The 64,793-nt window shown below is 35.9% G+C and overlaps 1 protein-coding gene across 5 annotated transcripts; it reads right to left on the bottom strand.

Moving 5' to 3' along the window:
- Positions 1–16,366: 16,366 nt before the first annotated feature.
- LOC129255531 (uncharacterized) lies at positions 16,367–53,583 on the bottom strand. Of its 5 annotated transcripts, none has more exons than XM_064097318.1 (14): positions 53,354–53,541; positions 41,003–41,304; positions 37,704–38,273; positions 36,828–37,322; positions 36,317–36,442; positions 29,337–29,473; positions 28,692–28,833; positions 28,006–28,134; positions 26,474–26,588; positions 22,093–22,305; positions 20,406–20,639; positions 18,745–18,962; positions 18,049–18,274; positions 16,367–17,203 (listed from the first exon to the last, which is right to left on the bottom strand). In XM_064097318.1, the coding sequence occupies exons 2-14, from the start codon at positions 41,291–41,293 to the stop codon at positions 16,959–16,961; spliced, it is 3,141 nt and encodes a 1,046-aa protein (XP_063953388.1). In that variant the 5' UTR covers positions 41,294–41,304; positions 53,354–53,541; the 3' UTR covers positions 16,367–16,958. The 5 variants fall into 5 exon arrangements, with proteins under 5 accessions (XP_063953388.1, XP_063953384.1, XP_063953387.1 ...); XM_064097314.1 differs by having other exon boundaries at positions 20,406–20,657; XM_064097316.1 differs by having other exon boundaries at positions 16,368–17,203; positions 20,406–20,657; positions 36,828–37,319; positions 53,354–53,583.
- Between the last annotated feature and the right edge of the window lie 11,210 nt (positions 53,584–64,793).

The following is a 64,793-nucleotide window of genomic DNA, read 5'->3' on the forward strand; positions in this document are numbered from 1 at the left end:
TTGAGTTAACATGTCTAACAGAAGATTGATCTACAGATACTGTAACTCTTCTTTGTTAAAACATTATATATCCACTGGGTGGCAAATTATTTGTCATTTTTCAAACACATTAAAAGGCTTTCTTGCACCATAGGCACCTGCATATAACAGGATACATTATTCATCCTCAAAGTGAGGTTGTAAAAGAAAACTTGAAGACTGTAATAAGAAAAGAAGACTCCCATTTATTGATTTCCCTGCTATCATTTGGGTAAGATTCAATGAGCAATCCTAAAAATATTCTCAGACTCTCAGCATGAATGCAAACCCATGATGCTAACGTAACCTACCCCCCCTCAAAAAAATATAATATATATTCAAATTTTAAAAAATGATAAAGAGCAACTTCTCAAAATTGGAATCTACTAAAATCACAGGGCTTTTTTTTTTTTTTTTTTTGGGGGGGGGGGTAACTTTCTGAGATGCAGTAAGATAAACGTTATATACCCATCTACTTGTTAAAATTTGAAACTTGCTTGTAATTTGTATCTTCACCAAGATGCCATTAACAACTTTTGCTGAACAACACCCCAACTTCCCCCAAGCCATTTTGAAAAGTCCTAAATCTGTAATTTGAATGGATTATTGTGAACTCCTGAATGATTTCCCCATCTTCTAAAATCCCCAAACTAGTATCACATCCTCAATCAACTGGACATTTGATCCTCTTTGAAAATCAAAACAAAAAGAAAAAGGAATGAATTCCCTTGGTCTTGGAGACACTCAACAAGTATCCAACGCCCCATCGACCAAAGTAATGGTACTCCTCTCAACCCATCCTCTATCCCATGATGGTAATGGGGTTATATGCATGCAGAGCACGACAGCCGCCATATCTATAACCATGTGGGTTTTATGGACTGCTCGGGATATATCATTCCTCATCCAGAGGTATCTCATGGATCTGTGAGGTGAATACTAGATCCTCAAGCCAAGGATTATTGAAATACACAGGAGAGATTCGGGACATTCAAACAAAGAGAGCAAAACAGATTGAGGAAGTGGAGAGAGAATAAGGGAGACAGGCTGACAGACAGATAAAAAAAAGATGAGAGAAATAAAGACAGAGGGAGGGAAGGGAGAGAGAGGGGAGATGGGAATCCATGACATTTGCTCTGATGAAAAATCTGTGCTTAAGCCAAACATAAAATATAACCTCCGAAACTAAATAAACCATCATCCTTATCTTTACATTATTCTGAACCAAAAACTTTATCACAATCCTAACTATACCACTATGTCCTTAAAACCGGAGCTAATGTCTGTGGAGAAAATGTTGTATCACCTGGGGTGGAAGGAATGGCCATAAACAAGGTAAAAAGTGACTGATGAAGGACAAATATAATGCATAAAGAAAATTAATCATTTATGTCTCACAATATTTGAAGGTAAAATGAACATTTTTATGGAATATAAAATAGCACTTTCTACACCTTCATGTTACTTTCAATTTTTATTTCCTCTATTTGTTTTTCTTTCCCCCCAACACCCAGAAAGAAATAAGACATACACAAATCTAACTGGAACTTCACTGAAAATAAGCAAATGAAATATAAGAAAATCACATGATACAAATAAAAAAATGTCAATGCAAAAGTCTACCATAGTAAAAGCACTAAAATCATGCATTCCAGTCCCTTCCAATACTCCCACTTTGAATGTAATTCATGTGGGAGTGTTCATTTCAAATGTGTTCCTATACTCTCCGGAAAATGACGTATGTGAGAAACACATCCGCTAGTCTACTGATTGGAAAAAGGCACCTGTCCAGTAGGCACATTTGTTTTTATTTAATCGGAACAATGCCAAAAGGACACTGACTAATACAATTTGATATACCTAAAGCCCTTATGACCCTCAAATGGCTGACTTCACCCTTATTTGCCAGATAAAGCTGTTAAGTAAAGAGAAAGAAAAGAAAGAGAGGAAGAGATGTGCATCCTTTTCAATTAATAGCCAGACATTTTTTAGTACTGGTAGAGTTTACACTTAAATTTTTTCTGAAATTTAGTCTTTTCAAAAGAAATAGTTTTAATTATTAAATGAGAAAAATTGTTGCAAGTAGCAAGAGGTTAAAAAGGTTTTCCTTTCTTCACATTTTTAAGTAAATGGCAAAAAGTAACCTCCCTAGACCCCTACTAGTTTGTCAGATGACATTTCATAATCTATAAGCAATTACAGTTTGTAGGACACTAAGTTTTACATAAAAAAAGAGACACCCGTGTAGTAAAAGTTGATAATTCCCTTAGAATGAAAAAAAAAAAAAAAGTAAATCTAATAATCTAAGTGTGTTTAATTGTAAGGAAGTGCAACTAAAATGAATTAAGTATTCAAATATAATATTCAAAAGACTTCCCCCAAGCATGGCTCTTCTGACAACAATGAAGAGTTCTTGATTTATAATGTAGTCAAATGATCATGTTTGACATTCTAAGAAACTTGTTTTTTGAAGGAACGACATACTGAATATAATGTTATCAAACTGATGTTGACATATTTGGGTAACAACCATGAAGTGGACGTATTCCATTGTGTCAATTTGATGTTTGCTTTAATAAAAATGTCAGGCTTATACTCTCAGTAGGCCTGCCCGCTCATGTTCATTCATGTATGTATACATTCACACAAACTCATTACAAGGCACTAGAGGTGTCATTGTCAAGAGGTTTGAGCACTTGATTTAATAAGAGGCAAAGGTTCAAACCTTTGTGTGTCACAAATGTATTTCTTTTTCTAACATACTTCCTTCTAATTAAGTGTTCCAAGGAGCATGGGATGCCATAATGAGGAGTTTTTTTTAGTGTCATCCATCTCAATATGGTAATTAGTTAGAATGCTACTGAGTGAAACAAAATTCATTAAAACCAACCTAAGGATTTGGTAAAGGGTCAGTAATGTAAATAATACTTGACTTTCACCTAATATTCCAATATTACAAAAGTGTAACAGTCAATATCATACTGGGGTTTTTAGTCGTTAGAATTCAAATTTGGCATCTAGCATCCTCCCTCTGTATATGTTTTCATTTTTATTCAAAAATAACCATTTGAGCACCCACTTTAAAAATATTAATTAAATATTAGAAAGCTACAGACAAAGATTTGTCCTAAAATTTTCAGCACATTCTTTGCTTTAGAAGGGGTTTTATATAAACAAGGCAAAAATGTGACCTAAATGTCTGATCAAATTAAATTTTGATGTAATTGTAAGATCTGTAAATTCATCCAATGAAACATATTTCTTTTGTATATCTTCCACATGATACCTGTTTTAGGGGATGCACAATCATACAATTTAGTAATGAATTAAAATAGGGACAAGCAGGCTTCAACCGTCAGTGAATAACTTTCTAAATTGTACAGCTTGTGCTCGCCTATATTTTATGTGTAATAATAATTCATCTTTCTTTCTATTATCATTCCAACCACCACCATCAAAATTAACATTGTTAGTATAATCACCAATATCATCATCATCCTCATCGCTGTTAGTGTTACTGTCGCTATTATCAATCCTAGTACTGGTAAGATACTAAGTTGATCAGGTGCAGATGTATATTCTCCTATTCTCATTAAAAAAATAATAATTAACTACTAGGTCTTAAATTCAATTTTCTGAATCAAAATCAGCTGCAAATTTATAACTTCAGTCATACATAATCCTGGAAACATGGTTTAAGGTCTATCACTTGATTTCATATACAAATTTGCCCTTTAGATTTTCAAATAAGTGTTCTAATGCTCTCAAGCAGTTTCTCTTCCATATTTCAAAGCTCAAAGACAAAGTGTACATGGAGATCATGGTTGCAAAAACAATATTTGGGATACTTCTTTTGCACTTCATATAGTTGAGAAGGATTTCCTCTTATCTCTCAGACCTTTAGATCCATCACTGCATTTAAATACACACAATTTTTGGAAGAAAAAAGAGATGTCCAAACTGTGTAATGGGGGCTGCAGTTTATTATAATATGCATGATAATATGATGGGGCCCCATAAATGCATTACAAAGCCAAGAATTCTAACTGTTGTAAGTTACATAATTGTATTGACCAATGAAAATTTGTACTTCCTTGTACAAGAAAAGTATCTTTCCCTTTCCTACAATAAATACTGACAGAAGGAAAACCAGTATTTTGTATTGAACCTGTCGTTTCTTTTTTTTTAATCATTCTCAAGTAAACCACTACATTGACTGTATTCATATCTACTTTAGCTTTCACCAGTGATTGCCTGATTAGGTTAATCTCTTTCTGGGGATCCTTTATTCAGAGGCATTAACTCCATAAAAGAGAATTTTCATTACTAATGTGTCAGTGATTATCTTGAGATTCAAGAATCAGAGAAACTGCACAGCATATAAATGAGAGAGTCAAAACAGGGTTTGCATTTTTATTTTCTAATAACTCTTGAAATCCAATCCATATCCAATTTTTGCTTTGCTACATATTTCTATTTTAGGAATTAGTGAATTTCAATGATTGAAAGAAAATAAGGATCATGTCCATCACAGCTTTAAAAATAAGAGATTAGTGTAATGTTTTGGAAAAAGAAAATTCTCTTTGTAAAAGGTCCTTTCTGATTTTTTTTTAAATGATCAAAAGAAAAATTATTAGAAGAATTGATAACAATTATGTTGATGATGGTGATGATTATTGCTGGTACTGATGACAGTATGATTTTCCACATTCCAAACAAATGATAAGCTGAAATATTCCATCATTATTATTACATGTAAGTACTATAAATATATTTGGAAATTATTCATACTTATCATTGCTGTACTCATTTTTTGAATAATCAAAGTAAAATTGAACTTATTGTACTTATATAAAGACTATGTACAGTAAATGACCCATCAAACTGTCACTCAGTAAACATCACTTCATTAGAAAACTCTTTAACTGTGTATTTCTCTAGGATCATCATTCAAACATCATTACGTTTAAAGAATCATTCAACTCAATCACCTTCTCAATCATCATGAGATCCATTTAATACATCACTCTAGTGAACCCTGCATATTAAAGGCATGTTGCTATCAGCCTCCTTCACACCATCAATATTTTCCAATCAGCAGGCCAATTCAGATCCAAGGAAATAAATCTAATCTTAGCAACTAGTGACCAAAGTCCGAGGCGCCCCATGATTTTTCAAGGCGAGTCTGTATGATAATTTTATCATTTGACTTTAAAAAGCAGTAAAAACAGCATGAGAATGTTCCTGGGCAAAGGATTTCACGTTAAAAAAAAAATCGGACAAAAATCATTTAAAAAATCAGAATTCCGATTTCAATCGGGAGAATATCATGCCTGAATATATATGGTTGATATTCTGGCATGAGATCTTAATATTTATGTATAATAAATGTATCTTATATCTGAATGATAATTCTTTAAATAAAATGTTCATTCCAGGAGTGTTATAAGTTAAAACGATGATAATCATGTTTATTGCAACAATTGCAATATACATAATAATCATCATTTTGTTTTCTTTACGTTTTGTGTGTCCTCCATCATAAATAAACAGATTTCAATTTGTAATTCATTTAGTTATCCACATACATCCTATTTAATTAGGATGATCACAAATAAATACATTTCTGGAATTGCTCCCTCAGAGAGCCTGGCTTTACCTTAAAATACAGATCTAAATTATATAAAAACATGTGAATTCAAAAAAGATTTTACGTTAACAGCACTTATTAACTAAACTTTAAATCTTGGCACAATCTTTTTAACACTCAATAAAAATGCCCTTTACCAACCGTATGGAGAATACTGAGATTTGATTAATTGCTTTGGCCAAATCATTGATTCAAAAGGCTTGGTTTAAAATGTAAATTTCAAACTATGACGTGAGAAAATGTCATGGGGCACTTACCCAGTTCATGGAAATGCTGCTAAAGTAACTCTAGTCATTTACTTGAAGGAAAGATAAGTCACATGAGGAAGGAGTTCAAGAGGAATTTAATTTGTGCTGGCATGCATCACTGATCCAGTCCTAGATACATGTACAATCTACAACATGTACATCAGGGGGGGGGGGGTAATATACAAGTAGCTGATTACAAAGTTACATTTGTTTTTTACTTCACTCATCACTGGAAAATGAAGTGTTTGAATTGAAGTCAAAGATTGCTCATCACATACTAACAATTTCTTTTGCAATAATGCCATTTACAAAAATAAGGCCCCCAAATAGACACTTTATCTTAACAAGTGGAATGCCTCTGGCCGTCTCACCTGCATCACGCGATTCAATAGAGCAGCAGTGCTGATTTTGAAAACTACTATAACTCGCACAAGACGTTCAGTGATACTAGGTTACTCTTATTTCCACGTTTTATGAACTAGACCAATACACTTATAGAGATATGATGGCAATTCAACAAATACCCCCAACGTGGCCAAAGTTCTTTGACCTTACATGACCTTTGACCTTGATCATGTGACCTGAAACTCGCACAGGATGTTCAGTGATACTTGATTACTATTATGTCCAAGTTTTATGAACTAGACCAACACACTTTCAAATTTATGGCTGTAATTCAACAAATACCCCAATTTGGCCAAAGTTCATTGACCCTAAATGACCTTTGACCTTGATCATGTGACCTGAAACTTGCACAGGATGTTCAGTAATACTTGATTACTATTATGTCCAAGTTTCATGAATCAGATCCATAAACTTTCAAAGTTATGATGGTAATTCAACAGATACCCCCAATTCGGCCAAAGTTCATTGACCCTAAATGACCTTTGACCTTGGTCATGTGATGTAAAACTCAAGCAGGATGTTCAGTGATACTTGATTAACCTTATGTATAAGTTTCATGAACTAGGTCCATATATTTTCTAAGTTATGATGACATTTCAAAAACTTAACCTTAGGTTAAGATTTTGATGTTGATTCCCCCAACATGGTCTAAGTTCATTGACCCTAAATGACCTTTGACCTTGGTCATGTGACATGAAACTCAGGCAGGATGTTCAGTAATACTTGATCAACCTTATGGCCAAGTTTCATGAACTAGGTCCATATACTTTCTAAGTTATGCTGTCATTTCAAAAACTTAACCTCAGGTTAAGATTTGGTGTTGACGCCGCCGTCGCCGCCGCCGCCGCCGTCGGAAAAGCGGCGCCTATAGTCTCACTCTGCTATGCAGGTGAGACAAAAATAGGTTTGAAGAGTACTTGTACATTGCCATATGCATACTCTAACTTCAGCTAATATGATTGAGACAAATAAAAAGTAATTGACTGTCTGCATTATGTTCCTGCCATTCATTAGGTCATGCACAAGTTCACAAACAATTTTGTGAAACAGCTCGGAGGAAGCTTTAATTCTACATCCAAAATTATTAATTTCTACTCCCTCCAAATCCTGTTGACATTTTCAGAATCCCTCTCAAATGAATTATCAAAAATTCCTATCTTCCAAAGATTTTGCATATCATATTTCTGCTCACCTTCTTTGCTTCTGTGACAAATCCAGTGAATACTTGAAAGCATGTGCATCCCAATGAAATTGATAGCCTGTATTAAACCCTGTACAAAGAATAAAATTTCCACTCTTTTTATTACAAATTTTGAAAATGCCCTATCTACATATTCTGAGTATGTCCTATAAAAGACAAAATTATTTTCTTTGACAATGTTCCAACTTGCTCAATTTCTCTTCTTTCAGAGGAAAAGGGTATTTGTGCTATGTGATTCTTGCAATTCTTGCCTCCTCAATTTTCGTTTCTGAAACTGCTCTATAAAATGGTTAAATGACATGTCTGTTTTGAATACCTGTAAGAAAGTACAGCATGATCAAGGCATTATGGTGTGTCATTGGTTTTGGCAGTAGGATAAAGCTACAGGATGGTGATGGGATTGTAATATCAGTCAGCCCAATTCTTAACACATACCTGGCATTCTATGTATGCTATTATACATTCAGTAATACTAAGCATAAAGCAGTGCAGATCTGTGACTGCATTTCTTCTTTCATTTTATTCTCCTACCCCGAGTGCAGCTGAAAAAACAGCTAAAGACATCCCGAGATCTGGTACGCTAGAGGGTCCAAGAGCTTCCTACAATGTTCCCTGGCTGTAAACGTCACTTGCAGTGTATGTTGAGTACGACAGAAAATCCTTTCTTTCAGAGAAAAGGGGCAATTCAATTAATTGCTCAAGGAGTGAAATTTCTACATTCAATCTGAAAAATTCATTAATTTGTTTTTACATTCTGCAATGACAGCAGAACTCCCCGCAAACTGTTATCACTGAATTAATAAATATATTTGAAAAATAGATCATCTTCCCATACCTAGCAAAATGATAGTATATTATCCTACTTGGTGCTGAAAAGATGAAGAAGTTGAAGAAAATGTGTACAAAGGATTTATCTTGGAATTTGTTGTGCTTTTTATATTTTTCAAAAGCATGTAAAGAGAAAACCAAATATCTTTAGGTCATAAATTTCTTTGAACTTAATCTGTGTAAAGATTCAAATGGCATGCAAAGAAGTAACAGTTGAATGGATTGCTTTAATAAGCTGTCAAAGTTTATAACTTCATCACGCAAAATTGCATGAAGATTGCTTTCAACATTTCAATTCATTAATTCCGGGAGAGAAATTGTCACTGGATTAATCAACCCCAAACCCGGCAAGATCGCAGGAAGAGAGACATTTTAGAGCGGTGTCAGTATCACTCCCCCGCTGTGCCGAAGCGCAAATCAAGGTCACAGCAGTGATAGGGTAGGAGACCGCCACGAATGCACCCTTAATCAAATTTCTGCCCCATTAAGCAGTAAACTCTTGGAAAAAATTGGTCAGATCTTTCCAACTCATCCCTGTAAATGATTGTGATGAAGTGTGATGAAGTGTGAAGGATATTGTAAGGGTTATTGATAATTTTTTCATTAATATTCTCTTTCTGGGGTATTATTTCAAGATGAAATTTTCAAGCAAAAAAAAATTGCAACAATGAGACTACAGAATGTTTATTCATAAGGAATCACTTATCATTTAAAGAAACATTTCTTTGAGTCTCTTATTATCTTCTTATTCTTTTCCATGATAACTGACTACTAAGTAGCTAAAGAGGGCATATAACAACCCCATTCTATCTTCTTCTTTTTTACATGTAAATACCACTTGCCCTTCTCCCTTCCTATGCACATTCTCTCTCCCTCTCTATTTCCCCCACTTTCTCCTTCTCCGCTCTCTGTTTTTTTTTCTTTCTCTCACTCTCCATTTGCATCACTGTTCTTCCGCCGTCCAACTGCTCTCTTTAAGTACATGTACATAGTAAAACCTTGCCCATTTCAAAGAAAGAGCATGGCTTTTACACAAAAAAGAAGTCACGCCATCTTAGGGTAGTTGTATGGAAGTAATGTAAATCTCCATAATGGGATGAGATAAATGGAATTCATAGTGCAAAGAGGTGTGAGAGTGATCCTTGACATCTCCATTATTAGGCATGGAACGATATAGACTAGGGAAATAAAGGATGCTCTGATGAACAGAGGTTTAACTTTAAGTCAAGGATGGTACAAATATGACTAGCCAAAAATATCCAAACTGGAATCACCTTTACTGATGAGATAATATAAATGGGATTCATACTTCCATAGACTGATTTAAAGTACAGACTAGAGAGGGGTGTGAAAGTAATCCTTGTCATAAGGCATTGGGTGATGACAATCAACCACCTAAATAAAATCATATTCCAGTACAAGACATTCTGAACACAGAAATAAAACTTGAAAATAAGACTTAAATCTGTGGGTTAAATGTTGGTAAACAATCTGGAAATGTTGTTGAGATACTTTGAAACAAATTTCAAATTGAACCATGGTTTAAGACCTGGGTAGCCCAAAATGGCAAAATTTGCATCTCCTTTTATCAGATGAGATAATGGGTTTTTAAGTACACAGCAATTTAAAAGTGATATTTTTGATAATCTCCTTTACTACAGGATGACAACAAGAACACATGGTACTCTTAACAGAGAGTAAACTTAAAACTTAGGTGTACTGTTCTTGGCATTGTGTTTATAACTCTTTTCTGTCATTTGATTCTAACGTTCTAAAGTGTTTTCTTAAAAAGCAGTTTTTTGCAATGAAGAGACCATCTTGTCTAAAGATAAAACAAATTGATAAATAACTAAATAAAATGTACAAATGAACAAATAAGTGAATGAATGAATACATGAATAAATATTTAGATAGATCAACAAATGAATAAATAATAAAATAAATATACAAATATGAAAATGAATAATAAAATAAACAAATAAATAAATAGAAAAATAAGTATATGAATAAATACACAAATATACAAACAAATACATGAATGAACAAATAAATAAATGGATAAATAAATAAACAAACAAACCATTCCATTGCTCCTAGATTTAAAATATGGTATAGGTCAACACTTATGGTTATTCAGATCACAGTCTCTCTGGAACTAGGACCTGACAGCATACACTGTACATAAATTCCCTTCGTCTATTTCTCTATTTTTCCATTATAAACATATTGAGATGATTCTGACAATTGTACACCTAACTCTTGTTCACGATTAAATGAATATGCTAATTAAAAACCACACAATCAACTAAACACATTCTCCAAGCACGCAATCATGCTGGAAATTCCTAAAGGATAGAATGGAATCTGAATGTGTGGGGCAGTGACCACTCGCGTGTCCCTTGTAAAGTCATCTGTCATGGTATTCACCTGTCAAGTGTGCACAGTGTTATGATCTATTATGTATGCATGGGGGTGGAAAAGAAACGTACATTGGCAGGTCTTTATTACAGAGTTGATTGACAAAGAAAGGGTGATGATGAGGATAGAGAGATGATGGTGATGTTGGGGGAGACAGAGAGAGAGAGAGGGGGAGTGGAAAGAGGGTAGGAAGGGGGAGGGGAGAGAGAGGGAGGGAGAGAGGAGGAAAGGGGATTGATAGATGAAGTGAGAGAAGTGAATACAAACAAAAATGACAATCATTGATGGATGGATAGATAAAGAAGATAAACTGACACCACAGATAGATAGATCAAAGGAAAAATAAATGCAACAAAAGATTGACTGAAAGATAGACAGATGGATAGATATATAGAGAAACGAAGGCAGCAGTAAGGGACAAAAATTGCAAAAGCAAGGAATATATACCCTGTAGGGTAATTTGCCGCGGTAAAAAAAATAATGAAAGTCAAATTAACTGAACCACCAATTATTCTGGTCTTATCAATACAATTAAGATGCATTTCTTTTGGAGTTGATTGGATTTTGTTGGTTTTTATTTCTTATCAATAACGCTAAATGAAGATCTGTGAAAGATAACCTAATAAATATGATTCTTTGAGATAATCCATGTCACGTAATGTTATTTATTCTTTTTTCTCAGTAACCCAGAGTTGGGCACTGCAATCAGGGATATATAATTACATGTATTTCTTCTGGTATATTGCTTTATGCAATGGTATATTGCTTTATGCAAAGGAAATCATTACACAAAATGTGTTTAATACTACATGTATTGATATACTCAATATTGCCAAATATACGACCTGGAAATCCCTGTATTCATGAGCTGTGCAAAATAAAATCCTGTTGATTCCAACTGAAAAGAGCTTCCCCCCCCCCATTCGAGTTGTATATCAGGTTGTGTAAACTTAATATAACATGAGCAAGCACAGTTGAATTAAAAATGCTGTATCCTTTAAAATTGAATGACAAAATAATAAAGTTTATGATAGTTTCGCATTTTAAGTTGTAAGTCTGTAATCCTTTGGTGATTATGTCGAATACCCACCTTTTTCGCTTTCCTCTTTTATTTGATTCATGAAAATTGTAATCATTCTAATTTTCTGCATCAAGAATATAATAACAAAAATACCTCCTAATGAATGTGCAAACAATAAAAGCTGTAATTGTTACATAATGGGAAAATGAAATTATTGCGATTTCATGTAATAAAAAAAGGTGTGGATGTAACATATCAACTCACTCATTCCAGGCATTATGCTTACAACTGTTTCAATTCCACAACTCATCTGATTTAAAAAAAAATCTTACTCTAATCAATTCCTATCAATACTCAAGTGGAATACCTATTTAATTACCCTATTTTGTTGGGTTATGATTACAGACAATTGTGATAGTTTTAGTTTAGAATAACTTGGGGATACATGTAAGAGATATTGCCAACCATCTAGAAGTAGTTGAAGATGGAGCAAACATCAAACATCATGAAGTCTATAGAGGGAGCCCTAAACCGATCTGGGATTCAATCATTTGATTACTTCAGTCATGAATTTGGGTGCAGCCAGATAATACTTGAATTTTGAATGATATTTCACCTTAATCTTGGATAAGTCTAGTTTTTAATACCATAATTGCTGTACCATGGTTGCTGTATTTGTTTTTCTCATCTCTCACCCCCCACTCACTCTCAATAGCTTTTTCTAGTCTGTTTTGAGCCACTTTTGCTTTACAATCCACATCTTTATATAAGAAAATAAATTACACAAAATTCTAAATGAGGTTTCCATACATTAAAGAATCATTCATTAAAAATTTGCAGTAACTGTTCTACATACAAATGCAGAAACAATGTTACATTATTCATGCCTTCGTTTTTAATTCTTACAAATACCGATTTGTTGAGATTCCAAAGTGAAGCAAATGCACCAACTAACCTATCAAATTCATGCATTTCATAATACATGCATCACCAATATAAATTATCATGAGAGGCTTGTGAGTCAACCACTTTTTCCTAAAAAAACGAACAAAATAGCAGGAACTGCAAAGGAAAATTAAAACAAGTGGAATGCCTCTGGCGGTCTCACCTGCATCACGCGATTAAATATAGCAGCAGTGCTGACTTTGAAAACTACTATCATATAATTATTTTAAAAAAACACCATTCATATAATGATACAATACTACGTTCATTGACATTTGACCTTGATCATGTGACCTAAAACTTGTCAGTAAAACTTGATTACCCCTATATCCACATTTTATACACTATATCTATAAAACTTTGAAAGTTATGACAACAATCTAATAATTACCTCTAAAATGGCCAAAGTTCAATGACCTTAAATGACCTTTAACTTTGGTCATGTGATCTGAAACTCGGACGAAATGTTCAAAGATACTTGATTATTCTTATGTCCAAGTTTCATGAATCAGATCCATAAACTTTTAAAGTTATGATGGTAATTCAACAGATACTCCCCCACATGGCCAAAGTTCATTGACCTTTGACCTTGGTCATGTGACCTGAAATTCGCACAGGATGTTTAGTGATACTTAATTACTCTTATGTCCACGTTTTATGAACTAGACTAATAAACTTTCAAAGTTATGATGGTAATTCAACAAATATCCCCAACTTGGCCAAAGTTCATTGACCTTACATGACCTTTGACCTTGATCATGTGACCTGAAACTCGCACAGTATGTTCAGTGACACTTGATTACTCTTTGTTCAAGTTTCATGAATCAGATCCATAAACTTTCAAAGTTATGATGGTAATTCACAGATACCCCCATTATAGCCAAAGTTCATTGACCTTTGACCTTGGTGATGTGACCTGAAATGCACACAGGATGTTCAGTGATACTTGATTACTCTTATGTCCAATTTTTATGAACTAGACCAGCGGTTGTGGCTAACCTATATATGGAAGGTTTTGAACAGAACGCTTTGCCCAAGTGTCCTTCCACATGCCACCCTCGGGTGTGGAAGAGATACGTCGATGACACTTTCATAATCGTAAACAGATCCGAAACAGACAGCCTACTCTCATACATGAATAGCCAGCAACCGTCCATCCAGTTCACTCTGGAGACTGAGCAAGGAGGGAAATTAGCATTCCTTGACACGCTAGTCCAAAGACACGAGGGCGAGAAACTCTCCACCTCTGTCTACCGCAAGCCCACTCATACAGACCAATACATACCATATGATTCTCATCACGACAAATCGGTCAAGAAGGGTCTTGTTAAATGCCTGTTCGACAGAGCAGCACGTATCATAACTCACCCACCTGAACTCCCGAAAGAAAGAGCACACATACGTGGCGCCTTGTACAGCAACGGCTACCCACGCCGTTTTATCAAGAACACTTTCAAGAAAAAACAACCACCAAGGGATCAGAAGGTTTTCAAGACTTGCACAGTCTTGCCATACATAGATGGCCTCTCACAACAACTTAAATGCCGATTAGAAGGTCACGGTATCCGAACGGTTTTCCGCTCGGACACCACCTTACACAAACAGCTTGTACACCCCAAAGACCCTATCCCTGATCACAGACGTGATGGCGTAGTATACAACATTCCTTGCCAGGGATGTGACGGGTCTTACATCGGAGAAACAGCCCGACCGATAGTTGAACGCATTTCTGAACACAAGCGCGATGTTCGGTTACAGCGAACCGACACATCCGCGGTGGCAGAACATGCTTGGGAGAAGCAACACCACCCAGATTGGGAGGGTGTACATTGCATTGCCAAAGAGAGACATTGGTATACACGCAGGATTAAGGAGGCTATTAGTATACGTCTTTGTCCTAACAACTTCAACAGAGACAGCGGGATCGACATCCCCGACTTCTGGATGCGAACCATCCGACAGCACAATACCCCCTTACCTGGCAGTGCACGCCGACCCGATCGTTCCCGGCCCCGAATGAGGGACCGCTCAGCTAGTCAGCCCCCGCCCACGGGAAAATAGCGAGCCCGCCAATTTTGTCTAATTTGCATATTGCCGACCCACGGCGTATTTGCATATACCCCCGGCTTATTTACGTTTTCAGATAATTTTCGTCACTTGATAAAGAGTTGCAGCGGCACTCGAAAGCTAGTGAACACTTTTTGCGAGAGTGATCACGAATTTCCTAGAAAGCCAGTGAACACTTTTTGCGAGAGTGATCACGAATTTCCTTGTTGACCATAGTAGATTGCGAGACAAATGAATACCTTCTAGCGATTATTTCAATCCGCAATAATGAACCTATTTAGTATTATAGACCAATAAACTTTCAAAGTTATGATGGTAATTCAACAAATACCCCCAACTTGGCCAAAGTTCATTGACCTGAAATGACCTTTGACCTTAATCATATGACCTGAAACTTGCACAGAATGTTTAGTGATACTTGATTACTCTTCTGACCAAGTTTCATGAATCAGATCCATAAACTTTCAAAGTTATGATGGTAATTCAACAAATACCCCCAATTTGGCTAAAGTTCATTGACCCTAAATGACCTTTGACCTTGGTCATGTGACGTGAAACTCAAGCAGGATGTTCAGTAATACTGGATTGACCTTATATCCAAGTTTCATGAACTACGTCCATATATTTTCTAAGTTATGATGACATTTCAAAACTTAACCTTAGGTTAAGATTTTGATGTTGATTCCCCCAACATGGTCTAAGTTCATTGACCCTAAATGACCTTTGACCTTGGTCATGTGACCCGAAACTCAGGCAGGATGTTTAGTAATACTTGATTAATCTTATGGCCAAGTTTCATGAACTAGGTCCATATACTTTCTAAGTTATGCTGTCATTTAAAAAACTTAACCTAAGATTAAGATTTGGTGTTGACGCTGCCGCTGTCGGAGAAGCGGCGCCTATAGTCTCACTCTGCTATGCAGGTGAGACAAAAACAAAGAGATATTCAACTGAATAATGAATCCTAAGCACAGGAAACAATTGGTAGAACTACAATTGTCATTCCAGGGAAGTGTAGTTTATGTATAAATGAGGTTTGTAATTATTTTTACTGAGAAACACAGGGATTATTTCATGGTGTTTATTACACTTTGTTTGACCAATATCTCAGAGTTAATGTAGAATGACATCACAATAAATGCGCGACTTCAGGGCATGAAATAAGAAATGCATGAATTGGTACAGTTATTGAATTTCCACATTGCAGACATAGTTCTTTTTCAAATAAAATGAAAATACTATTTAGCATCAAAGCAACATTCAGAATAGGAGACTACATAGCAAATTATATCTGCAAGCATCTAAATGTTTCTGAATAAATAAAGTATGGCAATAATCTGGATGAGAGACTTTGTAAAGTTCTTCTCTTTTTATTTCAAAATCAAAACAATCTAGAATCATTAGGTAAATCTACCTTATAACAGGCCAGCGGAGCATTTTAGCAAAGTCAAGCAATGTATAAATGAATACGTGAAAGTCAAGCTCAAATTCCATGACAAATCTCAAGGCAAATTTCTATGTAATGAGCCAAATACCTGTAGTAATTGGGTTTCATGTTTTTTTTTTGGTTAAATTGGCTGATCTTGAATTGAAACTCTTTTATATCTCCTGCCAAAGTACAAAATTCAATCAATGATGTACAAGAATTTCCTTGAAACCGATTCTATTTTTCAGACTTTGTTGAGTTTCAACAGATCATGCATAGGTATGCAATTTTATAATTGAGAAACTTAAATTCCTTTCCGTCTTCTTATTCTTTGAATCTGTTAGAGAAATTTGTGTACATTGAATCAAGTACCATCAACTCTTAAAAAAAATTTATCTTGATGGATATTGGTCTAAGAATCAAAATCTTCTCTATGTACCTCTATGAAGTACATTTTGCTATTTTATTATTTTTGTACAAAGTTTTGTCCTTTCCAAAAATAAATTTATAATGAATTGGATCACCAGAGAAGAAATTATGATCAATGGACAGGACACATGCATTTGGCATTGTGGGGCTAAATTGAAGTAAATAATATTAAATCTGAATAATTCAAGTGTGATCAATAACTTTAAAACTCATGATCTCTGAACTACAATACTAGACAAAAATCTAATCAGAAATTGCCTGCTTTATCAGGGAATTTGAGCTGGACTGTCGAAGAAATTTTATCACTTACTCATGGGATCTTGTGCAGTCATCCAAGCCCCAAGATGTAAGGCATGTTGAAGACTAAGCGGAAGAGGATGCTTTACTCCATGGTCAGTCTTGACCATTGCACTGTCCAGTGACCTACCAACAGGTCCAAGGTCAGCTCCAAGACCAGTCAACAAGATGGACAAGTCAGATGATCTGGATGGAAGATGGCCACGTCCAGCCTCGATACCACCATATTCGTCTTCATGTATGGTGTATCCTTGGATAAGAAAGGATAAGAAATTAGAAAATGAATTTTATTCAGTCAAATTTGCTTTGAGTTTCGGTCACATTAGTTACATATTTTGATATTCATCTTCCAATTCCACAAATATTCTTTTGTAATTGCTGATACATTCAGAAAATTAAAATCACTGATATGCTTATGACAATTGACCCTCCATAATTTTTTATTATTTCCACAAGATTTCTGTAAAATTTCCTCTCTTAGCATCTTCAAAATCTTACAAAAAATCTGGTTATTCAGAAAGCTTTCCAGTAAAAGTAGCTCTCTTCCCTTTTCACAATGTTTCTATTTCCTTTCAATACTGCGTCATGAGCATCTACACATGACAGATACAGGGACATTTGGATTGTTCATTTTATTATCATTATTAGTATTTTATAAATTGTCCTGCAAGTAGGAGTTGTAGGAGAACCAGCGATGTAATCAGTCAAGAGCTAAAAGTATGCATAACAGGTGCCAATATTTAGACAATTGCAAGTAAGTAACTCAAGAGAGAAAACAGAGAAATCAAAAGAGAAAAACAAAATTAAATTGTAGTTTTGTCCAAGAAGACCAAGATATAAGCTTTGTCTATAACTAGTTAAAACTTGTAAAACTTTTCTTTCTCCCAATCTTCACTTATAGGGAAAGTAGTATCCCCCCCCCCCCCCCCTGTATAGCATGAACAGAATCTTATAAAACTATATGTTACCACAAGATGATTAAAGAAAGAAATCATGTTTTCTTGTCAAATATTGTTAATTTGACTTTACCACTGGAACAGAATATGTTATATCATATCTTTGATATACCCCACCAGTCAATGGATATATTCTTACCTAGTTCCTCTGATAACTTCTTCATGAGTTCTTCCATATCTTCTTCATCTAAAGGATTCTCTTGATTTCTCAGATCAAGCAGCTTTAGACTCTCTGCCAGGTGTAATGCATTCATTATTGCTGATAAAGTCTGACAACCCAGGCTATTTCTATTGAAAGATAATGTATGCAGCTTCTTGGCCTTGGTAAGGAGACTAGTCAGCACATCTTGACAGTCATCTGATAGCTGGATGATGTAAATGTAAGTAAGAAAAAAATATAGATTTTTTTTCAAATTGAAAGCCTGTAAGCATGCAATTCTTATAGAATTTAATAAAATCGATCGACATTCAACCCTTAGAATTCCCAAGTACATCATGTATACAACCACATCAAAAAGACTTCTGTACAATGAATCATTGTACATTCTCACTCAATAGTATAGTAAACTCTCAAAATAACCAGCTTCCTACATAGTTGATTTTTATATGGTTTCACATTATTTACTTCAAAAGATGCTGATTTAGAATGCTGGAATTGAGAGTTACGATAATATTTCCCTCATTTTGACAAAATAAATTACAACAACAAATATTTATTATGCTGTATATGAACTGGATATCAACTCTGTTTTCTTCCCTTTGTTTCATTATTGCAGAAGGATGATATGATGGAAAACAGCAGAGGAAACCCTTCAATTTGTTTTTTAAAAATTACCTGATTTGAGTTGAGATTCAGAGATTCAATGCATGGTTCTTCGGAACTGGTCAAGGCCTCCAGCAGGGGATTGACCCCTGACCCCGTCAATCTGTTGTTGGCTAAGGTCAATGAGGTCACACACCATCCAGCAGAAAGTGCAGAGGTCAGCGGTTGAAGGTCAGAGTCTTTGAGGGCACAACCAGCTAAGGAAAGACTCTTCAAGCTCAGATTGGCAGCTGTAACCACAACAAAGCAGACAATTGAACATTACTTTTCAGTGCAATCTTTGTGAATGTAATTATGTCAACTTGACTTTAAAAGCAAATGAACTAACATCTTCTTGGTTATTAAGGGGAATGTGAAATCTTCTATGATCAGTTTTAATTCTATTAATTGGCAAAATGTAATTTTTCTTTCATTGCTACATTTCCCTTTTTAATGTTTATGTATAAAATATAAATGGAGCTTGATCCAGAATTCCTATAGAATTGAGATATTTGCTAATTTTCAAGAGAAAACAGTGATTCATTTGTTCCCTGTCACATTAAGTGATTATTTTCCTTTCAAAATGATTAGCAATGAGAAAGATAACAATGCAACAAAATGATATATTTTGTATGATTTTTAGTGTTATGCATAAGAAGTAATGGAGCCATACCAGAAAATGAGGTTACTTTGTTCTAAATGGGATTTACTCATATGATGTGCAATGCCAACATATCTATGTTTCCCATGAACAGTACACATTTTTCAATATCATATTCCTTTCAAAATTTATGCATTTCATTATGTAAGTTGTGCCCTTATTGTGACGTCACTCCTTTGTGTTGTTCCTGAAATACTGGTCAACAACAGTATACTCAACACTATGCATTAATCACTATATCTCTTTCAAAGTAAATACAAACCTCATTTAAAAATACAATTTTCCTTTGACCTCACTTGTAGTTCTACTGATTAATCCTTATTCTTCCCTGCACTTTGCGAGGGCACGCAACAGAATTGTATCAAAACTTCATTGTGAAATGACTGGGATGGAATAACACTTGTCATAAGAGTCTTGCCCATAAACTTTAATGTTGACCTCAAAATGAACTTTGACCATACCATGTGACCTCCGAACACAATAACATGCAGGTCTCCTAAGTACACCTACAACCCAAGTTTGGTCGAAAAGTGACTTACGCTTGCAGAGTTACGTGTCATAAGAGAGTCTTGCATGTAAACTTTAATGTTGCCCTGAAAATGACCTTTGACCTTACCATGTGACCTCCGACTGCAGCATAACATGCAGGTCCCCCAAGTCCATCTACCATCCAAGTTTGGTTGAAAAGTGACTTACGGTTGCAGAGTTAGGTGTCATAAGAGTCTTGCATGTAAACTTTAACGTTGACCTGAAAATGACCTTTGACCTTACCATGTGACATCCGACTGTAGCATAACATGCAGGTCCCCCAAGTCCATCTACCATCCAAGTTTGGTTGAAAAGTGACTTATGGTTGCGGAGTTGTGTCATTAGGTTTGTGACGGACGGACGACATTTGGATCCCCAAGTCTCGCCTTCACCTCCGGTGGGCGAGACAAAAAGTACACGTAGGACTCTCATGATAATGACTTGGTGGCGCATGTACTATGAAATGCACAAATCAAGGCATGTGTCATACTATCAATCCCCTCACCTGGCTCAAAGAGCTGTTCCAATGCTTCTGTCTCTGACAGTTTGAGTCCGCTCAAACAGAGCTCTGTGAGACCACCTGGTCCCTGTAGTAGATGAGATAGTCTACCCAGACTAGCTGGTGATATCTTGGCCTTGCATAGACTCAGCATGGTAAGGCTAGGGAAGGATGGATTGTTGAGAAGATGATCAGGAAGATCTTCCAAAGACTGCTGATCAAGGTGAAGATGAGTCAAACCTGATGATATGGAGGAATCTGAAGTTAAGACAGAGGACATATTTGAACAAATTAGTTTAATTAATTTAACTCTGTTAAATTTAAGTTTGCAGACAGAAAACCTGACACATTAGAATATGTTATATAGTGGTCTGAATACTACACTTATGCTGGAGAATTGATATTGTGAGAAAATTCATTCAAGACTAGTGTAACATATTGAAGTGCCAATTGGGGTCTGTGCCTGCAAAATACTTCATATCAGTTTTGTATTCTAAGTTAAACAATAAAGAAGATCTTGCAAAATCCAAATTAACAAAGAAAATACACATTTCTACGATCAATCAATCAGTATAAGTTAGGTGGCACTTTGACAAATATCCTTTTCAGACTGTAATTCCATAAAATAGGCTAATGGTATTGGTATCCTGGAGAATACACTATTAGCACAGATTAAATATTTATAATTACTTATCAAGAATAATTTCTCTAGCCCAAAGCAGAAGATTTCAACCATTTGGTATAAAACCAATTGGTGTAATTCCCAACGCTATGGCTAATGCAATTAGGACCCTATGAAAGCAAAGCTTAGCAATTATCTACAACTGATTTTAATGCTTGATTGTGCAGTGATCATATTATCAATTCTATTTCAGTTCTATAATCACTTGTTCGGCTTTATGTTACAGGGTTAAAGTGAGGACTGCGTCAAGCCAAAACTTAGTTTAATTCTAATTTCAGATATTTATATTATGGTATGATATTTTAAAAATCCAATTGTCGTTCTATCTTAATGTTTCCATATTTTGTGTAATGACCAATATGCTCTTTGTCGTGGGTTCGAATCCCAGCCATGGCGTAATTTCCTTCTGCAAGAAACTGATCCACAATGTGCTGCACTCCACCCAGGTGAGGTAAATGGGTACCGGTAGGAAGTAATTCCTTAAAAAGCTGTGTGCGCTATGAACGCCTAGCTTAGCCGGGTAATATAGGAGCGCCTTGAGCACCTAACAAGGTGGATATGTGCGCAATATAAATACCCTATATTATTATTATTATTATTATTATTTATTCACTTTGCCAATCACTTTGACTTAATAGGTGCAGGCTCAGTGGAGATTTGTTTGAAAGGCATGATCTAACCAGTAATCAGATGGAATAGAATAGTAAATTGAATAAGTCGCAAGTTCTTGACTAGAGGCTCATCCACTGTGATCTATTTTATTCACATTGTTTTGAGTAATACCCTTTACTTGACCTCCTGATAAAAAAACATACAGTATGTCAACAATTATCTCTACATATATTTAGCTACATGTATATAAGATGGTATGGAATTAATTCATCTGTTTGTTTGATTTATTCAAACAAGGGTAAAATAACTTGCTACGAACCATTATGTTGTTTTTTAGTGCAAAGTATAAAGTACAAAGTATTTTCAGTAAAATCTTGTAGAAATATGTTGGTTACCTACCTGAACCCTCTGTCAATGCAGTCAGCTGAGCAACATACTGAAGCGAGACTGTCGTCATCTCAGAGTTTCCTGATAAACTCAATTCAGTGACATGTGGTAAGCATGCAAGAAGCTGATTGGCCAGTACTTTCATGATGTCATCAGTTATGGAGCAGTTCGCCAAATTCAACATTTTCAAGCTGCTTTTCCTCTTTTCACTTATGGATGCTGGATCTATGTGTTTATGAGTGAGATAATACAGGAGATGAAAGGCCTTGCTGATTAAATGAATACGAGAATACAGGATATTGTGACAAGAAATCTGACCTATTAAAGACTAATAATGCCTTATAGTTATACTAGGTTCTTAATTTTTAATTTTTGTTTGTGTTAATACGATACACTGAGGAAGCATGTTTGCCAAGAAGTTGGTGAAAAGCCTGAAATCCTTTAAATGGGCCAGATTTGGTTCTGAAAGGTTGAGTAGAACAACTAATCTCTTCAAGCATACTGATGAAGAATAGTTTAACAGAGTCATTTTTTTTCTTTCTTTCCTTTTTATTCCAGAGAATAAAAAAACCCTTTATTTCATAACATAAACAAATCAATAACGAATCAAATTAATTTACATAACTCTTTTACATACAAATTATACAAAATTGTACTCAGAAAAATTTATTGACGAAAATATTGACGTTTAACAGAGTCATACTATTACCAGTTCAACAAAGAAATTCACATGAAACCTACAAGTTATACATTATATTGGCTAAGTACTGTATTTTGAAGATTGTTTTTTTTTTTTTTTGCAGTATCATCGCTGTAAGCTGAGTCTCTTAGAGATTCAATGATTTCTTAACTCATTTACTATAAAAATGTTTATTCTCATAAGCTTGAATACTGGGATAACCTGGGTCCCATAACACAAAAGTTGGTGATTAATCATACGTGTGATTTTCATGATATATTATACATTGCAGTCAATGTAATCGATCATACAAAAAATTGTACAATGATTGCCAAGCCTTGTGTTACAGTCACCAAGTGAGTGTTTCATGAAAGAAGCAGTTTTTTCCAAAACAACTATGCAAGAAACAGAAACTCTGAAGGGCTAAGAGTAAATATGTCGCTGAAAATCACTGACAGGTTGCTTCATAAAAAGCTCTCCAGATTCATAATGCTAACCTACCAATGTCTTGATTGCCAGTCACATTGACTCTGGTATCATTCACATTCATAGAAAGCTCTCCTGATTCATTATGCTAACCTACCAATGTCTTGATTGCCAGTCACATTGACTTTGGTATCATTCACATTCATAGAAAGCTCCCTGATTAATAATGCTAACCTGCCAATGTCTTGATTGCCAGTCACATTGACTCTGGTATCATTCACATTCATAAGAAGCTCCCCTGATTAATAATGCTAATCTACCAATGTCTTGATTGCCAGTCACATTGACTCTGGTATCATTCACATTCATGAAAAGCTAGAGTCCTGATTAATAATGCTAACCTACCAATGTCTTGATTGCCAGTCACATTGACTCTGGTATCATTCACATTCATAGAAAGCTCTCCCGATTCATAATGCTAACCTACCAATGTCTTGATTGCCAGTCACATTGACTCTGGTATCATTCACATTCATGAAAAAATCTCAAGTCCTGATTAATAATGGTAATCTACCAATGTCTTGATTGCCAGTCACATTGACTCTGGTATCATTCACATTCATGAAAAGCTCAAGTCCTGATTAATAATGGTAATCTACCAATGTCTTGATTGCTAGTCACATTGACTCTGGTATCATTCACATTCATAGAAAGCTCTCCTGATTCATTATGCTAATCTACCAATGTCTTGATTGCCAGTCACATTGACTCTGGTATCATTCACATTCATAGAAAGCTCTCCTGATTCATAATGCTAATCTACCAATGTCTTGAATGCCAGTTACATTGACTCTGGTATCATTCACATTCATGAAAAGCTCAAGTCCTGATTAATAATGGTAATCTACCAATGTCTTGATTGCCAGTCACATTGACTCTGGTATCATTCACATTCATGAAAAGCTCTTCTGATTCATAATGCTAACCTACCAATGTCTTGATTGTCAGTCACATTGACTCTGGTATCATTCACATTCATGAAAAAATCTCAAGTCCTGATTAATAATGCTAATCTACCAATGTCTTGATTGCCAGTCACATTGACTCTGGTATCATTCACATTCATGAAAAGCTCTTCTGATTAATAATGCTAATCTACCAATGTCTTGATTGCCAGTCACATTGACTCTGGTATCATTCACATTCATAGAAAGCTCTCCTGATTAATAATGCTAATCTACCAATGTCTTGATTGCCAGTCACATTGACTCTGGTATCATTCACATTCATGAAAAGCTAGAGTCCTGATTAATAATGGTAATCTACCAATGTCTTGATTGCCAGTCACATTGACTCTGGTATCATTCACATTCATAGAAAGCTCTCCTGATTAATAATGCTAATCTACCAATGTCTTGATTGCCAGTCACATTGACTCTGGTATCATTCACATTCATAGAAAGCTCTTCTGATTAATAATGCTAATCTACCAATGTCTTGATTGCCAGTCACATTGACTCTGGTATCATTCACATTCATAGAAAGCTCTCCTGATTAATAATGCTAATCTACCAATGTCTTGATTGCCAGTCACATTGACTCTGGTATCATTCACATTCATAGAAAGCTCTTCTGATTAATAATGCTAATCTACCAATGTCTTGATTGCCAGTCACATTGACTCTGGTATCATTCACATTCATGAAAAGCTAGAGTCCTGATTAATAATGGTAATCTACCAATGTCTTGATTGCCAGTCACATTGACTCTGGTATCATTCACATTCATAGAAAGCTCTCCTGATTAATAATGCTAATCTACCAATGTCTTGATTGCCAGTCACATTGACTCTGGTATCATTCACATTCATGAAAAGCTAGAGTCCTGATTAATAATGCTAATCTACCAATGTCTTGATTGCCAGTCACATTGACTCTGGTATCATTCACATTCATGAAAAGCTCTTCTGATTCATAATGCTAATCTACCAATGTCTTGATTGCCAGTCACATTGACTCTGGTATCATTCACATTCATGAAAAGCTCTTCTGATTCATAATGCTAATCTACCAATGTCTTGATTGCCAGTCACATTGACTCTGGTATCATTCACATTCATGAAAAGCTCGAGTCCTGATTAATAATGGTAATCTACCAATGTCTTGATTGCCAGTCACATTGACTTTGGTATCATTCACATTCATAGAAAGCTCCCTGATTAATAATGCTAACCTACCAATGTCTTGATTGCCAGTCACATTGACTCTGGTATCATTCACATTCATAGAAAGCTCTCCTGATTTATCATGCTGACTCTGGTATCATTCACATTCATAGAAAGCTCTCCTGATTCATAATGCTAATCTACCAATGTCTTGAATGCCAGTCACATTGACTCTGGTATCATTCACATTCATAGAAAGCTCTCCCGATTCATAATGCTAACCTACTTATGTCTTGATTGCCAGTCACATTGACTTTGGTATCATTCACATTCATAGAAAGCTCCCTGATTAATAATGCTAATCTACCAATGTCTTGATTGCCAGTCACATTGACTCTGGTATCATTCACATTCATAAGAAGCTCCCCTGATTAATAATGCTAATCTACCAATGTCTTGATTGCCAGTCACATTGATTCTGGTATCATTCACATTCGTGAAAAGCTAATGTCCTGATTAATAATGCTAACCTACCAATGTCTTGATTGCCAGTCACATTGACTCTGGTATCATTCACATTCATAGAAAGCTCTCCTGATTCATAATGCTAACCTACCAATGTCTTGATTGCCAGTCACATTGACTCTGGTATCATTCACATTCATAGAAAGCTCTCCTGATTCATAATGCTAATCTACCAATGTCTTGAATGCCAGTCACATTGACTCTGGTATCATTCACATTCATGAAAAGCTCTTCTGATTCATAATGCTAATCTACCGATGTCTTGAATGCCAGTCACATTGACTCTGGTATCATTCACATTAATGAAAAAATCTCAAGTCCTGATTAATAATGGTAATCTACCAATGTCTTGATTGCCAGTCACATTGACTCTGGTATCATTCACATTCATGAAAAGCTCGAGTCCTGATTCATAATGCTAACCTACCAATGTCTTGATTGCCAGTCACATTGACTCTGGTATCATTCACATTCATAGAAAGCTTTCCTGATTCATAATGATAACCTACTTATGTCTTGATTGCCAATCACATTGACCCTGGTTTCATTCACATTCATAAAAAGCTCTCCTGATTAATAATGCTATGGGTTTAACCTACCGATGTCTTGATTGCCAGTTTCACTGATTCTGGTATCATTCACATTCAGAGTTTCTAAGGAAGGATGCTGGAGACAGGTCAGCAATACCTCCAAAAAAACATTTGCATCAGAAACCTGCCAAAACAAACAGAGAATTTTGTTTTATTGAAGTTCGCATGTATTACAGGGATTTCTTAGATATACAGTGCTTCTCAGAAAACAACAAAACAAAAAACTAACTAAATGACAAATAGACAATGACCTATCATTGTAAAGCTTAGAGTCTCCTCTTTCATCTGATATAACTTGTATGTACCGGTAGATGATTGAAACTAAGATACCGCCTGCCAAGAATTGTTTTGACTCACTCATGTATGAATGAAGAATCATCTAATTTATACCAGAGAGGACAAGGATAGGTCAATTGTCTAATATTTTTTTTATTAATTTATGATAAATCATTGATAATTCTTGGTTTCTTTTTTGTGGAACGCACTGTATAGTACATTTCTCAGAGGGATAACATTGGGTAATTCAAGTAATTGAATTAATGTTAAACAGTAAACCAAGTAAAGCAGATTAGGAAAGATCTCTACTAGTAAAAGTAAAAGATTGATATGTAACACAGTGGTGTACGCAGGATTTTTGAAAGGGGGGGGGGTTCAAGCTGAAAGAAATGCTGACAAAAAAAAAGGTCTTTACCACATATTTTAGGTCGTTTTGTACTCCCCCCAAAAAAACCCACCTGTAACCCCCCCCCCTTGCATACGCCACTGTTAGAATATCATTATTAATATTACTGCATACCATCAATATATATAGGCCTACTCTTCAGGAACTGAGAATAATTTATTCTGTGTTTATATTACTATCATGACTTGCCCTAAGCACGTGCTATGCTTTAAATGATTGAAATGTCAAACAAGTATTTCTTGTGCTTTTATTATCTTTGCATCTACTTTATTTGTAATTGAGTGCTGATTAATATAAATACCATAAACATATTTATCTCAGACACCCAAAAATACATGTAGCTTCTCCTTAAATATGAACATCTTCAAAACCATAAATAGCCAGAAACCAGAATTGAAACCTGAAATGATTATGCCAATGAAACAATTATAATTAAGCCACTTGAACTACTGTTATATTACCTGACAAGGATCGGTTGTACTACTACATAAGACTAACAATAATGTACGTTAATTCTAATGACAATTATGATAATCTGTAGAAGAAAAAGCTTTTTAGAAATCATGTCTTTAGCACCTTAAAAATAACAGCATTATCCTGCATGGACAGGGATTATAGAAATATTACACATGTATTCAACTGATGAATGGCCGTGTACATGGATTGTCCTTGTATATCTTGCATGCTTAGGTTGTACAGTCATTTATATTTCATAAAAATTCAAATATCAATATTTTGCACGCACGTTGCCGATAATTTCTTCAATAACACTTTATTATGTACTTTCGCTCCCAATCATTCCACTCCAGACAAACACAGACACTTTCAGAACAAGAAAACAGAATCACATGGAGCTTACATCATTGCCTCCTGCATGAAATATAACGAGGGAGGAATTCTCCTTGACTCCCTCTCCCAGGACCTGGAGCCCTGTACCCTGGATCCCACAGTTACGAACATTCAGCTCCTTTATTGCACATGAGGAATTCTGGGAAGGAACAAGGAAACGACATCATGAAATACCAACATAAATGTACCAATATGAGCTTCCAAATTCAAATGACACTTTCCAAGAATCTTATTTCTGTAACAGGAGCTCATTATCTTCATCAAACAGACATTCAACTGGTTGAAATTTTAATTCAAAGTAAAGCAAATGTAGCAATATAAAGTCAAGTGAAAACTGATTTACAATTATGAAGGGACGACAGCAATCTCAGGGTTAAACATTTATTTCATTAAGTGAATTCCGCCGTGCTTTTACAAACAAAGGTTAAAAAAAAAAGTGTGCCGTTTTGTCAAAACAATCCAGCAATCGTTCAAAATGGAAGTTCTTGGATGATTTTGTTTGCAAAAGTGACTATTTTCTAAAACTTAGATATAAAAAATCATAGATTGGACAATTTATCACAAATATAAAATCACTGTAATTATTAGGCCTAGTAATTATCTCATTCCAAATACATTTGATCAGCCATTATTCAATGGGTATGACAGGACAGTTCAAAATAGGCTTGTGCATATGAAAGGTTATTTTACACTTACCTTTAATATTACACTAAGGGAAGTGACAAATGAATTGCTATTTGACAACTGATTGTGGCTGACATCAAGACTACTAAGGATTGTGTTTTCTTGAAGGCCCTCCATGAGAGCAGAAAGGTCTGTAGCACCACAACTTGACATGCTTTATGGTAAAAAAACCCAGAAAGGATAAAATATGGAGTAAGGAAATCTTCATTTTCAATAAAAAATAAAAATAAATTGACAATCAATGATAAACTTCTTTCATATTAATGGCACACATTGAAAATAAGAGAATTACATTATTCATTGGTTGGTAGCCACAGAGTTCAAACTCTGAATAGACAATTTGATTCACCCTGAAAAAAAAACATTGGTGCATTTAAAGTAGCTGCAGAGGAACAACAGATTGGATGGGCAAGAAAATGTGTGTTAGGTTAACAATGGCTTGTCACACTAATCATTGTTTGCTCAGTCAACCGATTTACAGAAATCAAATCAAACTCTTCTGAAATTGATCTCAAATGCTGCAAGAGTTCAGAATGTAGGTCAATCTCAAATTTAATTTAATTTGTATTTTACAACTCTGTGTAAGACAGAGACAAAAGCTTCCTTTTGTATCACTGTCTTAGGCATGGTCAATATGCAATCAAATCAAAGACTTACTTGAGGGTTGTCAGAGAAGTGTTTGTCTTGAGAGCAGGTCCAATGCATCTTGATAGATAATCCTTCCCTAATTGATTACTTGAGAGATCCAAGCTCTTCAATGTCTGGTTGGTCATAACCATCACTCCTATACTCTCCTGCAAGAGATACAAATCAATGAAATAAATTGGGGAGATATATGTCACCATTAATTCTAATCTGACAAATGTCAAAATGCAGAAATCATGATGTGAAAGATAACAAGATCCTTTACGGTGTGATTCCTGCTGAAAGATGAAAGTAGAGACCTTAGTTATACAGCTGCTTTGGAAGAACTTTATCAAAGAAGTATTTTAAAACTGTCCCTTCTGCGAACATTTTCAAAGAGCAGTGTCTATTGTCCTTTGAAATGTATTTCTTGACCAGCTAAGAGCATCAATAGCTTGCACAGAGCCTTGTAATCTTAGTTATTTTTAAGGCTTTCCATTTTTTTTCTTATTGCAGGCTATGATGTTGATTTTATTAAAGAGAAAGCAGTTTGTAATAGTACAAGGGAGTGGAGGGGGTGGGGGCTACAACCGAAAGTGACTCAAAATTACATTTTAATTTCCTGTCACAAGTGGGAACACACTCTAAAAACATATGCAACCATGGAATTCATCAATCAGTTCATATCATTTTATATGTGACATGATATAATCTCATTGATATGAGATTGTTTATAAAGATGCATTATTGTAGGTATATTATCATTGACATTGACTGGGTAAATAATTATCTAATATACAGTATATCTAATGTATATGCTTAATGTCATAATCAAATGTATAATTTTTGTTATTGTTGCATGTCTATAAATTCCATATGATATCTTGTCTTTAATTAGGTTTTTCACAAAAACATGTAAACAATACAAATTTTTATTTTATGGACAAATATATGAATACATAATTGTGTGTATGTTGGTATTTACTGCTTAAACATTACTTCAGAGTTAAACACCCCCCTTGAAACAGATTATTACGCAAAAGAGAACTGTTTTAATTAAAGCGATCTTCACAGATGGTTCCCATTGTAGCACGGCTATTTATCAAATCAAAACCAAAAGATCCGCTAGTATTTTCATAGAATGGCAACATTCAGGACAAAGTGCCCAATACCCTATTTTATTAAAATTACTGTTATTATTAGGAAACTTTTTCATCCAATGGGAATAAAAATGGTGGAATTGCCAAACAACCAATCAAATTCAATGATTTCATAAAAATTACCGTAAATGGCAAGGTTATGATCAAAGACCTTATAATATATTACTAGACCGAAAGCTGCGTGCGCGTTCAGCACAAAACAAATGAGATTAGGCTCCGCCTACCGCGATCATTTGAAGACAAAAATAAGCCCTCATTGACATTCATGAGCATGAAGATATTCATAATCCGGCCTTTTCATTGGCTAAGAGCGTCATTAATACGCGATTTCCCCGATTCTTTGTCATCGATACTAGTGGTATCGTGTTACAGAATTAATTATTCATTTGACCTCATTACGTCATCTAATTTATTCATTCTGAAACTTTTCTTTCCACACACAAAATGGACCTACGAACACTCCGGTGAGTACGTATTAATTGATATAACCACATGAATTCAGTGGACTATTTACACATTTCACACTGTATTTTGTGATCTTAGGTTATTTGTTTAACAAATTAGAGAGTTTGCTATTAATCTTCTGTTAAAGGAAAGCAGAATTTGGTCTTTGAAATTGAAGTTAGATTGTCATCGTCGCCCAGTGCAGCCTGTAGGCTGTATGTTGCTTGCAGTGTTATGGTTATGCCGTTATGCCGCTGTGTTAACCACATGTATTTTGTACGGGCTCCTAGCCGGCTGGGAATCGAGAGATAATCGGGCTGGTTTGGTTCACCTCCAACAAGGACCAACCCACGATTGATTAAAACAAGAAGAATGAGGCTTCTTTTTGTACACTGTAACGTTAGATCTAGAGGGAGATCTGCATCTATCTTCAGTAGATCGAGACTCAGTCAGGAATAAACTGTGAAGCGGAGTATGGATGAAGAAACGCCTGTCATTGTGTCAATCCTCAGTCCTCACTTTGTTTCAGATATCAAATTTATTTTGCATAACTTCAGGCTTCTGCATTTACCCCCAGCCCATTTTAACTCTTATTGTTATTGAATATAGATAGACTCGGTCTTAGAAATAACATGCTGCTCTGCATGTTTGTCTTATTATCAATAGATCTAGGGCCTAGATCTTCTTAATCCTAGGCCCTACTTACTTACTTAGAGTTAGATCTAGGCTACTTTACTTTTATTTATTCATCGATGCTATCAAGACAAGAGCTAGGCCTACCTAATTCAAATCTAGTCTAACTTATACTTTCCCAACCCTCGACACTTACCCCCAGGGCTTATGATCTAGATCTAGGTCTGGGCCTAAACGACTCCATTTACATGTACGAGTATGACTGTCAGTGGACCAAGGACTAGATCTAGATCTACTCTTGGTCAATAATGGCAATGAAGTCTTATTTAGCCAGGAATAAAAGTCAGAGTCAGACATCAAAATTTATAAACTGATATAGGGTCTAGATCTCGGTTTAGAACCAAAGCTTTACTTTCTAGGTCTAGATAGATCGAGAGTCCATCGTTAGTCTAGATCTAGACCTAATTTAGATACATGAATGCTGTCGCACAGCACTAAGTCTCGTTGGACTAGATCTATACTTTCTTACAAATAGATCTAGACCTAGTGCATGAGATTATGAAATTATGTTTAAATCAAATGAAATAAGATTCGGAAATAAAAAGATCCAGATTTTTTTTTTTTTTTTTGGGGGGGAGACATGTGAAAAAATTTAGAGAAACCTAAAATTCAGAAAGCGAGGGCCAGAAGCGACCAATATTACCTAGGGCCGTTTTGTGCATTTTCTAAAGTAAAATTGAAGGATGTCATGTAATTCTCTTTTTGATGAAGGTTTCACATTTCAGCTCTTACCCAAACCCCTCCCCCTATACATACGGCCATGAAAAATATCGCTTCTTATTATTGTTCTCTTTTCTTTCACAAACAGGTTGAGTTTGAAGAACAAGAAAAACAGTAGACTACCTATATGGTTCAAGATGATGATCATAAGTGCATGCATCATTTTGCAGATTCTCATCCAGGTATAAAACTTAAACTAACCCATACAAAATTACAGATACATTACATGCATTGAATGTTAACCATGTTTACATTAAATAAAAATAATCCAAGCCACAAATAGGTAGGATCTGTAATGAATATAGACACTTCTTAAATATACAGGCTCTCGAGTCTAAAATAGAACCAATGCCAAAAGTTATGTACCTTGAGCAAATTTATAAAATACCGGTAAGGTCATGTCCTTGATCTACTAGTAATTAAATGGCCTTTTTATTTCCTATTTGTTTTAAACAAAGCAATATATATTTTCCATATTTTACAAAAATTCATTCTATTCATTCTTTAGTGTGATATTCATATTTCATATTTGTAGATTTACGAATTTTTTTTCAATCTTGTTATTTTACATTTTGTCCAATAGGATGATGCAGTCTTACAATTTCCATGGAGGTGATTGATGATGATAAATAATTGGTGAAGTAGGCCTAATAGAACAGCGACTAGACCACAAATAGAAATACAACCTACAGCAGTTATATGAGTGAGTTAATTAGTGAATATTGTTAATAATGGAGGTTGTTCACATTTTTTTGGCAACAAATAGACCTGCCTTTGAAAAACCCATTTCAATTTTGTTTTTAGATTATAGTTAGTGTCGTTTTTAATCACAGATCAAAATATTCTGTGCAACAAAACATATCAACTTTAACTCTGACTATTTATATAATTTACATATGTTGATTCATATATTCATATTTATGAGAAATCTCTTACATTTTTTCATAGAGTACATGTAGTTATAATGGAGAGTGGTATGTAAACTGTATAGAACAGGTTTAAGTGATATGCTTTATGGAAGTACAAGTTTATAATTAGTAGAAGTAAGATTTCCTGTTATGTGTTGAAGAATCATATATATGTATAGTCTCACTTTTCTTAAAACATTTATGTTTTATAAATCAAGACAATTTTGATTTAAATTCATTGATGTTCTTTCACTATTTTTTCAATCTGCAGGACTGGTGTAACAGATGTTTTCATTCAAGAACACCAACAATTCAAGAGTCTGACTTAGGAACCACTTGGTGAAGATGGAAACGTTTTTTTTTTCCAGGTCCAATTTTTCCCAAAAAAAATAAATATATATTATCACAACCCCAAATTCATGACGTATGAAATTTCTTGTTGATTTTCATTAAAACTGGTTGCAAAAGGAGAAGCTATAAACATACAAATAGGAGCGGCGGAGTGAAGTTGAAAGTGGGGGGGCATAGGGAAAATGCTGTATTACGTGAAATTTTTAAGAAGTTGCGAGCGAGCAAAATTTTGACATTTTTAAAAAAGAAAATCTAAAATATTCAGAATGATATATTTCATCCTTTTCTCTTTTTTTTCTTGGTTGTGATTTTTTTTTTTTTTTTGGGGGGGGGGGGCAAGAGTCCTTCAAGCCCCCTCCATCTGTACGAAACTGCTTCAATACCCCCACTCATGAATTATTAAACTTAATGCACAAAGGATTTCCTTCATAAGTATATTATCGAAATGAGAATATTGTTTTCTTGTTTCAAAGGGCAATCGTCATGGTGGCCATTAAACGGGTCCTTCTCAGGTGAAAGGGGCACAGAACAAGTTCTTTAGGAGCACTTTTCTTGGGTAAAAGGGGGTAGTGATTCGAGAAAGGGCACTTACAAGAAGGCGAGGGGGCACACTTTAACACATGAAACGGGCCCTCAGATGAAAGGGCACAGAACACGTTCCAGGGGGGGGGGCATTTTGGTGTTAAAAAATTGCATACAAGGAAGAGCACTTGGTAACACCTAAAACAGGTTCTCGTCAGGTGAAAGGGACACAGTACACGTTCGTGAGGGTGCATTTTTCTTGCATAAAAAGGCACTTTTCAGTGCTTAAAGAAGTAGGGGGAACTGTGCCCCCCCCCCCCCTCCCCAGGATCGCTGCCCCAGCATACAAAAAAAATATTCTTTTGGGTCAAAGTATTAACATAATCCTCTGATAATGTGATATTTTTTTATGGCTAATTAATAAAATTCACCACTAACCAGAGAATTCCTTTATGTCTTTCATTTGTGTTCATATAGTATTTGTACAGAGCTAAAATGAAAGGGATTTGGAATTTGCAAAATTCAAAATGAGATGAAGATCGAGAGAGGGAAAGAGTGATGAGAAGTGGATTGAAAAGAGATGAGAAAGAAATTGAGGGGCACATATGAAGAGATAATTTAGAGGGGGGGGCGGTAAGAGAGCTAGAATGTGGGAAGTAGGAACAAAAGGGGTGGAAGAGAAATAAGACGAGATTTATGGAAACCAGGAGACAGATAACAAGTGGGAAAAGAAGAAGGAAATATATGAAGAGTTTAGTTGCAAAAGGCGTTAGGGCCACTTTGGACCATTCCGAGAAAAACCATGTTTTTATTCTCACTTATTGCAATATTCTTATGAGAAACTAAATTGTCATAATGTGAACATAAAATTGGGTATAAAAGAAATCTACCCGTCTTCATTTTTTTTCTATATACTTCAAAAAAATATCATTGTGTACCTAACCCCTTTTGCAAGTAAATTGAAGTGAATCCAGTCTCTTTTGATTAAAAAAGTGATTTTTTTTGCCACTTCCATTCACGTTTTCATTTGAATTTCAAATTTTCTTTGGTATCATCAGAGTGACTGAAAATTTAGAGGTTTAGAGACAGAAAACAATAAAATATATGAAAAATGGACCTAACCCCTTTTGACAAATGAGTTCTTCAGAAGCAAAAGGGGTTAGGTCCACTCCAAGAAAATAATTCTTTTTTAATTCTCCCATATTGCAATATTCTTATGCGAAACTGAATTTTCATGATACCCTACCATGAGAACATGAAATTGGGTATAAAAGATATCTACTTGTCTTCATATTTTTTGAGATATTATTTTCCCAAAAAAGTCTGTGTGGACCTAACCCCTTTTGCAACTAAACTGAAATGGACCTAACCCCTTTTGCAACTAAACTGAAATGGACCTAACCCCTTTTGAAAAAAGGGTGATTTTTCTTTGCCATCATTAGTTCACTTTTTAATAGGAATTTCAACTTTTCTATGGTATCATCTTATATAGCTACTAAAAATCTTTAGAATCAAGTTTGATGAAAAATGGACCTAACCCCTTTTGAAAATGAGCTCTACATATGTAGGAGAAAGGCGGCACAAAAGAATTTAGAGTGGGAAAATGATTAAATGGAAAAAAAAACAGAGTAAGAAATGCTGGAGAATAAAGGGGACAGGAAACGTATTAAACATGATAAATTGGGGCCCGTTTCATCATGAGTTACAAGTATGGTAATTACGATTTAGGGATGGCAAAAGCAGGCCTGGGCAAAAGCACTAAGTTAGATACCTCTTTACCTAATCACGACTCGATCTACCCTTTTCATCTTCCCTTTTGGAATTAGCAAAGGCCTATAAGACGGCAATACAAACAATGCTTTGTTTATAAGTGATATCGCTTGTGATATCGATACTTTATAGAGCGCAACGTATCGTCTCAGATTTGCGCTTGCTTGATTCGCTGAATCCTTCGCGTCACGAGCGCGTAACAAAATGAATACATTAATGAATTTGCCAAGTTGACCTTTGTCATTGCGCTGATGTGCGTATTGTCTAATACACGTACAAAACCACAGTTGACGAGGGAGCATCGTACGAAATTAATATTAATGAGGGCTTATTTTAGCTTCTAATGGATTAAACAAAATGGCGGTAGCTTCGGGGGCTTGGTTATGATAATACTAAATGGCAAGTTATATGCAGGAGGGGGCTTGAATAAACAAATGCTACTCACTGCTGTATCTGTGTCTGTTTTGTTGTTGGAGAGTACAGCTGATTTGATGGAAGTGTTGGCTGACAGTGCCATCATGATCACTCGGAATGCTTGAGGTCCCATCTCATTCTTTCCAAAATCTAATTCCTGTCAAGTATTGTATCATTTGAATAAAATTTCCATGTTACTTATAGAAGAATGCAAACTTATACTGATATAAGATTCTGGACTTTTATTGAAGCTTTTGAGTAAGAGAATTGAATACTATTGTGTACACATGTACAAGAATATTTTGTCAAATTCTGCAAAAAAAAAAAAAAACATAGTCCCATGGTAATGACAAGAACTTAACTATTTCTGTGCTTTCATTGTATATGCATTTTTTCCACAAAAAAAATAAGTTATGAAATTCTTACTCAAAACACTCAGAAAGAAATGATTGCATCAAGGTCATACATGTGGATTTAATAACAAACTGAATGTAAAACTAATAAATCAGAACAGAAAACTAAATACGAAAATAGGAATATACCTCTACATCAGTCATCTTGGTGAGAAGCTGGGTAAAAGAACTATCTGCCTTGAGAGGAGCATGGTCCAGATGCAAGCTGCCAATGCCAGGAGCTACTACATCCAGCATGTGCTTAGGATCTACAAGTGGGCAGAATGCAAGGACAGCACGATCAAAGGCTTCCTGGGCCTTTGGGTCTAGTTCTTTGCTGGCATTTCGGCAAGTATTCTCAGAGGTACTTGAAGCCAGCGCAGGAACACTATGAGTGGCATCTGAAGGAACGGCTTCAGTCTCTTGACTTTGGGCATCTGCTGCTTCAGGAGCAGTATCTCCTGGATCAGTAGGTGGATAATCAACTCGATTCATCTCATCATGGATGAGAGGCGCTTCCTCTGGCGGTGTATCAAGTTGCCCTTCTCCTTCACTATTTGAATTTGCATTGACGTTTTCATTTTGAGTAGTTGAATTAAGTGTGTCTTTTTGCTCTTGCTGAGAATTTGAATCATCTAAACCCTGCTGAGATTTATCAAACAGAGAAGAAATGAAAAAAAAATTAGGTAACTTAAAGTGAAGATATACATTGAAAAAAAAAAAAAAATTGTATTCAAATCACAAATACCAAATAATATAACAGACAATGAAAATAATGGATAAAATATGCAATTTGACTCTTGAGTGTATATTTTTGTGAAGGATGTAAACATTAAAGGAGCACTATTACTAAAAATCTCAGAAATGTCATATTGGGAAATTGGGAAAGAAAGAAAGAAGGAAGGAAGGAAGGAAGGAAGAAAGAACGAAGGGAAGAACAAACAGAAGAAAGAAAGAAAGAAAGAAAGAAAAATGAAAGAAAGAAGGAAAATGACTTTTAGACAGGAAAGACTTGGAAATACAAACCTCTGGCTCAGTTTTATTATCAACTGTTTCTGAAGAAGCATTATTAGTATCTTTGTTGGGTTCTGGTGCTTGGCCTTCTAAAGCTTTACTCAAATCCTTCCCAGGTTCAGGTTCATGATCTTTGAGGGAATCATCAAAGTTCAAAGTTGGAACAGTATCAACAACAATGGTAAGGTTAGAGGCATCTTCAACTTCTGTATGGGCAAAATGGGGTGCATCCTCAATAAAAGTTTTGTCCTCGACTTCATACTGATTTTCCACATTTTCTGTGAGAGACGCTAAATTTGCAGAGTCTTCTTTCAGGCCAGCCGCTGCCATAGTAATGGTTGCATCTACAAGGGCACGAACTGCGACACTATCTACCGAGGAAGTCACACTTGAAGGTCGTACATCACCATGGACCAGCTTATTTTTGTGTGAAGAGACATCAGCAGCGGCCTTATTAATTGTATGGCTAACTAACGCACGCACAGCAACACTGTCCACAGAAATGGCACTAGTTGGCCTTACATTGTTGGATCCTTCAGTCTGTACACCCAAGTTGTCACCTTCTGCCTTCTCATTCTGATCCTGAAGAAAGATAAATGGATGAGATTTGCTCAGATCTATTATTGTTAAATCTTGAAAACAAACTTGCTTTGGTCTACTTTGTATGCATATGGACTACTTCCTCTGCAGCTAAAACTTTGTGTCTGCTCATTCCATTAATTCCTATCATGCAATTGTTTCATTTTTATGTAGAATCGATAACTGACATTGTGCATTTTGCCCTTTACTGCTGTTAAGTGTGCTTGACAGGTTCATACTCTTTCAATTATCTCTGCACTAAAACTGTCAAATTGCAATGGGTCCAAAGATATCATCGTTTGCCTGGATGGTCATAATATTTACTCTTTGCTACAGAGTCCTGACTTCTGGATGCTGTATTAATTCAGTCTGCACCATTTCATAAAGAGTTGCTATCATAGCAAGTTGCTATCATAGCAACTCTGGTAGAATAGCAGCTTTTGCTTGCTATGCTAGCAACTTTGCATTTCGTAAAAGCACATTCGCTGGAAAGTCAACTTGACTTTCCAGCTATTTATTTGAATAGTCATGTACGAGGCTGATTAGGGGGAAATCCCCTTTCTCTCCAGTTTTTTGTTTTCAATTCAAGTCATAAGTTTAGGTAGAAAGCACTGGCGGATCCAGGGGGGGGGGCACAGCCGGCCCATGCCCCCCCCCCCCCACATTTGAGAGGCAAAATTAGAAGAAAAAAAATTGAAAGAGAATATTATTTTTTTTTTTGCTTATTAATTTTTTCGGGAGCGAAATTATTATTTAGCAGCTGCAAACAGGGTCTGCACTCAAGACTAGCAGTTGAAGCAGAGTGATGGCTCTATGGCGATAGTTTGCAATTCTAGAAGAGAGTAAGAAGAAAATATAAATTTGTCACAGGATGGCATAGCATTGTTTCTCCATTGTGTAAGTTTTCAGAGAATTGATTTAATTTAGCCCTATGCCAGGGATAAAATTATTTAAAAAAGGGGGAAAATTTATTATTATTGCCGGTCGAAATTTCACCTTCAACAAAGTTTCTACCGTACCCAGTCCCACACTTGACTATTTGTGTCGGTAATGCAAGGTTGTATCAACAACAAGGCAGGCGCAGGCCACTGCTGGTGCAGTGCTATTAAAAATCACCCTGAAGCAAGTAAATTTGTAGGCTCTAATTATGCATGAAACATCGAAAATGACCTCAAAAAATATTATTTTTGTTCATAATGGAAATATTTTTAAGTTATCGGTTTCAACGGCGAATAACCATTCAGTACCGTAAACTAAAACTTTAAAAGTAAACGGATTCCACAATGCCATGGCCACGACTTTTTTGTTGTTGAGAAAGTCAGAAACAGAAAAAAAAAGATTTTATCATTTTTTTTATGGCCTAGGACTTTTTTAATTTAGGCTTTAAATTAAACACTTCCACATAATAAATCTACCTTCCTCTATTTTTTCCTACAAGAAAAAAAATCCTCTCCGTTTGTCTTTTTTTTAAAAGTCTGTCTATAACTTCCCTTTTTTTTCCTTGGCCTGCCCTGTGATAAACTGAAAAATTTGTTGTTTCGGAAGAATTTTTTAACTTTTTTTTTTTTGGTAGGTAGGACAAAAAAAGAAACTGCATTTCTACTAGAAAGCGTTCCCTTAATATATTCTTTATTCATGTTATTAGCATTATTAACGCATACATTCGTAATTCCGAAGCTTCGTTATTCCAATGGTTCACATATTCCAAAGGTTCGTTATTCCGAAGGTTCGTAATTCCGAAAGTTCGTAAGTCCGAAAACGAAATAAGGTTCGTTATTCCGAAGGTTTGTTAATCCGAAAACAAAATGAGGTTCGTGATTCCGAAAACATAATGATTAACAAACCTTATTTCGTTTTCGGACTAACGAACCATTGGAACATCGAACCTTATTTCGTTTTCAGATTATCGAGCCTTCGGAATAACGCCACAAATGTTCGGATTAACGAACCCTTCTACGTTTTCGGATTGACGAACCTTTGGAATTACGAACCTTCGGAATTACGAAGTGTAACCATTATTAATTATCACAGACATTGCTCTAAATATCCGTTCTCTTGTAAGAGCCCTTGGGCATGCCTGAGCACAACGTACGCCATTCTTAACAATGAAAAACCCTTTACAGTGTCAACTTGACGCTCCCCTATGACCAGCGTCAAATATTTAACCCTATTTGACGCTCCAGTAACCATACTTGACGCTCCAGTAAAAAGTTAACGATCCTACTGGAGCGTCAACTTTTTATGAAATGCGCTGCAGCGTCAAATATTTAATTTGACGCTGCAGGTGAAAATTTGACGCTGTTTTGGGACTTGACGCTGACGCTGTACCTTTATGAAATAGGCCCCAGGTCTTGGCAGAATGAACATCACTGTGTATCCCTTTGTTTCAATGTATTGCTTTATCTGTTCATGCTCATTGCTGTTCTGTCCATAATGTTAATATCCTTGATTAGTTCAAGAATAGACCATCAGAACCCTCAGGCTTCTTGCATCACTCATCACCATCTTCATGTAAATGTTCACAGCCTGCAACTCATGTGACCGCCAAATATTCAAACTCTCAATTACAATACAAGTTACAACAATGGTTATTCTAGTTGGCAATTCTTTCTTCACATATCATATTGCCTTAAATATCTTTCCTCCCAAGCTCTACTTCCCTTCACAGAAGTACTTAATCAACACTAATTACCTTTTAATAACACAATGAATATTGTTTATCTGCTACTTACTTCATTCTTTTCATCCCTTAGAAGTCTATCAGAATGGTTATCTTCTGAACAGGAAAATTTCTCCACAGCGGTTTGCTCAATGCACCCACCATTGGGTCTACTGGCAGATTCCTGGTCTGCATTTCCTGTGTTCGTGTTAGGCACAGGTGATAACAGAGGCTGAGAGGCTTGTAAATTTTGACCTCGTATATCCTCAACTGGTGTCTCAGAAGGATGGTCAGCAGGTATTTGATTGGGCCTTACAGATGGGGTTGATTCAGTAGCAGTCGTTTTAGAATTCCCACATCCCATATTTTCTGCATCTGTAATGAACAAATGATAATGAAGAAGGAGGAAGAATAAGAGTCAGAAAAACTGTATTATGAAAAAGAATTTGTGAAATATTTCTTGGAAAGTTCTTGAAATTGGTGTTAAGTCTGTACAAAAAACTATGTGGAAACTGCGTATTATAATAGTATGTCATGTATTAATCATTGTTTTACCCTAAAAGTGAGACTCCTTACTTTACATCCATTGTAAATTGGTCTAGTTCTATTGTAAAATCATGGAATTCACGGAACATCTTTTAATTTGATCCAGTAGAAATTTATTGATTATTAGGTTTTTCAGTATTTTTAGCAGGGTACAATGGAAGTCTCACCATTTCTTATATGGACCTTAGTTTATCAAAAAATAATGATAGTGATATGTTGGCTGCAGTTTCATTGTCCCCAATGTTTGCACAGTGCCCCTTGTCTGCACACCTGCACAATTCTAATCAAAGAAGAATGTATGCAAAGACTACAAAATTTATATAGGCCTAGGCCTATATGCATTATAATTTATATTCATTAAAATATCCAAGTGAAGATGGTGACAAATATCTTATGCAATGGTTTCAAATTGTGACCTGCCATCCCCAAACCAACAATAAGTCACCAGGTGGGTGTTTCATAAAGCTGTTTCGTAAGTTAAGAGCGACTTTAAGAACGACTGGTGAACCTTTCTTACGCGCTAAATAATCGCCAATAAACATTTTAATGGTGAATAATATTTAGACCTTACCACAAGAAAGGATCACCAGTCGTTCTTAACTTACGAACAGCTTTATGAAACACCCACCAGGAAAGGTTCTTTGTAAATTGCCAAAGTATTAATTTTGTCTTCATGAAGTAGAAATTAGAAAATTACTGTAATTGAAAGAGTAAAACTTTTTACTCCCACTGTCCAAATCTAAAGTTGAAATATTGAATAAAATACAAGATCTATATGAGTTTCTTCGACACTATTTAATAATAATAATAATAATAAACAATAATCCGCTTTTATATAGCACTTGATACATTGGTACGACTTCTCTAAGTGCTTTAAAGATATGTTATTACCCCGGTCATTTGATCCTGGCATGCCTGCATACAATGTGTGCACTTTCTCCACTCCCTGGGGAGCATTCCAACAAGAGTTCAAAGACTCAATTACTAGGCATACTACATCTAGGCTTTCACATCTTGACGGGTACCCATTTAACACCTGGGTGGAGAGTGGCAAAGTGTGGAATGACGCCTTGCAAAAGGACGCTAGGCCATGGTGGAATTCAAACACATGACCCTCTGATTGCAAGGCAAGATTCAGAACCACTACGCTTCCACGCTTCATTTCCCAAAATAGAACTAATTTTCACCAAGATTGCAGCTAGAATATATCATGTGCCTTGAACTTCAAACTCTCTTTACTCCCTATCCTTTGAAGCTCTTCTTCAAGTTCTTCAAGCTACACTGACTGCCTCCTTCAATCCTGAAGATTCTTGCAGTATTGTAGTACCGGGGACCGGCAGGTGCAATACAATGGGTGAGCACCCTACTCTTTGACGAATAGTAATATATTGGTTTTAACGTGCGCAGGTTGTGACTCTCCTATACACGGGACCAACATTTGCGTCCTTTCCTATGGACGGAGTGTTTTCCAACTGCATTCACACCTGCACTAAACACAGCGGTGAGGCACGCTAACACGCAACGCTAGCATCAGTTTTTTTTTGTTAGACGTCTTCCGGCATGCTGCGGGACTCGAACCCACGCACGTTGAGATCTACGCTCTTATCCGGAACAGGCGCTCTAACCGACTGAGCTACGCTGCCTCCCCTAAGCTCTCACTGAATTTACATTCAAATACCTGGATGGGTTACTACAGATTCATTCAGTTTGGCAAGTATGGTGAGACTACCACATATCGACCACCTCTTTTGAAACCGACCACCTTGCGCGCGTTAAAATTATTGCGTATTACAAACGATACGCGCGGGAGAGTAGGCGCAGTGTCCATAGAAACGGTAAGAATCAATTTTACGAGAAAAAAAATGGAACAAAGTGTAAAAGTTTTGTAGAATTAATCAAAAATGTATAGACCAGACCCAAACCCCGCTGAAAAACCAAAAAATCCAATAGGAAATGGCTTTAGAACAAATATCCGTCGTCGATCGTCGAATCATGTGCTGGAGCTCGCAGTGGAAGTAGTGAGACGATTATTTAGCATGTTGACATCGTAGAATTGATTTGGAAGAATAAAAATATTTCGCCACCGCGACTAGAATCGGCCGTAAACTTAGTGTATCGCGGGTGGTCGGTTTCAAAAGACGGGTGCAATGAGCAAATGTAAAATCGTCGTATTTGTTGTTCGTCGATATATACGCGGGTTGAATCAGAGTCGCCGAGCGAAACATGGGAATCTGATCTGCTCAATTTTCTGCACAAATGAGACGAAAACTGGGTAAAAACGATGAATATTTTCGCAGATACGATGCTTAGAAGATTAGGTGGTCGATAAGGGGTAGTTCCAACCATATATGGTAGTGGATCGTATTACCGAACACTTTTCATGAATTCAATCATATCAAACACACTATTCTCATAAAATTCACCAAACTTTCACCATGAATACACAATTACCTACAAAATATAAATATGTAAAAATTTGGCCGAAATCGTTTTTCCTTTTTACGATATTAGCTTCCAATCGGACCCCTCTTCGCATGTGAAATATTTTGGTCACTTGAAAAAGGTATCGTATTACCGAACGTGTGTTTTCTATGGGAAAAGTTGAGAAAACAACAAAGTCACTGATGCGCTATTTTGACCGTATCTTATTGTTTTTCGAATATTAAGACTTTGAAATTGTATTTTAGACAATTTTTCATCATCTTTCTATTCAAGTTCTCTTTGAAAGGATGTTGCAAAATTTTGAGCGTATGGAATTATTTTCTGATGCGTATGATGGCATGATGCGCACGTTCGGTAATACAAGGCCGGTCGGTAATACAATCACTCACTATAATTGAAAGATTGTGCACACCTCTCTGCCTCTGGTGCGGTGAATAATCTGCAACGAGGGTTTGACGGGTTGTTGTAATGTTTCATTTGGAAGTTATCATATTTAATATTCTTCAGATTATATAAAAAGCAATAACACATAAAGCTTAGGATTTTTCAAAGATATAGACATGTTTAAACGTTGTTCCAATTTAGGTGCACCGACATGTCACCCCCCCCCCCTTGTAGTAGGGATCCCAAAACGAAAATCTAATTTTTGAAATCTATGTTTAAAAGCATTGAAAAGTACCTCACCTGAATCAGCATATTCAAAAACCCCAAGTGAATGACTTTTAGTGTTCCAAAGAGATCTAAATATCTGTTAATCTGAGGCGAAATTAGGTCCGAATTGTGACAGATTTGTGTACAAATTTCTCTTTGAAATTTGGTCGACACGTACGGCACAGAGCTCGGCACTGAACGAGGGATTGTGGGCGTGTCCTTTCTCGTCTCGGTCTATTATTACGCAAATACACAACTCGAACGAAAGTACGTTCACCGTATCAGTTAGTCTCGGATCCGAGCTTATACAAATAAACAATGATTAAATAACAAGAAAATAATAGAAAGAAGAGAAAAGGGAAAATGAATGGCTCAAATGCAGTCGTTTGGTGACGGATAGTATGCTCTGACCTCTTGCTGATATAAGGATTAGATATGACATAAGTTTTATGCCATGATAACTAAAGCATGGGGGGGGGGGGGCGAGGGCACTCTGACTTTCAAAATAATTAACTATTTAAACATCTATATCTAGGCAATTAAGGGAGGGTCCGGGATTTCCAAAGGGGGGGGGGGGCACTATTAGCCATGTTAGCGGTGGCAGTCAAAAAATTTAGGGGGGCACCAAAATTTTTGACAAAAAAAGGTTATCAAAGGGGGGGGGCCTAAAAAAAATTTAGCCCCCCAAAAAGCTAACAACATCCCCCATAGGCAGCGGGGGGGGGGGGGGTGTGCCCCCCTAAATTTGAGGTGGGGGGACGATCGTCCCCCCCTAATTTTTTGTTGATAACCTTTTTTTTTGCTTGTCAATTTTTTTTTCCTGCGTGCATGCCCCCTAAATTCCAGTGGACCACCCTAAAAAATTCATGTGGTCTCCCCTAAAATTTGGGTTGATACACTTTTTGGGGGGAGGGGGCTTGTCACAAAATTTTGGTGGTCCCCCTCCCTAAATTTTTGATTTCCGCTGCCAATGGTCCCCACCTAAAATTTAGGGGGGACATGGCCTATGGAGGGCACATTTTCCCGATGCAAATTTGATGAGCATTACAAAATATTTTTTTACCAAAAATTGAAAGTCATTTCGTCCATAAAAATTGACAAGCAAAAAAATAGGGCATATATATATATATCCTCACTTTCAAGGGGGCATGCTTGGGTAAAAAGGGCATGCTTATATTACAAATTACAATTTTGGCTCTCGATAATTATGCCCCTTGGATCCACCAGTAATCTAAGGGGAATTTTTTGTTTTTAGTTTTGATATGGCTACCTTCTCGGAGGGCGTCCTCGCCGCGGTAGCTGGATAGTGCTGCAAAAGAGTAGGCCTTATACATCTTTTGCAGCATTAACTGACACTCCGAGACTTATAATTTTACCTTATACTTAAAAAATGAATAATAAAAAATAAAACATAAACACTTGTTTTTAGAGTAAGTTGATGCAAAATATATTCAGTCTGGGGCATGAAGACTTGGAACTCTGCCCCATATCATTGTGCTTGCCTCGCTCGATTTGTATCATTAAAAAAAAAAAAAAAATGTTTCCACATTAAAATTTTGATCTAAGTACAATGGCCAGAAATAATAGTACGAATAAGCTAGCAGAATTTGTATCATATTACCCATATTATTGAACGCCAACGAAGGCAGTTTCTAAATCCTGTTTGCTTTATTCCACTTTTCCACTAAGATTCATCCCTTTTGCGTGTCATATGAAAGCAGTTTTGTGCGCAGATCTAGCGTACCGGTAGGACCACATGCAGTCATTAAAGGGGAATCCAGCCTTGGCCATAAAATGTTGTGTTGGGAAGGAGAAAAATAATTTAAACAGAATGGTGAAAGTTTGAAAGAAATCGGACAAGCAATAAGAAAGTTATAGCTGCTTTAAAATTAAGATCACTAATAGTATGTAGATTTCAAATTGGCAACTGGGTAAGTAAATTATGACAAGGGGCAAGGACAACTTTCACATAGGCCATGTACTTTATTAAAAGGGATTTGTGGTTTTCTCCTAAGTACCCATTCCCCTGGGGCAGTAATCTAAATATAATCCAGGTAGTATATTGTTTTATGTCCTCATGAAAGAAAAATATAACTTGAAATAAAACCTTTGGAAAAAATGACATTTTAGCCATAATATGTATTGGAGTACATGGAAGAGTAGTCCTTGCCTTACATCACTATGACATCCCATATGCGGCCAATTTGAAGTCTCCATGGGTATAGTGATTACCAATATTTACAACTATTAAAAATTCATAACTTTCTTGTTGATTGTCCAATATTGTTCAAACTTTCACCTATCAACTTGTCTGATTTTTCTTTTTCTTATAAAAACAAGTTTTTATTTGGGTTAGATTCCCCTTTAATAGGTCTCTTTAATTTTTTTTCCAACAATTGATGTCTCATGCTTTCTTTAAAATTAATAAATTAGAATCCTTGTATATGGCCCTGGGAAGTGGGGTGCTCGGGTTGTGACCCCCAAGTTTTTTTGTTTTTTTTTAGCTGGTGGTGCGTTTTTTGTACACGTATATAGTTTAAAACAGGAAGAAGAATGACATTGATTCTTGTACCGCATTATTTTCATTAATAATTTTATTGGTAGAAATAAGGTAGAAATAAAATTAAAAAAACATTTTTCAAAACTATTCCGCGGCTCCTGGAAGAATGGAGAGATGGACGGAAGGAGAGAAATGAATAGGATGAAGGGGTGGATCCAGCTTTCGCCAAAGGGGGGGGGGGGCCAATTTTTTTTTCACCATTATTTTTCCCCAATCGGCCGCGCGAATATGATTTATATTTGTTTCTATGAAGAAATTGTCACTTCTTAGCTTTTGTCTTATAAATCAACATAAATATATGATATCATAACCCTTTTTATATAATGCGAGCTAATTTATTAAAAAAATTATGTTTTTCCCCAAAGTTTGAAATTTCTGGGCAATGTTTATCATGAAAAAGATGTGTATGCAACTAAATAATTACTAAGAACGCGAAGTGCGAACAGAATTGAAATCATAGGCACTTTTTGTAACTTAAACAGGATAGGTATATAACTTAGCAATATTGATGCGAAGCGCGGGCACAAAATTGGAAGATTTAGACCTAAAAACGAGACATGTCTAGTCATGTCTTTTAAATCATCATGGAAAAGGATGTCAAATTGCCGATCTTTGTTACTTTAATAATACTCGCGCAAAGCGCGAGCATAATATTTTTGTATACGTTTTGAACTGATCAAAAAGGTACCTGTTAAGGACTGCTTATTTCACTTAGCCATGGAGACGTTACATATTTCAACAATAAAATAATGCAAACGCGAGCCGATTTTTTTTTTACACTTCTACATAAAGAATGGAAAATTTTAATCGATTATTGTGACCATGAACAGGATCGTCGCTATAAAACAATTAATGCGAGCGCGAAGCGCGAGCGGGAAAAAAAATCGAGATTTAGACCTAAAAAATGGGACACTCTATTCATGTTTTGTATAATAAGGATGAGTAATAGGGGTTCTTCCTACATAAAAATGCGAGCACAAAGCGCTAGCAGAATTTTGTTTTTCAGAAACTGGATAATGATTGAAATACTAACAAGTTGAGTATCTAGATAGACATGCGCTCGCGTGTTTCCGATTTAGGCCTACAATCTAGGCATTCTGAATATATATTTTAACATGAAATTGAAAATCAAAGCGAGCGCGAAGCGCGACCTTAAAATATTTGACATTCTGATCTGAAAAAAGGGTAAATTTCAGCTCAAGTACTTTGTGAGGTGAATTTGGATCGCACTTAATAAAGAGCTGATAGATTTGACAAAGGACCGGGACATGAAAGTGATGAATATCTTCCTATTCCTCTTGCTAAGCGCGAGATGAAACAGAAAGGACAATTAAACCATTAAAATTAATATCTGATCTATAAATGCCTAATGAGACACGAAATCTGATGATAACATGGTATGAAAACTGGAAATTTCAAGCACTTTTGTAATTATGAATATGATGTATCAGGTAATATGTTTAACCGTTTATGCGAGCGCAAGTCGCGAGCCAAAATTTTTATAAGGCCAAGTCAAAAGGATTACCCTCCTTTTAACTGCCATTATCAATATGTTACTACATTATAACTATGTATTTACTCTACATATGCATTAAATTCTGTGAATCCCATAATCTTGAACCATTAATGCTTCTTTCTTTGACCCATGCTATTTCTGCCCATTTATCTCTTGAGTGTTTTTTTTTCTCTCTCTCAAGGTGTGTATGGCACATTGAGGAGTATAGAATCATGTTGGAGATATTGAAAGGGGTAGAATAATTGAATGAAATTTATGGGGGGGGGGGGGGGGCAAAGATGTTGAGACAGAAAGGGGGTTTGAGAGAAAAGAGGGGAATTAACTATAAAGGAACAGCAGTCAGGAGAGGGAAAGAGAGAGAGAGAGGGGGGGGGAGGAAATCGAAGGAAGATATGCATACGATAAAAGAGTCCTCGTAGAAAGAGTGAGAGAGAGAGGGGGGGATATGGAACTGAGAGATCATAATGAGATAAGAAAGAAGTAGTAGTGCATGGGCGGATCTATCGCCAATAGGGGGGGGGGGGTGCCAATTCGTCTACGGCCAACTTGTCCACTCACTACATGGTCTACTTTCATTTAGTCTTATGCCAATCTGTCCATCAACATTTCGTCTAACAGCCACTGGTCCATTAACCATTTGGTCCAATCATCACTTTGTCTAATAACCATCTCGTCTATGACCATTTAGTCTCATAACCGGTTGGTCTAATACCCATTTTATTTTCATTCATTCACAATAATACACTTATAGTCCAATTAGATGAAATGGTATATGGACCAAATGGCTTTTGGGTCCACTGGTCATTAGACGGAATGGCATTAGACTAAATGAAGAAGAAAAAAGACTATGTGGTGAGTTGACGAACTGATGGACCAAACGATAGTAGACGAGTTGGCAATTAGACAAATTGGAAATAAACCGGGGAAGGGGCCGAAAAATATTTGCACCCGTATTTTCCACAATCGCTCAAAGTTAATAGGGGTAGTCCTAACAGTCACTTCTTTATTCTCATTAAACAGCATACACAAAATACAATATACAATAATATCATAGCCCCTATAGTGCAAGTGCGAAGCGCGAACTAAAATATTTTTGAAATTTCATGTTTTTTATCCTCAAAATTGAACATTCTGGGCAATGTTTGTGAACTTGAACAAGATGCGTATTTTACTAAAATTGCTGCGAGCGCGAAGGAGCAAAAAAAAAGTAAGTAAGAAAAGAGAGAAATATACGTTCTGGCCTGATCGAAAAGGGACTTGCTAATGGCGGTTTACAGTTAGCCAAGAAGACGATGCATATTTCAATCAAAATAATGCGAGCGCAAAGCTCGAGCTAAAATGTTTGAAATTCTGACCATAAAAATGGACATTCCAAGCACTTTGTGTATGAACAGAACACAGTGGGAGCACGAAGCGTGAGCGGATAACAATTGAGATATATAGACCTAAAAGGAACACTATTTTATATTTATGTTTTCTAAATCGTGAAAAGGGTGGGTAATTGGTTACCGTCTTACATTATTTTATAATGCAAGAGCGAGAAGAATTTTTTTTATATTCTAATCTGAAGCGAGATAATTTAAGCATGCTGTTTTCAATAAAGGATAAGCAGCCCGTCTCAATAAACATGCGTGTTCTAGAATTTGTGCATTCTTAATACACTTTTTACCACGGAAATCAATAATGCGAGCGCGAAGCGCGAACTGATAATATTGGATATTCCGATGTGAAAAGGTCAAATTAAGCACAATATAGGTGGTTTGAATAAAAATGAATAAAACGGCTATTTCGACTCTCCGTACGGCCGCCGCAGAGCAAATGTGACCGAGGTATAAATCAAAAAGAATAATGAAAGTTCAATGTCCTAGCTGACCGTACAGTATTTGTTTTGTATTTTGACTGCAAAGCTTAAATGTCAAGCTCATATATATCAGCCTATTGAGCAATATGTACTCATCGAAAATAAGCAATGCGAGTGCGAAGCGCGAGCGAAAATTTCAATTTTGCATGTTCTTTTAAATCATCAAAGTCTCCCCTCCCTAATTTTATTCACTTTTCTCCCTCCCTTTCCCCCTCTCTTTTCCTTCTGTTTCTTCTTCCTTTCTCCATTTTTTGGTTTTTAATCCGCCAACAGGGAAGGGGGGATGACCCCCCCCCCCCTGGATCCTTCTATGGTAGCGATGGGGAAAGCATTTGAATTATTCACCTCACAATGTTAAACGGGGAAAATAGGAAATGGCTAAATTTTGAAAATCATTAATGTGGAGCCCTATTCAAGTTTAGTTTCATCTATATACACCTTGACAGGGGCTGATCCAGGATTTTCCAAAGTGGGGGCATTCAAGACCTAGTATGCTAAGAAAAAATCATTCCATACACAAAATTCCTGGGAAAAGTTGAAAAATAAGTCCTCACTTGAGAATGAACGACAAAATCCACTAACAAATATTTGATATATTACGGGAGGGGGCACCTTTATTTTTCTCCCCTTTCCTTATTCCTCATCCATTCCATAGGCAGATCCAGGTGCCGGACCCAATTATGGGCGGCGGCAACCCCTCCTACTGGCGGTGCGAAAATTAAAAAGGTAAAAATTGTAGCCCCCCCCCCCCCATTAGCAAAATGTTGATCTACACCGGGTATTTGTCTGTCGTACCTCCCAGTAAATGAAATAACAAAAAAAAAAATCACCGTTGCACTAGTATTAACATTTTTGCGAGTCTTTATTTTTCAAATATTTTTGTTTATAATGGTATTCATTAATTATAATTATAGTGGAGGTTCGCATCCCGAGAATGTGAAATGAAAAAAAGAAAACAAAAATTGCACTGAACAGGAAACACTAAACGTCCTTGTCAATTCCAATTTACTCAAAGTCATTCAAATAAAAAAAATAAGCATCATTTTTTGATACCTTAACTTGTTCATCACGAATACAATGAAGCCGACAATTATTTGCTTTGTTTTGGATTAATCTTTATAATAATTCACTTCAAATAAAATTTATACATAAACAGGAAAATATCACAGAAAAAAAAATTAATTGCAGTTGTATAAAACATCATAGAAAATAACATGACAGATAAATTTTATCTCGACAGGCACACTGTTCATTCGATCATAAAACAATCGCGCTGTTTCACTCCTTGTACACGCACATCTCTACCAGTGTTGTTTCATCTTCATCTGCCTCAATGGCAAGGACACCAGCATGATTCATTCACTTCAAATAAAATTCATACATACATATACAGGAAATATCAAAGAAAATAATATAACAAATCAATTGCAGTTGCATAAAACACGATAGAAAATAACATGGCAGATGAATTTTATCTCGACAGGCACACTGTTCATTCGATCATAAAACAATCGCGCTGTTTCACTCCTTGTACACGCACAACTCTATCAGTGTTGTTTCATCTTCATCTGTCCTCAATGGCAAGGACACCAGCATAATTAATTCACTTCAAATAAAATTCATACATACATATACAGGAAATATCAAAGAAAATAATATAACAAATCAATTGCAGTTGCATAAAACACGATAGAAAATAACATGGCAGATGAATTTTATCTCGACAGGCACACTGTTTCATTCGATCATGAAACGATCGCGCTGTTTCACTCATTGTACACGCGCAACTCTATCTGAATTGTTTCATCTGTCCTCAATGCGGCAAACACCAGCAGTGCAGTGACGATAATAAGTTGCAGTTGCACGTGCGCGGAGAATGAATTAAATTCGGCGGCTGAGTAAAGTCTAGCGAGAAAGGTACGTCACCAGCGAACTTCACGATAGACCACGCCTACTTGCCGAGGTAACCAACGTTGATTGACGGCCCATTTTGTTTTTTGAGTAGTATGAAAAAGTGCAAGCATGTATAAACTTCATTTTAGTTTGAATTCATTAAAAAAACACATTTTTCTTCTAATATAGATGTTTCAAACATATTCCATGTGGAAAACATAATTTTTAAAACATTTATTGCTATATTTTTATCATGAAAAAAGGATTTCTTACGCAACAACAAGTATGATATGTGTGGGCAAGAGAACTACCGTTTTAGTCATAAAGCATATTTTTTATGATTTTATTGTGAGCCTACTCAAAGGATTTTTGTTTATTTTTATGAATTTCCAGACCAAGTTCAACAGCGCCGTCTCGAGCTTGCAATAACGCATGCGATCGCACGCATTTTTCTCCATAGCGAATACACGCGACGAAACTCTGTGGATTTCTCGTGGATTTAACCTCCAAACGTCACTTTCGATACCACATGAAGGTAAGACACTTCATCCCACATAAGTTAATTTAAATGTAGAATACACAGGGCCTAATTTTTTTCACTAAGATGAACTAATTTGCTGAGGAAAAGCATTTCAATGCTCATTTTTGCCGTCGAGAACAGACGATGGTGGCAATGCACACTGTTTACGCACTTGCAATTGGCTTTTCATTTGCCCATAGCAATTTTGCTCAGTGGATCGGCCGACCTTTTGGTAACTCTACTTGTAGTTGTAATTTATCAATCAAGACTCCCTCTAACTTACATGGATAGCATAGAGTGGGACTGTACAACTACAAGTGTTCCCGCATAAAGATATTTTTAGAAACTATCTCGCCATATTTCAAGTTTTTGTCACAATTACTTAGTTGTACATTTAAACCAACATAATTAAATATACAATATTATTCAACTTACTCCGGCATCAATGCTCGTGAAATCTGTTACCTTGATCGGTTTTCCTCTCCCTATTCAGATTTCAGGATTCCCGAGACGGCCTAGGCTAGCGCTAGGCAGCGCAGATGTCGAGATATACCCGTTGCTAGGATCGCGAACGCTTCAATGGAAATGTTCGATCAATCCCGTGAATTGACCTCCGGTATAGTGCAGTGTCGTCTGTCTGCAGCTAGCATGCAGGGGTTGAGTGGGGATGGGGTAGCAGTAGGCCTATTACTAGTTGGGGATTGGGGGGGGGGGGGGGTGATATAAGAACTGTTGGTTTTGACAAATTAAACTCCATGCATGGCCCATATCATGTGACATTATAGTTAAAAATTATAGTGTTTGATATATAAGTTAATCTTATCAATTTGCATATGTTCTAAGAATTTGAATGAAAAAGAATCTATTCGGTTTTTTTCTCTCTCTGCAATTTTTATTGATAATCACAAACAAAATAACATAAAAACTGTATAGCGTGCATCTCCTTAAAAAGCATAATCAAATACATAAACATCACGGTGTGTAACAGTTCCATCTCATACTAGGGGGGTGGGGGCTCAATCCCGTTGCATATCAGATAAAATTCTTACATAATATTATATATATATATACCTACACATATATTCCTTCATTTGGTTGTATGTTCTCCAATAATATGGGTTACTTATATATTATTGAATTAATGGGGTTTCCTCGCCAGAAACCATGATCACTTCTTCAAGCTGGAAAATTGTCCTCTTTTCTGAGCAATTAATATTCAAATATTTCCTTGCACTAGCATAACAGGAGCTGAAAAATGTTGAAAATCTAAATCGTATCCCTGGGATCTACATTTATATACATGTATATAGAATTTTAAGTATAAAAAAAAAGAAATTAAAACATAGGTTAAGTGACTGAATACCCGTTCCAAATAAAAAGCGGAAAGGTGAGCACTTTCTTTGATTCCAGATTGATGAGTTCAAATAATTTGACATTCATACTTAGTTTCAGTGGTGGTTGTAAGATTTATTGAAATAATTTTCATGTTTCAAGAGGGAGAAATAAAATACAATCTAAAACAATATAGGATAGCTGAAGTGTGATGATTTTTAGTGGTAAAGGCCCATGGGAGCGTTGTGGCCCAGTGGATTAGTCACTGGACTTTGAAACAGAGGGTCGTGGGTTCGAATCCCAGCCATGGCGTAATTTCCTTCAGCAAGAAACTGATCCACAATGTGCTGCACTCAACCCAGGTGAGGTAAATGGGTACCGGTAGGAAGTAATTCCTCAAGAAGCTGTGTGCGCCGTGAACGCCTAGCTTAGCCGGGTAATATAGGAGCGCCTTGAGCACCTAACAAGGTGGATATGTGCGCAATATAAATACCCTATATTATTATTATTATTATTATTATACCGTGGTTAATATTACATAGGCCTATAAAGAATCAAAAGAACGAAAAGCCGTTATGAACTTTTTTTCAGAGGGAAAACATAATTATGTATCATGGCGAATGAACAAAGTGACCAAACAGATCATTGGGGAGTTTTGTGCATTTCTAATCAACTTATCGGGTGTATTCTTTGGAATTTGTGAATTTATCTAGAAATTAAATTCTTAAAATATTATTGTTGTCCCTCCCCAGCTGCATAGACAATACAACGATACTGATCGCACATCGTTTTTTATTTTTATTTGTTATCTGATATTTTTTATGCATTTTTATTTCGTGTTTGTTATTGTGAATACTCAAAATAATTTCCATCGGAAAATCAAAGTTCTGTGATATAATGTTTGAAAGGCCCAGATCTTTACATTTTAGCATATACCAAACAATACAAAACATGCTAAATACTAAACCATATAGGCCTACTCTACGAACCACACTTGCTTAGGGGCGGGGTGGAAACAAAAGCTAGAATTATGCATAATTTAATAGCATAACCATTCAATTTGTATATATTACAAAAATAATGAATATAAAAATTGAAGAAAAATGATAAGTATTTTGGTCTAAAAGTTTATCTATAAATAGTTTGGAAAATTCTTCTTGGGCCCTTTGAGCTTATAGTACAGGCCTCTTTTTAAAATCTAATGACGTCCAAACTAGAAACTAGTAGACAAGTGAATAGCTGGCATTTGGTAGCAATACTACATTGGTTGTTCTTGTTACGATACATCCACACGTATCCTTTCATCCCCCAATACTCTCCCCAGCTGCAAAAATGAAGATAAAAATATCAAGAAGAAAGAAAGTAGACTCGAGGGCCAAACTACAATTTTTAAGAACAAAATAAATAAGAAATAAAGAACACAAGAAACATGGGCCGCGGAACGGTTTTTAAAGTGTGGGGGGCTGAGCCCAAAGTTGGGGGCTGACCATGCAAAAAAAAAATAATTGATAATTTTTACGTTTTTGTATACTACCGTGGAAAAAAGGGGGAGGGGCTTTCCGCGGCCCCTGTTGAGAAAACATGTAGACGACGAAAACAAAAGAATCTATTTAAGCTTTATCTTAATTTAGAGACGAAACCATATTCTAATTATAGAATTGTAATTTCTTTGCTGTAGAAGACTGAATTGTTCTGTAAAAATCACATTTTATACCGATGTCGTACTTATAGTTAAAAAAAGAGAACCACAATGTGTAAGACCTTTTCCTTCAAATGTAAACTGGGAGGGCTTGTGCCATCACATTAGCTTATCGCGTCTGGTCAGGTCAGCTAATTGTGTAACCCGACCATTCGAGAAATTTAACCTGTATTCAAATAAATGAAAATGCTATCCGCATTCTTGGTAACTATAGGTATGCATTAGGGTTTTATAAATCTTAGATATACAAATATTATCTCTATTATTTCTAAATCTATAACCCCCTAAGCTGACCTGTTCGTAACAATCCAGTAATCGGTACCCTCACTAGTGCTTCCATAACCGACTGCGAGAACACCGATATCCAATATGATAGAGATGCAATCAGGCTTATCATAATCACCTTTGCAATAAAAATAATGATTGACAAAACATTCTTTTTACCTTCTGAAAATAATAATAATCTACAGAGTAAGTAATTTAACCGCATGCCAGTGGCGAATCCAGACAGGATGAGGGATGATCATGGATTAATGATAACCAGTGGCGTACCGTGGGTCACAACAAGGGGGGTGGGGGGCAACAGCAAAAAAAATTAGTCACTAAGTGGACGCGCGAAGCGCACTCAATTCTCAAGTATACTGACCTACAAGAGACATTTAACGACTGTGCAATCAGAGGATATTTATCTCACTGATCAAATAATGCGAGCGCGAAGCGCTAGCTGAAATTTTTTTATATTAAGACCAGAGAAAGGGACATTTTAAGGACTGTTTTTAGGAATTCATGAAGAGAAGGCATATCCACTAAGGCGAACGTAAGCACGGACTAGAAATGTTTTCTATTCAGACCTTAAAAGAGGTAATCACTTTAAGTAGTCATGAAAAAGAAGCATGTGTCATTACATAAAACAATAATAACTCGAAGTGCGAAGTAATATATCTGGTGTACAATGACTTGAAAACTGAATGTTTTGGTACAAAGGGATTAAATAATTCGTTAAACAGACAAAGCGAACAGCAGGAATGATGAACACATTGGCCGTATATAAGCAAATAATGTTTTATAAGTATATGAAAAAATATTTCTTATGTATTGCAATGTAATGTATATAACAAAACAATATATAACAATTTCTTCTCCCTCCACTATGTTTCTCTTTCTATCTCCCCCTCCCCCCCCCCCGTTTTTTTTTCCAAGCCGATTGGGGGTGCACGTCAGAGTCTGCACATGCCCCCCGTAGTTACGCCACTGATGATAACCCATTTGTTCATTTGTCATATTTTGGGGTCGAAAATTAGGCTCTTTGTTGTCATCGGTAATATCGTTTTCTCCCCCAAAATACGATGAGTTGTAGGTCTTTATTTAAAAAAAAACGATCACAATAATTTAAAATCTCATTTTACTCTCTTTACTGACAAAATATTTATTATTATGAATTACTATATTATCTAAAACATGTATTTGCAACAAGTAATTATCATGATTATCTACCTGATTCTTGACAGGAGTTCCATAACATTTAGTGCGCTAGTCAACCTTCTTTGGCAGATCAAAGCAAAGTAGAGCCACGATTCGCCTTGGATGTGTTGCCTCGAAAAGCATTCATCAAGAAAACAAATTCTCCGTGTTTTTATGGAGAAAATGAATGACCAAGTAAACCTGTGGTTTTAAGGATTATTCAAGTGCAGGCTGAACGATCATGATAAATTCATCGAAGAGCGACGATTGTATGAAAGATGCCAGAGTCCAAAGGAGTTATAGCAATTAAAATCCCGCATACATTTGTCATTCCAAAGCTTCGTTATTCCAAAAGTTCGATTATTTAATTCCGAAGGTTCCTTATTCTGAAGGTTCGTCATTCCGAAGGTTCATAATTCCGAAGGTTCGTTAGTCCGAAAACGAAATGTGGTTCGCTAATACGAAGGTTCGTTAGTCCGAAAACGAAATGAGGTTCATTAACCGAAGGTTCGTTGGTGCGAAAACGAAATGAAATAAGGTTCGTTTTTCCGAAAATAAAATTAATTTATTTTGGTAACAAAAAAGGTGTTGTAATTAAGAATAACAGAATATTATGCAATAATAGTTTCAACGCCGGATAATACATGCGTGTGTTGTTGCCATTCCATTAAGAATAGGCGCGTGGATCAAGCATCTAAAATTCCCCCTCCCCCTAATTGGCGAAAGCTTGATCCACATCTGTATGATTATGTGTATATTATATGCATACACATCTAAATATAATGTGAAATAAGTGTGCCCCTACCCCCTTCATTCCGAAAAGCTGGCTACGATGGCTGCGAATGGCGTTTTTTCCCCGCGCCAGCCAAAAAAGGGGCGTTTGAGGTCTTCGTCATCCCTAATCCGACCCAAACAATCACCACCCCCCCCCCCCCCCACCGAGCAGAGCGATTTTTTTTGGGGGGTGTATAAGTGGTTAACGTTTAATCAATGATTATAATTTTGCTCTTATACTTAAAAGTAGTTTTCTCGTTGAATGCATTTGTATTTTCTTTGTTGGATGATCAGTACTTTTAAGTTGCAATTATTATAAACATGTTCAGTCTAGTCCTTGTACCTTTGTATCATGTACAGTATTTATGTTTAAACCGGATAAGTAAATGAATAATGAAAAGAAATATTTGCAGGTCTAGCAATGAGAGATATACATAAACTATAGCCTCATAAGCCTATATGATCATCCCCTTAAAGGACAAGTCCACCCCAACAGGAAGATGATTTGAACAAAAAGAGAAAAATCCAACGAGCATAACATTGAAATTTCATCAAAATCGGATGTAAAATAAGAATGTTATGGCATTTTTAAGTTTCACTTATTTTCACAAACCAGTTATATGCACATCCTGGTAGGTAGGCAAATGAGAAGACTGATGACGTCATCCACTCACTATTTCTTTTGTATTTTATTATATAAAATATGAAATTTTCTTCTCATTGTCAAGTGTAACAGCAATTAATTCCTCCCTGAACATGTGGAATTAGCATTGTTTAATACTATATGGTTCAGTCAAGTTGGTCCTGAATGTCAAATCTGTAAAAAATGAAATATTGTATAATTCAAACAATAAAAACAAAAGTAATAGTGAGTGACGGACATCATCAACTCTCTCATTTGCATGTCACTGAGTTGTTCATGTAACTCTTTTGTGAAAAATAAGCGAAACTTTAAAATGTCACAACTTTCTTATTTTACATCCAATTTTGATGAAATTTCCAGCGTCATGTTAGATTGATTTTTTTTTCTATTTATTCCAATTAAATTTTTTTTTCTGGGGTGGACTTGACCTGCGTACGTAAACGTGCCTGGTAACGATAGATCAGCCCCTTCCCAAAGGGGCGGTGAAAGCGATGGGGCCTGGGGAGGGGGAGGGGGCACTCGCACCCCAAAAATTCCTCGTAGGAACGAAATGCTTTTTTCCAAAATGAGAAATTTCCTTGTTTTTTTTTTTTAATGAAATGTACCGTTTTTCGAAATGAAATACCCTTTTTAAAGTATACATTTTAGATTAGAAAATCACAATTTTTTGGCCCGCGCTTCGTGCTCGCATTAGTTATTGTTTATTAGTAAGGTACTCATCATTTCTGGTTATAAAAAGGCTTGGAATGTCCAGTTTTCAGGCTCGAATATCACAAATTTTCAGCTCGCGCTTCGCACTCGCATTATTCGATTGGTGAAATATGTATCCTATTCATGAGCTACTAAATGCAGTCCTTAATAGGTTCCTTTTCTGGTCAGTATATTTCAGCTCGCGCTTCGCGCTCTTGCTAATTCTCCAGTTAGATGCACATCTTTTTAATGGTTGCAAAAACTGCTAGGAATGTTTTATTTTTATTTCTTATTGAAATGTCCAAAAGTTTAAGTATGTGATTCACGCTCGTAACACGTCGCAAGGGTGCCCTTTTAATGGTCAAGTCAAAGTCCATTTTTTTTAATACAAAATAGTTATATGACAAGTCAGTGACATGCAAATGAGAGAGTCGAAGATGTCCCCACTCATTATTTTTGTGTGTGTTTTATTGTCTGAATTACACATTATTTAAATTTTCACAAATTTGTCAATAGGGACTAACATGACTGAGGCATAAAATGCGAAAACAATGGTAATTCCACGTGTTCATAGAGGAATAGAACTTCCTTTCATATGGCAATGTGCAGCAAATTGGAATATTTCATATAAAACAAATACAAAAGAAATAGTGAATGGATGAAATAATTAGTCGCCTCATTTGCAAAAAGAACAGGATGTGCATATAACTGTTTTGTGAAAATTGAAGATGTCATAACTTTCTTATTTCACATCCGATCTTGATGAGGTATTTAGAGTTATGCTTGTTGGATTTTCCGCTTTTATTTAGAACATTTTTTGTTGGGGTTAACTTGTCCTTTAACAGTAATTGACCAAAAACGAGTTTTACAATTTCAGCTTTGAATTTTTTCAAAAACTACCCGCTAGTTACACTCTCTCGCGAAAAATAAAGCATAGGTATATCTTATCATTATCAGAATCACTTCAAAAAGGCTTTGCTCTACTTAATTATTGTAAAACACACAATGACTTCTCGCAGATGATAATCTCATGGTGAAAATATCACCAAAATGTCCATTTTGACATATGAGTGTCATTTTTGGTTTTGCCCTCCAAACGAAAATTCGTTCCGCCGCACTTGCCTCCCCATCCTCATAACAATTGAACAGCAACGGTGTCCCCCCCCCCCCCCTTCACCACACTTGCCCTTCCGGTTTTCCCGGCTTCGCCACCGATTATTTCAGTTTGCGGATAAACGAACCTTTGGAATAAAGAACCTTATTTCGTTTTCGGATTAACGAGCCTTTGGAATAACGAACATTCGGAATAACGAATCTTCGGAATTACGAAGTGTAACCATTAAAATCCACATTTCTGTTCCTACACTCTAAAAACAATTCAGTAGAAAAAAAATGACTAGTTAATAGGGTCAGCACCATGGGTGCATCTGTTATTTTACTAGAACGGAGTTATTTTTTACCAGAATATCTCAATTCGTGAGATTGTTGGTTCGGGGGGGGGGGGGTGAGATGATCCTCTCCCATAGGCCATTCCATTTAAAATGGAATATTGATGCCTACTGTCGTATCTTTAGGAGTGTTCTATAAAATATGACGTTATTCGAATGAATAAAATAATGTGTACTGAAACAGGTTGTTTATTCTATTGTAATTGTTTGATCTAACCTCGTGATTGACGCCCCTTATCCAGCCCAATTCTCTCTCCCCTATCTTCCATTCCCTTTCTTTCCCCCACTCTCTTATTTTTATTAGCCCTATAAATATTGCCTATAACCAACACAGCAAACTGGTTAATTTCTTCTTCTTCTTCTTCTTTGTTGTTCTTCCCCGGTATTCGAGGATCAGCGGTTATCCGCAGGTTGGTTGTTGTGTTGTAGTAATTTCTCTAAGCGAATATGATGAATTTTAAGCTTTCGAGCTCAAAGGTAAGAGAGTCCCTTTCAGTTGTGTTTGATGACAGTGACTAGGTTCTTCTGCCAGATCAGTCTCCTCGACTCCTCTTCTTCGTCATTTATATATCGTTTGTTGTGCAACTTCTTCCATAATTGTGTTCCAATCTTCTTGGTAGTCAGTCAACGACATCGACAGTGTGCCAACTATGCAGACTTCCAATACCAACACACTTAGGTACTTCATGATTACCAAACTAAAACGAATAAAAATTAAGTTTCATACATTCCATACAAAACAAAAAGAGCAATCCCTAAAAAAACAAAATGGAAAATATATTAAGATTGAAGAAAGAATCCGAAAAGCAGATAAGCGAAATTTTGAACAAAAATGTAAAGAGAAGTTATGAACCTAAAAAATTTGAAGAAAAAAATCACTGCATTATTGGACATCCAAACTGGCCACGTCTGAAAAGTCATTGTGATGTCGGGTGAGAATAAGTCCTCCAATTACTACAATACACAAAGTTACTAAATTGTAACTTTTTTTCAAAAGATTTGCTCTAAAAAAAAATTTATGAGGAATTTTACAATAAGTGATCTGTGGTTTGTTCTTATCAATCCTGGCGGACACAAAAAGGAAAGAAGGAAACTTAAGAAGGAAAAAAACACGAGCGTAATAATAAAAAAAACTCTTGGTAAAATACTTGTAGATAGAGTGATAATCAAGTACTATTATACAAAAATAACTGAACATGATTGTGTGGCGTTTTTGTTTGCAAATAAGCATAGCAAATGTAAATAATGTCCTCTTCAAAGAACAATATAGTGTTAACAGCAATGATGATCAAAATGAATGAAATTTAACACACATTAGGGAAAGGGCACAACATTTTAATGAACGGAATATTTTCAGAGTGATTTACTCCCAACCATTCAATTTCAGGCTCCGATGATGAAATACTCATTTCATTATCACCATGAAACATATTCCGTTCATTAAATGGTTATGTTTGATGCGCAGGTTTAACACAACATATAGCTAAAACGATCATTTTGAATAAGAACACACGACATGATGTTTATACTGAATGGCCAAATAGTTATGGATATTTCTTCACTGCCTGCCCGATTGATGTACAACAAATGGTGAAAGAAGCTTCAAGCTTTCTTCAAATCGCCAGTAACCCTCAAGTCTTTGGTTCAATAGGTGTATTCGCATAGCCTATTTTGGTCTATAAAAGTAGCTGTCACGTATAAGAATCACATGCAATGACGATTCAACTTTAGTCTGCAAATAATACCGCCCACTTGTTATTAATATTATTAGCATTTGAGCTATTTGGAAAATATATATGTATATATATATACATATATATATATATATATATATATATATATATATATATATATGTATATATTCCAAATAGCTCAAATGCTAATTGACTTTGTTCTCACCTTCATTGCGAAAGGAAAGGAAATGAATGTTCAAGAGCTTGAGCTTACAAATGCGTCAGATGTAAAACTAAAAGAGACATGTATGCAGAATCCCAATTTATATCGCTGTTATATAACAGCAATATGAACTGGTGAAAAAAGTTGGTGAAATTTAGAGCATTTGACTACTTTTTTTATATTTTATTTCCTGCTTATTATTTTGGCGTAGCTTTCCTATTCTATCTGCATTCAGATTGTGTGTATCAACTTTTCCTGACATAGCAATTTATGCCCAATAAGAGCCAAACAAAGAAATCCCAAAGAATCTAGTGAAGTGTTGTATATAGGTTTCCTTCCATTTCAGCACTGAATGATTGTCATTGTCATTTTTTCTTCAGAATTGAAAAAAATTGAATTCAGAATCATTCTGAAAAGCAGAAAACTTACCAATTTTTTCTGTATATGGAATCACAACGCTTCTAACAAAACATGACGTCATGGTCTTAAGGTCGTTGAAAAGCACTGGAAAGCCTTTTGTCGAAATCTCCCGCGAAACCCGTTAATTTTATTTTTTTTAATCAAAATACTCAGCTGTCAATCGGTGAATATGCGTAAAACTTTCATTGTTGTACTATGTAGCTTACATATTTTCTATATTTCAATTCCACTTTTAGCTCCGGAAAGTTCCCTCTCAATCGAAATGAATTAAAAACAGTATTAGGGTCGTGTATGTTTGAGGCAAGAGGGGGGGGGGGGTATCAAATTCAAAAGAGTATATATTCGGAGTTCATTTAGCTTTTCGGGGGTGATATTTTTACTGGTGAATGTTTTGCACTGATGAATATCACAATTGAAATGAAAATTGGAAATGCTTATACGTAAATAATTGAAAAACCCACCAACGTATCTGCTACCCCCCCCCCCCCAAAAAAAAAGAAGCTGTTGTTGATTGTATAAACATGATGTATTTTGATAGCGTCTTACTGGGCGCATATGAATCAAATTCACACTTGATCAAACGTCTTTTATGAGAAAACAATGCCTATGATGATTATTCTCATTCTTGCATAATTTGATGGTTCCATTTTGTATTTTGTAAAAGTTATTCATATATTGTAGGAACCTTTATACAATTTCATTTTGGCAAAAACTTTTCGTTAAAAATCTAAGAAAAAAGTTATAATCATTTTCATTTATTGGGAACTTAATTTTTTTGTGCTATATGTTTAGAGGACAGTTCTGTCCCTAAAGTGATTGTAATATTAGAAATATCCCCCTTTTAGCATGCGTTCGATTGAAGGAATCATCATTTTAAAATAAAATGTGTGGGTCGTAAACAATTCATATTGTCGATGGGTCACGAAAAGATATCTCGACAACTGCGCTCCTCACGTAACGTTTCCTAAGCTGGCATGAATATTATATTAGCTGTATTCGGAACGGATTTGTTCATAAATTCTTTCTATAGAATAACAGTGTACAGCTTTAGAAACAGGTACTCCTCCTAATTTTCATTAATTTAACATGAATTTTGGTGAGCCCCCCCCCCTCTGACTCTATTCCCTCATCTTCTCTCTTTCTATCTCTCATTCTCTCCCCCCTCTCTGTGTCCCCGTGTGTGTGTGTGTATATTTGAGTTTTGTCAGACGTGTATCAATCAGATATGATTATTTACGTCTGGGACCGACCTTTAACGTCACCATCCGAAAGACGTGACCAGGGCTCGAACCTCTGCATCAATTTGTAACTTCCCCACAGCTTGGATTACAGGCGGGATTACAGGCGCACGCCACAACGCCCAGTTGTGTCCCCTTAATGGTTCCCTCTCTCATCTGACAAAAAAACCTCTCAAAATATAAAAAATTTAACTCGGTGGATCCTTGTTTGCTTCCAGTCGAGCTTTATCTCTTCGCCGTTAACATGATTATCGAAATTATTATATTCACGATA

This window comes from Lytechinus pictus, chromosome 3 (genome assembly GCF_037042905.1).
Source record: "Lytechinus pictus isolate F3 Inbred chromosome 3, Lp3.0, whole genome shotgun sequence".
In the NCBI taxonomy this organism is placed as follows: domain Eukaryota; kingdom Metazoa; phylum Echinodermata; class Echinoidea; order Temnopleuroida; family Toxopneustidae; genus Lytechinus; species Lytechinus pictus.

Coding starts and splice junctions, on each gene's coding strand:
- LOC129255531 (XM_064097314.1), bottom strand. CDS start 41,293: ATGGGATGTGGGAATTCTAAAACGACTGCTACTGAATCAACCCCATCT. Junction 26,589..28,005: donor TTCATGCAGGAGGCAATGAT/GTAAGCTCCATG, acceptor TTGTTTTGGCAG/GTTTCTGATGCAAATGTTTT. Junction 17,204..18,048: donor GAAGTTATCAGAGGAACTAG/GTAAGAATATAT, acceptor TTCTTATCCAAG/GATACACCATACATGAAGAC.